This window comes from Sphaeramia orbicularis, chromosome 3, assembly GCF_902148855.1.
Source record: "Sphaeramia orbicularis chromosome 3, fSphaOr1.1, whole genome shotgun sequence".
Lineage (NCBI taxonomy): Eukaryota > Metazoa > Chordata > Actinopteri > Kurtiformes > Apogonidae > Sphaeramia > Sphaeramia orbicularis.
The window spans coordinates 14,194,804-14,264,803 of NC_043959.1; the positions used below are offsets into that span (position 1 = coordinate 14,194,804).

The 70,000-nt window shown below is 37.2% G+C and overlaps 3 protein-coding genes across 4 annotated transcripts in view; 1 reads left to right on the forward strand and 2 right to left on the reverse strand.

Moving 5' to 3' along the window:
- Positions 1 to 1,216: 1,216 nt before the first annotated feature.
- Positions 1,217 to 9,591, reverse strand: LOC115417142 (hyaluronan and proteoglycan link protein 3-like). The gene is made up of 5 exons (XM_030131150.1): positions 9,371 to 9,591; positions 6,057 to 6,273; positions 4,370 to 4,515; positions 2,878 to 3,180; positions 1,217 to 1,571 (listed from the first exon to the last, which is right to left on the reverse strand). Exons 1-5 carry the CDS (start codon positions 9,507 to 9,509, stop codon positions 1,282 to 1,284), a joined length of 1,095 nt encoding a protein of 364 aa, XP_029987010.1. The 5' UTR covers positions 9,510 to 9,591; the 3' UTR covers positions 1,217 to 1,281.
- A 9,332-nt stretch (positions 9,592 to 18,923) lies between these two features.
- Positions 18,924 to 48,745, reverse strand: LOC115417126 (lactadherin-like). The gene is made up of 10 exons (XM_030131122.1): positions 48,529 to 48,745; positions 39,150 to 39,275; positions 38,216 to 38,347; positions 31,136 to 31,249; positions 28,774 to 28,955; positions 27,435 to 27,590; positions 27,210 to 27,354; positions 25,172 to 25,374; positions 24,899 to 25,054; positions 18,924 to 20,061 (listed from the first exon to the last, which is right to left on the reverse strand). Exons 1-10 carry the CDS (start codon positions 48,605 to 48,607, stop codon positions 19,918 to 19,920), a joined length of 1,437 nt encoding a protein of 478 aa, XP_029986982.1. The 5' UTR covers positions 48,608 to 48,745; the 3' UTR covers positions 18,924 to 19,917.
- A 6,426-nt stretch (positions 48,746 to 55,171) lies between these two features.
- The window catches only part of LOC115417130 (monoacylglycerol lipase ABHD2), a 41,341-nt gene continuing 26,512 nt past the window's right edge, over positions 55,172 to 70,000 (forward strand). Inside the window, exons 1-4 of one of the 2 annotated variants that reach the window (XM_030131131.1) lie at positions 55,172 to 55,375; positions 59,774 to 59,845; positions 60,966 to 61,000; positions 64,028 to 64,243. In XM_030131131.1, the coding sequence (XP_029986991.1) occupies positions 64,035 to 64,243 (209 nt within the window). In that variant the 5' untranslated portion in view covers positions 55,172 to 55,375; positions 59,774 to 59,845; positions 60,966 to 61,000; positions 64,028 to 64,034. Of the gene's footprint in view, positions 55,376 to 55,505; positions 55,525 to 59,773; positions 59,846 to 60,965; positions 61,001 to 64,027; positions 64,244 to 70,000 lie in introns of those variants that run through there. The other variant, XM_030131132.1, reaches the window with a different exon arrangement.

Consider the following 70,000-nt stretch of genomic DNA (forward strand, 5'->3'; position numbering starts at 1 on the left):
TTACAACAAACAAAGCAACATCTGGATTGAACCGCACTGATCCCATAATAAAGACAAATCCCATTCATTGTCGCTGCAATATGTTTTTTAATATTAATAGTGATTTGAACTTGTGAAGGTTCCCCTCTTCCAGCAGCTTCTGCAGAGCTTGATGATAGGCTCATCATTTGAATCAGGTGTGTTGGAAGAGGGATATGTCTAAAACAGGGGTGTCCAGTCCTGGTCCTTGAGATCTACTATCCTGCATGTTTTAGATGTGTCCCTCTTCCGACACACACATTCAAATGATAAGTCTATCTTCAAGCTCTGCAGAAGCCTGATAATGACCATCAGGTGTGCTGGAAGAGGGAAACATCTAAAACATGCAGGATACCGGCCCTCAAGGACCAGGATTGGACACCCCTGATCTAAAACATGCAGGATTGTAGTTCTGCAGGACCAGGGTTGGTGACCCCTGGTTTAGACGGTGATGTAAGAGTGGAGCAGTTTTAAGATTTCCGCTCCGGAAGGTGGTTTCACTTTTTTGCATTTTCAACCCCCAAAAACGCTGTTGCTGTCTAAACTAAAGGCACATCTGATAAGATATTTATTTATTTATTTATTTTTAAAAATATTTTGTTGTTTTCACCTGAGAGCGTTGTCGCTTAAACTGGGCCTTATTCACAGAAAAGTAGATTCTTCTTTACATCTTTCATCTTAATATTTAATCTTTTGATTTGGACCAGGAGGAGAACCTGCTGAAAACTGAAGGATTTCATGACTTTGGCTCCAGTAGATGCAGTTTTCAATATCAAAAATGGTGAGGTAACAGTAAAGTAATGTTTCCCCCTTATACCTGGGAGAAACTCACAAAAATATACCGAAATGAAAACCAATGACATTTAGATACAGCTGTACAACTACAGTTTATGCAGCACATACTTTTTACTTTCTCCAAAGTATGAATTTTTCCGTGTATAAGGTCACAAATGGTTCAGTGGCATTTAGTGACATCTAGTGGTGAAGTTGCAGAACACCTCCCATCGAAAAAACATGAACAGTCCTTGTTAGAGTCAGTGTTTGTTTTGTCTGTTCTCAGCATTGTAGGTCAGGTCATATTAACTTTTATCTGCATTCAGATGTAGTAGGTGATGGTAAAACATCTTAATCCATCTTAAAACCTGATATACACTGGAAAGAGGACGAGTGTGTTTGATTTTCCAACAAACACAAACACACACTGAAGAAAATATAATAATGAAAATTCTATTGTGTTTCTGAATCAGATCCCCTGAGCAGCATTCACTGGTCCTCTGCCTTGTAGCAGTAGACTCCATGCTTGTGTTGGGGGGGTGGGAAGCCAAAGCTGCGGACCCCCGGCTCAGAGTCTCCGCAGTTTGTCCGTGGCCTGGTGATGGGGTAGCGGACGCTCCCGTCGGCCAGCCAGCCGGCGTCGCAGTGGTCCAGGCTGCGGAACTTCCAGGCGGCGTAGAGTTGACCCACTTTGGCGATGTGGGCTCCGTCCTCCTGACATGTCCGCCGAGCCTCCGTCAGGTTCATCTTCTGAGAAGGCTGGAGGAAGTAGACTGTGCCTTTAAACCAAACACATGTGGTATTTCTGTTACAGTGGTAATTAATGCACAAATGGGATGGAATCATAGTTAATGTTGGAAACTCCTCAACAAGGAAAATGTCTATTTTCTGTCTTTAGCTCCACCAGGAGGTATGGTGATCACTTTGCTTTGCTTTGTGTGTTTGTTTGTTTGTTTGTTTGTTAGCAACTTTACGAGAAAACTATCCCAACCATCTTTACCAAATTGTCCCCACAGATAGGCCTAGGCCCTGGGACCAACCCATTCAATTTTGGGCCAAGTAGGCCAAAGTTCAAGGTCAAAGCAAGGTCACAAAATCTACAATTTTCCTATCTGTCATCATTGAGCAATTTTCCAAAATTCATAAAAATTCAGAACGACTCCGATCAGCCTCCAATTTGATCCACCTGTAGCTTAGAACAATATCTTGTATCTGGCACAAAATTGTCCACATCCACTGTGGAATGTGGACTCTGTGGACATTTCCATTTAACATTGAAAATCCCATTTACCACACATTTTTCATTATAACTCAACAAATATTGATTGGAATTTAATATAATTTGACAGACACATGACTGGTACCAAGCTTCAACTTTTTCTGCTGTATGGAACAACCTGGAAACTGTTTAATTTAAAAAGAAATAGTCGATCCACACATGCACACCGTTCAGGGTGCTTGGCGGAGGTTTGCGTTCTCTGAACACTTGGGTTTTTTTTTGTTTTTTTACTTTAAATATCAATTTACAAACACTGTCAAACACTTAACATATAACACAATACACACAATACATGAGAATACAGATAGAAAAATAGAATACAATCACAGAATCAGTATATGTACAGAATACATTTTCAATAATTCTTATACAAAAAAAATTACAAAATTACAGTAGAAACTGTAGAATAACAGTAGCATACTGGCAACTCTAGCTCCCAGTATTTTACTGTTATTTAACGGTAAAATTTGTTACAGTGTATGAAAAAACTAAAATTAATACTAAAACTGAACTAAAACTAAGCATTTAGTAAAAAAAATTAAAACTAATAAAAACTAGCAAACCTGCTCTAAAAATGAATTAAAACTAACTGAATTAGAGGGGAAAAAAAGTCAAAACTAAATAAAACTAAACTATAATGAAAAATCTAAAACTATTAGAACCTTGGTTTTTACGGTCCATGTAGGAGACGACAAGTCACAGTAAAACTTGAACATTTACACCAGAACATGTGTCATTTTCAGTCTAACCAATCATGAGTTAATGATGTTCTCAAATGTCGGACACTTCCTTCGTACCAGACTAACCTCGGAGTGAGGATGAGAAGCAGAAGACATCGTAGCGGTGCATGTGCTGGTGTCGCCTGCCGTAGGTCCGGACCCCGGGGCCCAGGCCGTGTCCGCCGCAGGGCTCTCTGGGTCTGGTGATGGGGTACTGGACCGTCCCGTCGGCCAACCAGCCCGCATTGCACCAGTTCAGACCTTCCTTCCACGACTGAAAGAGCTGCGTGAAGGTGGCCAGCGTGGCGTCCTGCTCCTCACAGGCCTGCTGAGCTCCCACGAAGCTGAGGTGGTACCGACCCCGAGGATGCTGGTAGGGGAACACCACACCTGTGGAGGTTCAATCACAAGAACCACTGTCATGGAACCAGAGGAAATACACACACAAACTCTGTTTCTGCATTTGTTTAGAGTTGGAATTATTTCATTTCATTTCATTTAGTTGGATCTCCATTAGCTTTGGCTTAGGCCATCACCAAGGTTCTAATAGTTTTGGATTTTTCATTCTAGTTTAGTTTTATTTAGTTTTGACTTCTTTTTTCTCTAATTCAGTTAGTTTTAATTAGCTTTTAGAGCAGGTTTGCTAGTTTTTATTAGTTTTCATTTTTTACTAAATGCTTAGTTTTAGTTTAGTTTTAGTTTTTTTTTATATCTTTTCTCTTCTTCTCTGTCGTATTCAAATAAATCCCAGACAGGACTCTGCTGTTTTATCCCAACTTTAGTCTCCATGTTTTCAGGTAGAGTGGGGACCAGAAGACGACTGGAAACCACAAGTGACGGACCATCAAGTGTTGTATGGTGCCGCTAGCTAAAATTGCTAGAGTGAAATAAATCAATTTCGTATCAATCCGACATTGACAAAGATGAAAACGAAGGGAATTTTATCCATAATTTTTATCTGTTTTAGTTAGTTTTGTAAGCACATAATACAGTTTCAGTTATCAGTTTTTCTTTTAATTATAGTTTTGATTTATTTCAGTTAACGAAAATGTTTTTTCAATTCTAGTTTTCATCATTTCGTTAGTTTTCGTTAACGATAATAACCGTGGCCATCACTATTCTTCCTGGAGTCCACACCCATCATAATTGCTGCAATACACAAACCACCAAAAACACCCACACACAAAATCAAACAAAACAACACAAACAACAACCAAAAACATTCATCACAGTTACAAAACAAAAACAACATACATGTTCTACAGGACCTAGTTCAATTAACAGAACCTCTGAAGAAGTAGTTTTTATTGTACTTTGTAAATGGTCAGATATATTTCACAGTTATGTAATGGCCAATTAAAAACAAAACAATAAAAATGATGAAACCTCTTGTATTTATCAAGTGTTGTAGTAATTTTTCCCACCACTGTATGTGCAGAAGTTCACCAGATGGTTCCTGTTGAAGTGTCTTTAACTCTGAACACACATGTGAACCTCCCAGTGCATATTTGTAATGTTAAAGCTGTTCCATGAGTGTCTGAGGAACTGCAGTGTGTCCAGGCTGTGAGACGGCCGGTACCTCGGAGCTCCAGGTGGACTGCAGAGTTCCTGTCCTCTAACCCGTCCACTACTTCACAGCGATAACGTCCAGTGTCATTTAACTGAAGCTCAGTCATAATAAGAGCAGCGTCACCTGCAGAGTCCTGTCGAAGATGGACACGACCTCTGAGACACCGAGGAAACAGAAACCATCAGACCATCATTTAAAACCTCCTTCAAACAAGTGCAGCTCAGACCATGGACTTCAACTACAGCTTAGAGAAAAACAAAAAGAGAAAAACAAAAAACTAAGAGAAAAACAAAAAAAAAATGCAACTGAGAGAAAAAACAAAAAACTACAACTCAGAGAAAAAAAACAAAAAACTACAACTAAGACTACAACTAAGACAAAAACAAAAACAGAAAAACAAAAAACTGTCATACCTGCAGCCAGACGATAGTCTGGTTTTGTCTGTCTTTTATGTTTTGTGTGTCACTTCCTGTTTTATTTTGTTAAGTTTTCCCTCATGTGTCTTGTCTGTCGTCTTTACTTCCTGTTCCCCGTTCATCCTGACCTCTGTCCTGATTACCTGTCTCCGCCCTAATTTGCTCCACCTGTGTCTAGTTGTCTTCCCTCCCTTTTGTGTATTTAAACCCTGTCTTTTTCCCTTGTCAGTCGCCAGTTTGTAACTCCAGTAGTTCAGACCAGCGTTTTTGACCTCGTTTGCCTGCCTGTTTTTTGACCTGTTTTGGATTCCTCGGTTTCTCGTCTTCTGCCTGATCCCTGTCGGTTTTTGTCTGCCTCATCTGATCTGGTTTTGACCTTCTCGCCCTGACTACCGGTACGTGAGTTTGCCTTGTCCTTATGTCCTGTTGCTCGATTGTTAGCCTGCCTGTGTATGACCTGTTTCCGTCCCTGACCTCCCTTTGCTTTTCCCCAGTCGGGGAGAGTACTCCTAACACCGCTCGGGGAGACGGGCTGCTGCCCTCGACCCGGAGGACGAATCAGAGGAGGAAATCTCCAACCATTATCCTCAAGATTCTGTCACTCATAATATTTTTTCACCTGTGTGTGAATAATAAATCTTTTGGAACTAATTTTTGTTGTCTGAGTTCTGCATTTGGATTCTGTGGTTGTACTAACGTTATCACAAAAACTACAAGTAAGACAAAAAGAGAAACAAAAAACTACAACTAAGAGAAACAAAAAACTACAACTAAGAGAAACACAAAACTACAACTAAGAGAAACACAAAACTACAACTAAGAGAAACACAAAACTACAACTAAGAGAAACACAAAACTACAACTAAGAGAAACACAAAACTACAACTAAGAGAAACACAAAACTACAACTAAGAGAAACACAAAACTACAACTAAGAGAAACACAAAACTACAACTAAGAGAAACACAAAAACTACAACTAAGAGAAAAACTATAACAATTGTGAAAAAAATTTTATATATATAAATTTATTTTTTGACATGCCACTTTTTGTTCAAATGTAAATAAAAGCTGAGAAATAATTTTTTAGACACGTATGCTTTATCAAGTCAAAAAAAAAAAACTTACAAAGCGAAATTTGCCAGGAGTATGAATAATTTCAGGCTGTGTTTATTTGTTTTGTCATCTTTTCCTCTGACTATAGTGCATTTAATTATAATAATCTATATGATCTCTAAGACATTTACGTCATCACTACATTAAACCAATCCTTTAAATAACCTGAAGTTGCCAAAGCTTCGGCTCCTGTTTCCGATGGCCACCAACACGTCGTCCTCGGGTCCTCCTGCCGCAGACGTTCGGGACCATTTGATCCGGACTTCCCTGGCTAAACTCAGCTCAGGCTCAAACCAAAACCTGCAGGGGAGTGTAGCGTTCCCCCCACTGGAGGCAAAAACCATCGTCTGAGCAGAGTCCACATGGAGTTCCACACTAGGACCTGGAGAGAGGACACAGGACAAACTGGATCAGAGGCAGAGCTGAAAAGATTCATTAAAGATTCGACTCAAACCAATAAAAACATTATTCAGTACAGCAGGGGTGTCAAACTCATTGTCATTCAGGGGCCACATTAAGCCAAATTTGATCTGAAGTGGGCTGGACCAGTGAAATAATAACATAATACATAAATAATGTCAACTCCAAACTTTTTTCTATGTTTTAGAGCACAGGTGTCAAACATGCGGCCCAGGGGCCAAATCCGGCCCGCCAAAGGGTCCAGTCTGGCCCCTGGGATGAATTTGTGAAATGCAAAAATTACACTGAAGATATTAACAATCCTTTTAGTTCAGGTTCCACATTCAGACCAATTCAATCTCAAGTGGGTCAGACCAGTAAAATACGATCATAACATATAAATAACGACAACTCCAAATTTTTCTCTTTGTAAATGTAAATATTTTCATGTATTTACACTAAAACAAAGTATAATTTTGCAAAAAACGTGAATAACCTGAACTGTCTTAAGAGAGGAAAGTGTAATTTTAACAATATTCTGCCTGTTATTAAATGTTTTGTGTATTTGTAGATCCACTGTGATGTGTACGTTATAATGAACATGTGTAAATGATAAACTGAGGCAGAATATTGTTAAAATTACACCTATTGTTTCAGTTGGTTCATGTTATTCACACTGTTTGAAAGGATAGTTTATAGATGTAAACATGCTCATGATGTAAATGTACTTTTTTTGCTCTAAAACACAGAAAAAATTGGAGTTGACATTATTTAAAGGCAATAGCTCAGGGCAGCCAAGGAGCCTGGACCAGGTGGGAGCTTCTGTGCAGAGACGCATCAGCTGGGCAGACATCTGGAGGACTCCACAAGGCAGACTGACTTTCCTGATCAGAGCAGTGTACGACACCCTCCCATGCCCCCAGAACCTCACCCAGTGGTTCGGGAGTGAGGTAGGCCGTCCGCTGTGCAGTACCACCAGGTCAGCCTCCAGCACATTCTGTCAGGATGCAAGGTGGCATTGACCCAGGGACGCTTTAGATGGCACCATGACCAAGTGCTAGCCAAGTTGGCAGAGCTCCTGGAAGGATGCAGAGTGACAGCAAACCGCACCCAGGAAAGAACAAGACCTGCACAAGCTGCCTTCGTCAAGCCAGGTGAGATGTGCAAAGCACCCACGCAGGAACTCACCATCCTGAGACCAGGGAAGGAGTGGCAAATGTTGGCAGATCTAAGAAGACAGCAAGTGTTTCCAAGAGAGATCACATCAAATAGAGGGAATGCACATCCGTCACTTCCCCACTGGGCCACGCCCCTCTAAGTCAGACTGAGCGGCAAAAACAAACCGGCTCAACATGGCGGAGCATAGCAATAACTACAGCGAGACCGGGAAAAATGTGGAATATAACATGAAATTAAAGACAACTGGACTGGACATGGATCCATACAAGCTACCAAACAACAAGTGGTCTACGAACATTGATATGTGGACGGAAATCACGTATCCTGACATTTATATGAACCTGATTTCAACGCTGGGAAAATCCCCAATGCAAAGGCTGAAAGCATACAAAAGCCAAAGAGTTGTTGACATCCTCGTCATTGTTAATTAGAGGATTACAGCTGGTGAGTGCTTTAATTCAACATACTATTGTTTTGGAGGTTTTATGTCAGTGCAGACGTATTTTGTTGGCGGTGATTTCCAAGGTAAAGGCCCAGCAGTAGTGCTCACAGTTCACTACTGATTTACTGGAGTTGAACCCTTAGTATTGACCCAAGTGAGTGGATGATCTACTGGTACTGTGGAGATTTAAGTAGAGTTCACATCAAATACATGATCCAACACAGCTACAACAGCTTTGTGCCAGAGTACCCCCTTATTTGGAAAACTAGGTTAGCCTCAGTTTAAGCTAGTTTACAAATTATGTAGAGCACAAGGTTCAGAATCACACAACTGAAGACAAAAACGTTTCCGTTATGAAATATAGAACTAAATGACAGATGCTAACATTAAGAGCTTTACTAAGAAGTAACATTAGCCAAAACCATATGTAATTTAAGGTATGATTTTACGCAAGGATACAGCATAAATTAAAGTTACCTGACACAAATCCAGGTTTCGTTGCCTGGATTCCAGTTATTTCTACGAATTGCAGCGATCCATCTGCTTCTTCTGTCTTTGGCTTTAGGTCACCACTAAAACGATAGCTCCGAGTTCTTTTTAAACCTATTTGTGCGATCAGTGGCACAGCAGCTCTTCTCCATTTTTCAGATTGTTCTAAAGTTTTCACAGTATTCAAACCAAAGCTGCTACTCATTTCCCTCTTTCTACCACTCAGTGGACAGAACCGCGGTGACTTCCGCTAGTGGTGATGTCACATGCAGACCCTCCATACTGGGGTGTCAAACTCCGGTCCTCGACGGCCAGTATCCTGCATGTTTTAGATAATTCCTTCTTCCAGCACACCTGCTTCAGTTAATGTTCAGCTCATCATCCAGCTCTGCAGAAGCCTGATAATGATGGAATGGCTTCCAGGTGTGCTGGAAGAGGGAAACATCTAAAACATGCAGGATACCGGCCCTTGAGGACCGGAGTTTGACACCCCTGCTCTATACCCTGTGGAAGTGGGAAGCAGGGGTTTTGTTGGCCAGGCGGCAGTGCATCTACTCCGCAGAGCTGGGTTGACGGGGTCAAGCTTGCGGAAAGTGGTGAAAGAGTTGGGAGAAGAGGCCAAGAAGGCCAGCTACTGGCTGTGGCTTCGGAGGAAGGAGAATGGATGGGGACTAGCACCCCAGTACGGGCAGTCGCAGGGAGACGTCCCCTTACACCACTGCCTCCCCGCCGGGAGATGTACTGGTGTAGGGGGCGAAACGTCCGTGAACGGCAGCCTCCAGCTGATGACCCTGCGGCTGCCCACATCAGCACCAGAGGAGGTGCAACAGGCTGGAAGGCTGAAGTAGGGACCAACATCTGACCTGTGTGATGATCTGAATATATTATTATGTTCTTATTTTTTCTGGTTCGGCCCACCATGTTGTCAGACCATATGGACATATGCACAGATATGCTTGGACCTTCATACCTTTATTGTTTCCTGGTTCACTGAGGAAATCGTGGTAGAGGGAACGATTTGGGTTTTGAGCTGCAGCCCTGGTCCGGTTTGAAAGGACCAGCAGAACCCCCATCAACAGCAGAACCTGAGGGAAACCCACCATCATCATCTGATGGACGAACAGTCCTGATACTTTGGGTCTTCAAACCTGTTGAGAAACAGTCGATGACTTATAAAAGTCATTCTGGAGTAACAAACAACTGGACAAATGTGTCAGGATGACTTTTGCTGAATACTGTTGTATTTTTTTGCTTTAACCATAAAGACCTGAACAGCCACCGGCACCCAAAGGCATCTACTGATGTCAAATAACTTTTGTCATGTTTTGGTGCTACATAAACAAACTGTGATTTGATTTGGATTGGGTATGACGTTCAGAGGTTGCGTAGTGAAAGTGGAAACACTGTCATAACTTTTTTTTTTTTTTTTAATTTATTTTAGTGCCGTTTTTAATATTTTATCATAAATACGAGTTGTTTTTAGCTGGTGTTTTTAAAAAAAAATGTCTGTTTTATTTCGTGTTATGCATTTTGCAATTTCGTTCTGTAACAGCATCTGGGATGTTTTTATTGAATGACAATTAATAAATCTGAATCTGAAATCTGAATCATCTTCTACTACAGGGCTGTCAAACTCATTTTACTTCAGGAGTCACATTCTGCCCAATATAATCTGAAGTGAAGTGAAATAATAACAGTGAATAGAGTCAAATTATATATGAAATGTTTATATCTACAAAGTTTTCCTTAAGAGTCTGAATAACATGAACAACCTGAAAAGTCTTAAGAAAAATAAGTGCAATTTTAACAATATTCTGCCTCAACTTATCATTTCTACATGTGCATTATGGATCAGATCTACAAAGACACTAAACACTGAGGAACAGACAGAATATTGTTAAAATTGTGCTTAATTTTCTTTAGACATTTCAGGTTGTTCATATTTGTTCGGGTTATTCACATTTTATTGTTACAGGATAGTTTGTAAAAGTAAATGTTTTCATAATTTAATGTTATTTTTTGCATTAAAACAAAGACAAAAATTTGAAGTTGTCATTATTTATAGACATAATTACCTCCGCCAAGGAGGTTATGTTTTTGCCAGGGTTTGTTTGTTTGTTTGTCTGTCCGTTAGTGTGCAACATAACTCAAAAAGTTATGGACAGATTTTGATGAAATTTTCAGGGTTTGTTGGAAATGGGATAAGGAAGAAATGATTAAATTTTGGTGGTGATCGGGGGTGGGGGGGCCCACGGGGGGGCCCATTTCCAACAAACCCTGAAAATTTCATCAAAATCTGTCCATAACTTTTTGAGTTATGTTGCACACTAACGGACAGACAAACAAACAGACAGACAGACAAACAAACCCTGGCAAAAACATAACCTCCTTGGCGGAGGTAAATATGGAGTCATTATAGTCTGTAGGTTATTATGTTGTTATTTGACTGTAGATCATATTGGTCTTTATGTGGAACCTGAACTAAAATGAGTTCCACAATCTTATCTTATCTTATCTTATCTTATCTTATCTTATCTTATCTTATCTTACCTTATGTTATTTATATCTTCTCTTCTCCTCTTTTTTATATTTTATTACCTCCGCCAAGGAGGTTATGTTTTTGCCAGGGTTTGTTTGTTTGTCTGTTTGTCTGTCCGTTAGTGTGCAACATAACTCAAAAAGTTATGGACAGATTTTGATGAAATTTTCAGGGTTTGTTGGAAATGGGATAAGGAAGAAATGATTAAATTTTGGTGGTGATTGGGGGTGGGGGGGCCCACGGGGGGGGGGGGGGGGGGTGGGGGGGCGGCACTGATCAGCCTTGGCGGAGGTCTGCGCTCTCCGAGTGCTTCTAGTTCTGTATATATATTTACACTTCTCTTTTCTTCTTCTTTTAAACTGTTTTGCACTATGCACCACTAGAGAGTTATCTCTTTTACTTTCGTTGTACATATGTATAATTACAATAAAGGCATTCTATTCTATTCTATTCTATTCTATTCTATTCTATTCTATTCTATTCTATTCTATTCTATTTCTTCAGTTGTAGTAATAGAATATAACAGTAGAGGGCGGTATAACACAAGGACACGGAACGTCCTATTTTTTGACGTTTAATAGTAGAACTTATCTTTTTATTCCCACTGAAATGTTTAACTGTCAGTCTAACTTCACTGTAAGTAAAAGCATCGACTAAAAATGACGCTTTTTCGTCCTAAAGTAATCTAAGTAAACACCGTTGAATCTGTTTGTAATGTTTGCTTCAGTCTTCAGCCTTTACTCCATATGTTTTATATTTGATTACAGTGTCACAGGACCTATCATATATCTCAATAACTCAGTTTTAATGCTGGTTATACTGTAGGTTGAACCACAACCACCGGTGGAACAGCCCCATAACCACACCTGGACTCCACACTGTAAAAAAAAATCTGTAATTTAACAGAGTTTTCACTGTTTATTTTACAGATTTTTCCTGTATTTTTAAGATACATGAAAATATCAATGAAATGACAAAAATAGACTGTGATTTTACATGTCAAATGTAAAATAACATGAACAAACTGTAACTGTGAATAACGAAAAAAATCTAAATTTTTTAAAAGAAATACAGTTAAAATACATTTGCAAATTTATCGTAATTTCGCAAATATTTCTTTTCTATTTATGAGGTTAAACTGTTAATTTAAAGTTTAATACTGAAAAAAAAAAGATAAAATAAATAATAATAATAAAAAAACGAGATAAAATTACTGACAATTAACTGTAAAAGAAGTATTGGTTCTGTAAGTTTAACAAGATTTGTTTGTTAATTGACAAATATCTTGTGTAATTACGGGAGGTTTCACAACAAAAATGTTGAATAAATGTATTTTTGTGAATGTATAACATGTATAAGCACTGATAAACTGTCCAAATACAGTTTTATCAGTGGATTGTACAACTTAGTTTCATTGAAAATTATACCTATATATTTAAAAAGTAAAAAAAAAAAAGAAAGAAAGAAAGAAAGAAAAGAAAAATCTGTAAAGTTAGGGCAAAAAACCTGTATTTTAAATATGGAAAATTTCCGTACTTTTATGAGATGGTTATTTTCTGTTATTTTACAGTATTTTTTCTTCGCCCCTGCTGCCGGAATAATACTGTTTTTTTTTTTTGTTTTTTTTGTTTTTTTTTTTGTTTTTTTACAGTGCAGGTGAGATGCACTTTCACCAAATAAAACCTCAGTGGAATGTGTAAAAATATGTAAAAATGTGAAATGTGAGCTGTGGTGGGATTTTTCGGATGTTCTTCACTCACCAGACTTCCTGCTGCTCTTTTAAATCTCCTCCTTAAGTATTTGGCTCCTGAAGGTAAAGAGTTCTAAACAAACTGCGAAAATGGAAAAAAGACGCGCTGGATGAAGAAAAAACAAAACAAAAAAAAAGTCAAATGCACTGAGCGGATCTGTATTTTCACTAACACGGGTGCATGAATGAAGGGCAGATAAACGGACAGATTTGGAGCAGGTTTAGGCGCAGACGCGGAGCTGCGGCTGTTTGTGCGTCAGAATGAGCGCAGACTGAGTGGACTGTGTGCAGAAGGAGGACAGTCCAGCTGAAGTAGATCCACACAGGGACCTAAAGCTCAGCCCTGCTGTTTGAAAGCATGGACATATGTGCATGTTTCTGCAGCTGGAACTTCAGGTCAGGTCTGTGTTACTGCGCAGACTCAGACCTGGTTCATGTCTGCGCTTTATTTATTTTTAACCCATAAAGAGCCAGTACTACCTTTGTATCAGTTCCCAAATGAATTTTTTCTCTCTATTTAATCTTTCTTAAGTGATTTATCACCATTTATTATAATATAAAATAGAATAAGATAGGATAGAATCGTCCTAAGTGCCATAAAAAGGATAAATATTCTGTATAAAAGAGTATAAAAACTGAAATATAAAAGAAAAACCTTCCGTTTCAAGGGATAGTGCCAACTGCAAGAGCCAAGGGGGAGGGGCCAAGAGGTGAATTGGGATTGAGCCTTAAATTAGGGGGCGAGGCTTAATATCAAATACCACATTAGCCCTGATTTTCTGATGCAACAAGATGTTCTAAGCACTCCTGTGTAATTTTTTTGAAATTTTCATCCAAAACCCCCCTCCTACCCCAAAAATTACTTTTTTAACTCTGAAAATCGCAGCTTTCACAGTTTCTTCACTCTTTTGTCCAGTGTAGTGTATAAATATGTTCATGATGGGCCATTTAATGATCTTGTCAGTGCCATACTGTATCATGAGAGTACTTTGCACTGTGAGAAGTCTAATGTCAAGGTCATGTTGTAGGTTAAAGGTCACCAAAATGCCTTTTTTTTTTTTTTTTTTTCAAAAATTCGGACCATTCCAACATTTTGTCAAATATGTCCTCAGTTCTCTTCCCTCTTGTTTCCTGGTGGGATCCCCCAAGGCCTTTGGCCCTTTAAAGAAACATTACAGACTAAATACTACAACATGTACATTCCATCTGAATTTGCCACCATTAGTGTGGCAGGAAACACTAGCACACATTTTGGTGGGAATCACTAACACTTCATTCATTCATTCATTTTCTGAACCTGCTTTTTCCTCACTAGGGTCACAGGGGCGGAGCCTATCCCAGCTACTTACGGGGTTCACGGGGTTCACCCCGGACATGTGACCAGTTCATCGCAGGGCTGAACATATAGAGACAAACAATCACTCTCACACCTATGGGCGATTTAGATTAACCCATTAACCTATCAGTGCATGTCTTTGGATGGTGGGAGGAGCCAGAGTACTCAGAGAGAACCCACGCAGACACGGGGAGAACATGCAAACTCCACACAGAAAGGTCCCACCCCCATTGACTGGTGTTGGAATCGAACCCAGGACCTTCTTGCTGTGAGGCACCAGTGCTATCCACTGCACCACTGTGTCGCCCACAACAGGACATATTCATGTAAATGTCAAAGTCATGTTATTTTTGACATGTCTATATGGAGAATACATGGAGTGAATAGTTCTGTTTAATGTGTCTTACTGAATGGAAGTTGTTTGTGGTCAATAGATGTGTTATGAGGAGAGAACCTGAGCCCAACATTTGGAAGAACCCACATTAACAGCTTCATTCCATCAAATGTGCATTTTTGACCATTTGGGTGACCTTTGACCTATAATTTGACCTTGACACTACACTTTTTGTAGTGCAAAGCACTCCTAAAACATGACATGTCTCACAAACAAACATTTAAGGGCCCAGCATGAGCATATTGCTACATTGTACTTTATCAAAAGTGAAGAAGGTTTGAAAGTTGCCAAAAACCCCACGTTTTCAGGGCTGAAAAAGTAATTTTCGGGGTAGGGGGGGTGGTTTGGATGAAAATTACACAGGAGTGCTTAGAACATCTTGTTGCATCAGAAAATCAGGGCTAAAGTTGAATCTGAAAGTTTTCCTGAAATAAGCCCCCCCTACTTAAATACCACCTGTGTGTTTACTTTTGTTACTGCCTTCACACATGCCAAAAACAACACCAGTTATCCATACCCTTTAACAATTTGACACAATAAACATAAATCAAACAGGTAGTGAGTCATCCTCACACATTTGAAGGGTCTTTTACCAGATATTTGTCTCATTTGCACACAGGATGCAAGATGTTTACAAGATGTGTTTAAACATTAATAGCTACAGAGTAAAACTTTAACCCTTTCATGCATAAGTCTCTCCAGTGGACAGTTCTTCTCCAGCTGTTCTCTTGTATATTCATGGGTTTTGTTGTTTTAGTTTCATATCAGCCAACACAGTGGACACTTATGCACCATCCCATACACTGACATTCAGACCATTACTGTAACTGTGCTGTTCTTGATAAACCTGATCTGCAGTGACATGTTTTAGTGTAAATCAATTGTTATTTGTTAGACAAGAAGTTTTTTTTTTTGCATATTATCTCGATAAAGTGAGGAATTACTAGCATTAGAATATGTTAAAATGTGAGAAGACATCAGATTAGCAGCATTAAACATGTTTTTATTTCATCGTTTTCGTATCCCTCTCTGATATTGGATTTTAAACACGTTTCTTTACTTCAGAAATTAAATGCATGAATATTTTTGTAACTCCACAGAAAAAAAAACAAAACTTGATTGCATTGTTTTTTTCTTGCCTAAGGAGGAATAAAAACACTGAAGAAAAAAATCTTGACCAAGGTTCTCACAACTCATGCATGAAAGGGTTAAAAACAGAGAGCAACAGATTATTTGGATTACTCGAGACAGCAATAAGTTTCTCTATAAAGCTATCAAACATGCTTTTCATGTATATTTAAGAAATTATTTGTAAAAAAAACTATTTCATTTTCTTTCCTTTTTTTCCATTTTCATGCGTTTTAAGGTAAATACAGTTACTTGTGTCCAAACAACAGGCTGAAAGTCTGCTTTAACATGTAATGAGACTTTTATAACTTTTGTAGAGTGTCAGAACATTGTAAAACATGGTCAGTGGTTTAACCCTTTAACCCCTGACGTGTCTGTGGTGAGTGTTCTGAATGTAGGATTTATTTAAATATTCATAGAAATTCAACCATTTGCTCAATATAAAAATGTTCAAAATGCACCAACTTTGTACTTTCCATAGACATCTGAGCATGCTCAGTACACCCCCCCCCCCCCCCACACACACACACACACACCTGTGGAATGGGGGTTAAAACATAGAGCAGTGAGTGAGATTTCTAAATTTAACAGTGACAAACATGTGTGGAAAACTCTTCTAAAACAGATGTTTGTCAAATACAGTCCCCACATCTACGCTGTTATTTTTTTATGAAGATTCCACCGTGTTGTGGAAAACATGAAATGTGTGTTTTCATATGTTTGAAACACACAGGGCAGATGACAGATGAGTTGGAGGTCCTCCGTCTTCCTCCGCAGTCGTTTGTTGGAGATGAAAGCTGCTGCCAAAGGCCAAACATGTTGAGACCATGAGTGGAGCACACAGATGAAGGGCTCAGAGGGTGTAATTAGTGTCATAAACAGCAGGACAAAGGAGGAGGAGGAGGAGAATCACTCTGTTTCTGAGGTCGGACACTTTGGGTTTGTGCATCTGCGAGAAAATATTATAAGAATGCAAATAAATCTCTTTAAGAGAGGGTTTCATTTTCTAGAGTTTATAGTCTTACTAAAGCAGGGGTGTCAAACATGTGGCTCGTGGGCCAAAACCGGCCCACCAAAGGTTCTAATCCTTGGAACCGGGAGGATGAATTTATGAAGTGAAAGAATGACACTGAAGATATAAACAGACGAGGATGTTGAACTGGTTTTAGTTCAGGTTCCACATACAGACCAACATGAAGTAAAAACATAAACATACATAACATAAAGTAAAATCTATGTCATAATACTGGAAGTTCTCAGAGCATGTGTGTGTGTGTGTGTGTGTGTGTGTGTGTGTGTGTGTGTGTGTGTGTGTGTCTGCACGGTTCTACACTTTCCCACAATAAAGGAATAGTTCCATCTCCACATTTAATATCTCAGGAAGTTGATAGGACCAGTATTATTATTATTATTATTATTATTATTAATTTTTTTATTATTATTATTATTATTATTATTATTATTATTATTATACTAAGTCTCACCAATGGCTTTCTTGCTGCAACTGGACCCATCAAACCTGTAACTGTTCAGTCCTGTGTTCCCAGTGTAAACTCAGACTTACTTACTACGACCACTATCTTCCCTGTGCTTTCAGCTGTTGTCCTGTCAGTCTCCTCTCACTCCAGCTGTTGACTGTCATAAACTTGTCTTCTGATTCTGTTGTGGCTTTGGCTCTTCCAGACCTCCTCCTGTCAACATTTCCCAGTCCAGTTTCTGAGTGCCTTTGGATGGTGAAGGAAACTGGACTTCCTGACACCTGGACTTTCTTGGACATTTCTCTGTAGGACAGACCTACATTTTTCAGTGTTCCGATGGTCTGTCTGTCTTCTATCGTTAATTGCCTTTTCCTCTTTTCCATTTTTATAGTAACACACTACTTTCTGCAGTACAATACTGTTCAAATAATGCTCCCAACAGTATGGTACCAAAGTGTGTTCCAACACTACTTTTCTGCAGACACAGGGGGTTGGAAGGAATTCACAAACGCTGGGACACCTGTAGGAATTGGTAGCACCAACTCTGAAGGCTTGATCAACCTCCATTGCTGCAGAACTGCTTTAAGTTGTTAACCCATTTCTTGTTCACCTTTTTGTATAATTCTGAAATGTACATTATTTTTGTACTTTTTTTTTTTACCTCTGGTAGTTCACCGCTTACCTTTGTACCATTTCAAGTTGTACATTGGACTGAAACTGCTTGAATTTCAATACAAAACTGGAAAAATTGGGGTGTTCTAAAACTTTGGACCGGTAGTTTATATATATATATATATATATATATATATATATATATATATATATATATATATATATATATATATACATACAGGGTGGGGAAGCAAAATTTACAATATTTTTAAGCAGGGACTGAAAGACAGTGTATGACCAATTAGTTTATTGAAAGCCATGAGAATTTATTTGCCACAAGAAAATTTACATAATAGAAAATGTTTTTATTCTATGTGTCCTCCTTCTTTCTCAATAACTGCCTTCACACGCTTCCTGAAACTTGCGCAAGTGTTCCTCAGATATTCGGGTGACAACTTCTCCCATTCTTCTTTAATAGTATCTTCCAGACTTTCTCGTAATAGTTTTGCTCATAGTCATTCTCTTCTTTCCATTATAAACAGTCTTTATGGACACTCCAACCATTTTTGAAATCTCCTTTGGTGTGACGAGTGCATTCAGCAAATCACACACTCTTTGACGTTTGCTTTCCTGATTACTCATATGGGCAAAAGTTTCTGAAAAGGTATGGATAATAGTGTTAGGTATGATTATGACATCAGTATATGTTTGGTTTCAAAACAATTGACGTAGTGCCTGCTGAGAAAAAACTATTAAATGTTCATTGTAAATTTTGCTTCCCCACCCTGTATATATATATATTAAAAACATTCAGTAATATTTTATGCATTTTATTTTCTATTTGATTTAAAGCAGCAGAATTATATTACTCTTGTTTTTCTATTGTCTCCAAAAATTGGGGGAAAAATGTTCACAAATTCATAATAAATGCATTAAAGACGTTTTGAGGGGTTTTCTTTCTTCCCGTACTGAACTGAAAAAAACTGAACAGTGGCTTTCAAAACCGAAAACATACCAAACCGAAAATTTTGTGTACCGTCACAGGCCTACTGTTTAGTGACACTGAGCACAGAGGTACTCAAAATGTACAAAATTTAACTTTAAAGAAATAATCTGTGGATTTTATTTTCTAACCAAGCAAATTGTCTCAAATTAAAATCACATTATTGCCAACAATAATTAAATCTGACCTCTTGTCCATTGTGCAGCTTTAATAATCCTGCATGTTCAGTATTACATCTATTCTATGAGACCAAAGTCTGGACATTTAAAGAAACACACAAAGATTTCTTGTAAGTTTTAATAAATGATCTCAGTTCAAGACCAACAGTGAATAAAAAAAAGAATGTAAAACTACATTTATTTTCAACACATCTTTCTACATTATTCACATTTGCTGTAAACATGATTAAATTACAACAAAATTATATGTCAGACTGAAATGGGATTTTTTTTTCTAAACTATATAGAAAACAGATGTCACATGAAAACCAATACATCACAGAAAAAAAAAAAACACTTATTCATTTCATTGTTGACCCGTTATATCGGAAAAGTGAGCATTAAAATACCAGATATGTGGAAATAAAAATACCAAATACTTGATGTCTGATAACAAGGGCTGGGCAATAAAAACGATTACATGATAAAGATGTTTGTATCAGTCGATAATGATACTTATCAAAAATATATCAGGTCTTTATTCTTTTCCAGTTTAGAGGCAGATTTTTGGACCTGTTTGAAAGTTGAATAAAGTAGATGGTTTTAAATGATTAAGGATACACAGCTGATCTCCAAGGCAAATCAACACAATATAAAAATTAAAGTTTGATATGATGTAAAATTGAATCCTGACGATTACCATGATGGTTTTATCGTCCAGCCCACAGTAGTTTGAGACCGATCTGATGATTGTACAACATCTACTGATCCTTAAAAATATGTGAGATGAAAAAAGGCAGAACACAAACATGTTTAGTCTGTTTAGTTTGAAGACGGGAAGTAGCGACATTATCACCTTAAGAATTATACAGTCAAACTATACACACGTGTTAAAAGCATGGATATGTAATACTTTAAATGGATACGTCATGGAGTGCAGTGTAAATCAATAAAAAATCTCTACTGAGAAAGTGCTACAGGTGTTCCAGTCCCAAATATCAGCCCCATGTATACGTCATACCAAAGACAGGACTCTCCCAGGTACTTTTCCCGCTGTGGTCGGTGCAAACGCAGAGGCTGAAGGAGGACGGAGCCCACGCCCGGACGCCGACGGGGGTTCTAGTCGTCGCAGCCCAGCAGCTCCATGCGGAGGGTGATGCGCTCGTGCCACTCCAACGGGACCACTCGGACAAACTGAGCGTAAAACGGGGGCTCGAACAGATTCTTCTTGTGAGTGTTGTTGTCAGTGTTGCCTTGGAAAAGCTGCAAATAAAACATTTGAGAAATTAGTTGAAAAATTAAGTGTCAACCAGGGAAATAAACATACATGAAATAAGACGAGGCAGGTTTATTTATATGGCACATTTCATGTACAAGACAATTCAAAGTGCTTTACATAAAACATTAAAAGCATTACAGCAGGGAAGCAATGAAAAGTATAGGCATGAGAAAAAACAAACAAAAAAACCGATAAAAACTTTAAGCTTAAACGAAACATCTGAACTGATCAAGGTTCTAATAGTTTTGGATTTTTCATTCTAGTTTAGTTTTATTTAGTTTGGACTTTTTTTTTCTCTAATTCATTTAGTTTTAATTCGTTTTTAGAGCGGTTTTGCTAGTTTTTATTAGTTTTCATTTGTTTCTAAATGCTTAGTTTTAGTTTTTTTTAATATCTTTTCTCTTCTCCGTCGTATTCAAATAAATCCCAGACAGGACTCTGCTGCTTTCTCCCAACTTTAGTCTCCATGTTTCCAGGTAGAGTGGGGACCAGAAACGACTGGAAACCACAAGTGACGGACCGTACCGCTAGCTAAAATTGCTAGAGCGAAATAAATCACTTTCGTATCAATCAGACACTGACAAAGACGAAAACTAAGGGAATTTTATCCATAATTTTTATCCGTTTTAGTTAGTTTTGTAAGCACACAATTAGGGATGGGAATCGATAAGAATTAACGAATTAAGAATTGGCGATTCCGAATCCATTATCAATTTTGCTTATTCGATCTGATTCCTTATCGATTCTCATTGGGTGAGGGAATAAAAGGTAAAAGAGTACAAACAGGTGTGTTTGCATTAACTGTCTTTTATATTTCCATCTCTGCACAGAAAATAGAACATATACAGTATGAATGAATAATAATAACAGATGATGCTGGGTCTGAGTTGGGGGGGGGGGGTACGTGTGACGTCATCGCGCATGCGCAACGAAGGCGGAATCAATAAGCAGAATCGTTAAGCAGGCAGGCAAACGATTCCAAGGAATCGAGCTACTGGGATCTGGTTCTCAAAAAGAACTGGTTCTCGATTCCCATCCCTATACACAATACAGTTTCAGTTAGTCATCAGTTTTTTCTTTTAATTCTAGTTTTATTTATTTCCATTAACGAAAATGATTTTTCAGCTTTAGTTTTCGTCATTTCATTAGTTTTCGTTAATGATAATAACCTTGATGGATAGTATTACAAAAAGAATGCAGAGCAAAACAAAAACACACTATGACAGAATTATGAGACCCACAAACTAAATGATGTCAGGGATAATGTTATTATTGCAAAACTGTGACAGGATGGCACAGGAGTCAAAACAGGAGCAAACTAAAGGCTGTTTTGACCTTGTTTACACCTGTGATTGTCAAAATGGTATTTCAGACTGTCTCTACTCATTTTGTGGCACCATAGAAATGTCAAAACACAGCAATCAGTGTAATAATGGTTGACTTGGTTGACAAAGCGAGTAAGAGCAAGAATGCAAACCAGGTGGAAAAATGTGGAAATGCAACGGGTTTAAATGTAAAGGCGGTGAAGCTTTAATGTGTCCACAGAGGACATGTGGTGTTATTGGGAATTCTGTTCCTATTGTGTCAAAGCAGTAGTTACACATAGACTGGATATACGAGGGCTGTTCAATAAGTTCATGGCCTCACCCAGAAATACTGGTTGTTATAATACAGGATGTTACATTCTTTCGTGATGGGATAGTGATGCTTGAACATCGATGGACCAAGTGCATTGCTGTAAATGGAGATTATGTTGAAAAATAAAATATAAATTATCAGTCTGTGTTGTTCTGTTCTGGGTGAGGCCATGAACTTATTGAACGGCCCTCGTAAAGGAGGACACAGTAACAGCCTCTGAAGAAGACAGACGTCTCCATCTCCCCCTGGTGGCTGCATACGGTATAGCCCAGTGCTTCCAACCTTTTTTGGCTCGTGACTTGGGGTGTAAGAAAATATCAATTCTGCAATATATCGCGATATTTCATTTCACAATGCTGTATCGATATTAAAAAGTACTGTACCGATATTTTTAAGTATTTATTCGAATGCAGATATTGTTGAGGTTAATTTATGTTTTTTGTTTTTCTTTTTTGTTTGTATTTGATTTATTATTATTTAACACTATTTTATTAAATAATGGTTATTTGAAGCATCCTAAACGCACTTTTTACTGTCTGACAGAGGCAGATGTTAGTTCCTTTGTTGGGATTGAACTAAAATAATGTTCTGATGTTAGTTCTGAACTAATAGAATATGAACATTTGAACAGGATCTTAAACTGTAATGTCTGTAAAACAGAATTTCAGTTTGAACACAGGAACATTTTCTGATATAACATTAGATCCTGTTGTGATCAAATAAAAATGTGTTTAGTATTTGTGCAGATTTCAGGTGGAATTCAATTCTTCAAGGAAATAATCATTTTAAAAAAAAAGAAACAAAGGAAAAAATTGCCTTTTTAACAGTATCGTGATATATTGTGATATATCATATCGTCATCCTAGTATTGTGATTTGTATCATTTTGCCAGATTCTTGCCGATACACAGCCCTTCTCGTGACCCCATTTTAACATTACAAAATTCTGGCAACCCCAGACATTGAAATCAGAGACTTTTTCTTTTTGCTAAAATGAATTTGTTTTTGATCATATAATAGTTTGCTATACGATGTTGTAAATAAAGGTTAATTTTAGAGGACATTTAGTCAATATAATGTATATTATTCTGGACGGAGGCAGAAAAGCCAGGTGTAGATTACTGCACAAAGGGAGAATTGGATTTTCCTTGGTCAGGATATGTACAGTCAGTCCAGCTTGGATTTACAAGGCTGACAATTAATACTGAACAAACAAGAACTCAAACTATGAATTATGAAAGAGCTGCAGCATCTGAAACCGACCACAATGAACATTTGACAGATAAACAGAACCACAGTGCTGCAGTTTCACAACCACAGTTTGTCTGATATGGATTGGGATTGGCTCTGTCAACTCAACATATATTTTTTATCAGTATATATTTTTTTTATTTTCATCAATTACTAGAAATTTCAGGCGACCCCATTTAATTCCAGGAGACCACACATGGGGTCCCAACCCCAAGGTTGAAAAACACTGGTATAGCACTTCAGTCCATGTTGCCCAGTGGCACTTTGGTAAAACTTGAAACTCAAACTACACATCCAATTAAGTTTTGTCCAAAGATAATACTTGTTTATGTGGATTACAGGTAGATTTGTGTTGAATGATCTTCTTTCTGGTCAGTTTGATTTTAATATGCTATTGAATATTACCGTACTTTCCGGACAATGAGCCACTACTTTTTTCTCACGCTTTGAACATTGCAGCTTATACAACAATGCAGCTCAAGTATAGACTTTTACAGGCTAACGGCCTCCAGGGGGCGCTCTAGCAGGAAGCGCAAAAGTGAGAGACGGGTTGAAGGTGATGAAGAGGAGAAGTTTTAAGCTCAACTTAATCATTTTGCACAAACCCTCATCATGGAAAACACACGAAGAAATGCATATGATGCAGCTTTGAAGTTCAAACCAATCGATGTGTCTGTAAAGAAGGAAACAGAGCTGCTACACGGAAGTGACAACGGAAGAGAGACTGAGAAGGAGTGAGACAGAGTCTTTCTGAGGTGGTTCAACTCCGACACTGAAGAAGACGACTGCAGTGGTTTAATGAGCAGAAGGAAGATGAAGATAGAGATCAATGACTTTTCTGGGTTTTTGAACCAGCCTGTTCCTGCTGTTTTACTGCCGTGTTACAGCCACTATTTGGAAAAAAGCAATTAAGGTATGGAAATAAATATTTAAAAAATAATCTGTTTACCATCTGTCTGTGGAAATATCTCATGTTACAACGTGGACACCTGCGGCTTATAGTCAGGTGCAGCTTATAGCCCGGAAAGTACAGTATTAATGTGAGTGCTACACTGATACTGGTGATGACCAGTATCAGTCCAGTATCAGTCCAGTATCAGTCCAGTATCAGTCCAGTATCAGTCCAGTATCAGTCAAGGTTCTAATAGTTTTGGATTTTTCATTCTAGTTTAGTTTTATTTAGTTTTGACTTTTTTTCTCTAATTCAGTTCGTTTTAATTTGTTTTTAGAGCAGGTTTGCTAGTTTTTATTAGTTTTCATTTTTTTCTACATGCATAGTTTTAGTTTAGTTTTAGTATTAATTTTAGTTTAGTTTTAGTTTTGTCGTATCTTTTCTCTTCTTCTCCGTTGTATTCAAATAAATCCCAGACAGGACTCTGCTGCTTTCTCCCAACTTTAGTCTCCATGTTTTCAAGTAGAGTGGGGACCAGAAGACGACTGGAAACCACAAGTGACGGACCGTGAAGTTCCGTATGGTGCCGCTAGCTGAAATTGCTAGAGCGAAATAAATCGCTTTCATATCAATCCGACATTGACAAAGACGAAAACGAAGGGAATTTTATCCATAATTTTTTATACATTTTAGTTTGTTTTGTAAACACACAATGCAGTTTCAGTTAGTTATTGTTTTTTTCTTTTAACTATAGTTTTTATTTATTTCAGTTAACGAAAATGTCTTTTTCAATTCTAGTTTTCGTCATTTCGTTAGTTTTTGTTAACAATAATAACCTTGGTATCAGTCCAGTGTCAATCCAGTATCAACCAGTATCAGTGCAGTATCAGTCCAGTACCAGTCCAGTATCAGTCCAGTACCAGTCCAGTATCAGTCCAGTACCAGTCCAGTCTCAGTGAACATAAACCAGATGTCCCTCTTGACTCTCCATAGGCCGAACTGGTTGCAGTGCATTACAAACCTAACGGTCGTATGTCTGACCTTATCGTTGCCGGTGTTCCCGTCCTTCACTGTACTCCAAGACTCTCCGTTGTTACTGTACATGACTTTGAACACGGACACAAACTGGACCACACCGAAGTCCTTGGCCCCTTGAGTGATGATGCCTGTGAGGCGCTTGGTCTTCTCAAGATCAACCTTTAAAAAAAAAAAAAAAAAAAAAAAAAAAAAAAAGTGAAAATGTATTTTAAAATATCTGCACATCAGCACCATGAAGACGCCAAGCCGTCCATCTGTGATGGTGGATGGACTCACCTGGATCCACTCTGAGCGGTTGTTGTTGGCAGGAGACCAGGCGTTGGTCTTCCCCTGTTTATCCAGGCGGGCGAACTGAGGATGCCAGGTGAAAGTATCGATACCCCAGGTGCGGAACGTACTGGATGCTGACAGCTGTCCGTCCGAGATGAGGCGGGACTTCATTCCCAGCGGTTCTGAACAACCTGCCGTGTTTGAATAAACTGTGATTCCAGAGCAGACGGAAAGACGGAGGGAAGAAAAAGAAAGCAACAGAAAGAGAGAGAGACAGAGCAGATGGAGAGAAAGAAAAACCCAATGAGTAAAACCCCAAGCAAAGGAGGACAGCTGGGAACTTTAAGAAAGATTTGGACTGACTGAATATTTTAGTCACGAATGGCAGAGTGGAAGAATAGAACAGACAGACGAAACTGCAGCACGTTTAGCCACCTCCACCAGGAGGTATGGGCATCACTTTGCTTTGTGTGTTTGTTTGTGTGTTTGTTAGCAACTTTACAGGAAAACTATTCCAACCAGCTTTACCAAATTGTACCCACAGATAGGCCTAGGACCCGGGATTAACCCATTAAATTTTGGGCCAAGTAGGCCAAAGTCCAAGGTCACAGCAAGGTCACAAAATCTACAGTTTTACTATCTGTCATCATTGAGCAATTTTCACAAATTCATAAAAAATTCCAAACTCCTCCGATTAGCCTCCAATTGGATCCACCCATAGCTTATAACAATATCTTGTATCTGGCACAAAATTATCCACATCCACTGTGGAATGTGGACTCTGTGGACATTTCCATTTAACATTGAAAATCCCATTTACCACACATTTTTCATTGACATATGTTTCTATCTGGTTTACATATGTGTCTATGTGGCTTACTGCTGGTTGGCTGGTTTATATATGTTTCTATCTGGTTACGTCTGCCAAGGAGGTTATGTTTTTGCCAGGGTTTGTTTGTTTATTTGTTTGTTTGTTTAGTTAGCAAGATAACTCAAAAAGTTATGGATGGATTTTCAGAAAATTTTCAGGAAATGTTGATACTGGCATAAGAAAAAACTCCATTACATTCAAAGAAAACAGACCAAAGAATGGAAGTGGGTAAAGCTAAATGTGTGTTTGTGTCTGTCAGTTGCTGTTGTTGTTACTTGGACTTCCCCAGTGCCGTTCAGACGTGGTTAGACCACAGTGACATGTACAGTGTCAACAACATACATGTTACGCAACTGAAAAACAAACTCTTACTGTGATTATGTGTTAACCACAGCAAGAAGAAACTGACACTAAAACAAGAGACAAAGGGAAAAAACACAAGACTTAGTTTTCTTTTTTTTTTTTTTTTAACCTTTGCTTGCAGATCTTTTAACTTGTTTTGATTTAATATTGATAACTTTTCTATTTCTTCAAACCACATTTAGATTACATTACATTAGATAAAATTACATTACATTAGATTATATTAGATTACATTAGATTAGATTAGATTAGATTCAATAACATTATATCCGATAAAATTAGATTAGATTACATTAAATTAGATTAGATTAGATTCAATATTATTATATCCGATAAAATTAGATTAGATTACATTAAATTAGATTACATTAGATTCGATAACATTATATTAGATACAATTTAGATTAAATCAAATTAGATCAAATTAGATTAGATTCGATGACATTAGATTTGATCAAATTAGATCAAATTAGATCAAATTAGATCAGATTAGATTAGATTAGATTAGATAAAATAGAACTTTATTGGTCCTTTGGGTATACACACAAGAAAATAGCAAAACAATAACTATAAAAAATGGTAGTGAAAAATTACAATTGCACATTGGAAAGAAATAGTAGAAACAAGAAGCGAAGTAATAATAATAATAATAATAATAATAATAATAATAATAATAATAATAAGTATCTTATTATGTTATAATATTACAGTACATTTGTTTTCTTACCTATTGTTATGTATTGTGTGTTGTGTACATTTCGTACACTTGTTCCGTGCCTTAAAGCTACAGTGGTGACTTTGTGCGTTTACCGTTCAGTTCACAGCCGACCAGTTCCATGCGTAAGGTGCAGGCTCTGCGACATACCACGGGGATGATGCGGATAAACTGGGCCACAATGGGAGGATCAAACATGTTGGTCTTCGTGCTGTCATTATCTGTGTTGCCCACAAAAACCTGGAGTACAAAAGGAGAGTAAAGGAGTCAGTCTGAAGAACAAACATCCTGTGGAATGTCCTGTGTAAACCCACTCTAACCTTGTCCCTGCGTTGTCCGTCTGCTCTGTGCGTGGTATAAGTGACCCCGTCAAAGCTGCTCGCCACCTTAAAGGCCTTGATGTACTCGGAGGCGCCCATCCGACTCGCACCCTGAGTGATGATGCCCGTCAGCCTCATCTTCTTCTGCATATTTATCTGTGACGAGAACAGGAGATAGTCATCAACGGTCACAAGAACAGTCTATCTATCTATCTATCTATCTATCTATCTATCTATCTATCTATCTATCTATCTATCTATCTATCTATCTATCTATGTTCTTTTTTATTACTGTGTATTGTGTCTTATTGTTTTATGCATATTTATGGTATTTGACTAAACTGTTTCTATCATATAATTTAATCATGTTTTTAGATCAGGGCTCTCAAACATGTGTCCCGGGGGCCAAATGCGTCCCACCAAAGGTTCCAATCTGGCCCGTGGGATGAATTTGCGTAGAGCAAAAATTCCACAGTCAAGGCTGTGGAACTCATTTTAGTTCAGGTTCAATATGACCTCCAGTAAAAAAAATAATAACCAGCAAAAAACAGTGACTCCATATTTTCTTCTCGGTTTGATGTGAGAAAAATAATATTACATTATGCCTATAAATAATGCCAACTTCAAATTTTTGTCTTTGTTTTAGTGCAAAAAAATTACATTAAATTATGAAAATATTTACATTTACAAACTATCCTGTAACAATAAAATGTGAATAACCTGAACAAGTATGAACCTGAAATGTCTAAAGAAAATTCAGCTTGAACTATTTTCTTCCTGTTCCTCAGTGTTTAGTGTCTTTGTAGATCTGATCCATAATGCACATGGAGAAATGATAAGTTGAGGCAGGATATTGTTAAAATTGCACTGATTTTTCATAAGAAATTCCAGTTTTTTCAGGTTATTCACATCTTTTTTGTTTGCATAGTTTATAAAAGTAAGTATTTTCATTATTTAATGGGGATTTTTTGCACTAAAACACATAAAAATCTGGAGTTGTCATTGTTTATAGAATATTCTGTTATTATTTTCCTGGTCCGGCCACTGGAGATCAAATCGGACTGAATGTGGAACCTGAAAGAAAATGAGTTTGAGAGCCCTGTTTTAGATGTAAAGCACTTTGCTCTTCTTCATGTTGTTGTAAAGTGCTATGTAAATAAACTTTGACTGATTGACTGATGTTTTCTGGAAGCTTACTTAGGAAACTTAGGAAAAATTTGTATGAAAGACATGAAAACAAGAAAATTAAAAAAAAAACAAAACTATTATATGAACATGTGTATTGTGGTGCTTATGCAGAGCAGGTACATAATAAAACACTGAGTTTGGCTTCTCTCACCTCGATCCATGGGTTCCTGTCGTGGGACGCTGACGTCCAGGCGTTGACGATACCTTGGTTGTTAAGACGAGCTAACTCTGGGCCCCAGCGCTGAAGTCCCAGAATGCCATAGTGCACAGAGGACGCAGAAATCTGGGACTCAACGATGGCTCCTCCTTCCATCCCCAGCAGAGAAATGCATCCTAAAACACAGGCACTTTAATATCACCAAAGCTGGATGCAAGTAATTATATTCAAACTACCTCCAACTTATATGTATGTAAGTATGTACGCAAGTATGTATGGAAGTTATTCACACCTTTGGCGAAGTTTTAAAAAAAAAAAGAAAAAGTGCCTTGAGCTTAAAATGTTTCAGAAATATTGAATTGAGATGGTAGATATGTTTTCTGTTGTTGTTGATTTTTTGATTTGATTTTTTTGTCTTTTTTATTATTATGGTGTGAATGCTCGATGCTGTACACTGTAAAAAAATCCTGTTGTTTTTACGGAAAAAAACTGGCAGCTGTGGTTACCAGAACAATACTGTAAAAAACACATCCAACTGTAAACATATTCACAGAGTAACATGTAGATTTAACATTTTAAACATGCAGATTTAACTGGTAAATGGACTGTACTTATTTAGCGCATTTTCTACACTCTCATGGTGTCCAAAGCCACCAGGTCCAAGTGGGACCAATTTAGGGTTCAGTGTCTTCCATGGACACTTTGACATATGAACAGTCGGAGCCAGGATTCGAACCACCAACCCTTTGGTTATTGGATGAGCCGCTCTACCAACTCTACCAACCCCCATTCATTTACAAGTTTAAAATGTTAAATTGTTAAATGTTTCCTTTTTTATAACTTTTTTATTAAAAAAATTTTTTTAAAAATAGGCAAATAGGCCGTTATTTCAACATTACGATTTTGCAATTTAAACAGCATCATATTTTTTCCAATGTACAGTTTTATTTTCTAAAAACAATAGAAATACCTCATTTCTGCGTACAAATCTGGTTTTGTTCACATACTCCTCCTGTAAAAACTACAGCTGTATTTGATTTATTCACAAAAATCTCGACAAAATAATAAACACAAAAATCTTCTCGAATAAACAACTTTGCCTTGTATTGTCACTTACAGTTTTTTTATGTTGCAGTTTTACAACTTTTTGGTGTCAATTCTACAGTAATTTTTTACAGTGTATGCAGTGTATTAGATGAAAAGGATAGGCCAAAAAATAAGCTTTTGCTTCTAACCTATTCCTTTTTTGGTTTTTATGTTTATTACGATTAATGTATTAAGTACAATGATTGATGTAAAACCAAAAATAAATTAATTCATTCATTCATTCATTCATGTATTTGTATTTTCTCGTCCACATTTGGAGCCTGTCCTTCCAGGTCATCACCTGTTTTCAACTTTTGATCAGATAGAAATCAGTGTAAGTCCTTAAATGCTGGAAATTGACCAAACACAGAAGGTGATGTTGTTAATGAGGGAAAAATCATAAAAGAGGTGGTTGGGTTTGTTATGTGTTATAATGGTTCTGGTTTGTGTCCAGTTTCATGCTGTTTATTTTTGCATTTTTTTCCCCTTAACTCTTCCCACATAAACCTAACCACAGCACCTTTGCCAAGGTTTTAATAGTTTTGGATTTTTCATTATAGTTTAGTTTTTTTTAGTTTTGACTTTTTTCTCTAATTTAGTTAGTTTTAAATCATTTTTAGAGCAGGTTTGCTAGTTTTTATTAGTTTTCATTTTTTTCTAACATTTGTCATCTAACAATGATTTTTTTCTATCATTGTATTCAAATAAATCCCAGACAGGACTCTGCTGCTTTCTCCAAACTTTAGTTTCCATGTTTCCAGGTAGAGTGGGGACCAGAAGACGACTGAAAACAACAAGTAATGGACCGTGAAGTGCCGTATGGTGGCGCTAGCTAAAGTTGCTCGAGCAAAATAAATCGCTTTCATATCAATCCAACATTGACAAAGACGAAAACAAAGGGAATTTTATCCATAATTTTTATTCATACGTTTTAGTTTTGTAAATACACAATACAGTTTCAGTTAGTTATTGTTTTTTCTTTTAATTATAGTTTTTATTTATTTCAGTTAACGAAAAGGTTTTTTCAATTCTAGTTTTTGTCATTTTGTTAGTTTTCATTAACGATAATAACCTTGGTTGTAATTAAACTAATTCATTTTAATTGTGTCTAATGGGAAGGAGGAAGGAACATTTAAGTTTACACTTCAACTCCTTTTCAAACACAGGAAGTAAAGGAAATGTAAAAGTACTATGTATGTGCTGTAAAAGTTGAACATGTTTGAAATAAAAATAAAAAAATGAAGGATGTTAAAGAAGGAGTCGGACGTACGAAGCTGGCACTGCTTCCCCACGTACGGCGACGGGCACTGGCAGGTATAGTCTCCATCCAGGTCTCTGCACTTTCCTCCATTCGCACACGGCTCATTATCGCAGTCGTTGACATCTGAAAAAAGGAAAACAGCTCATCATTAAATTAAATAGTCTGTAATTAGTTGGGACCAAAGGGATGATGACAGCTCCAGATGTGGTGAACAGCTGCTGCAGGTGGTCACCAAAGCCTCAGTGGGTCTGACACATAAAAACTGATGACAAGGAGAAACAGCACAAGGAGCAACTCCTTCAGAGGGTCCGAAAATCAGGGCTGAACGCTCAGTCAGTTTACGTCATGGCTGAATAAGAACAGAAGCAACAAGTGTTCAGAGAATGCAAACCTCCCCCTAAGCACCCCGAACAGTGTGCATGTGTGGATCGACCATTTCTTTTTAAATTAAACAGTTTCCAGGTTGTTCCATACAGCAGAAAACTGCAGTAAAACATGGTAATAAATTTTATAGGTTTTAAATTTTTTATAGTTATAGTTTGATTGAATTAAAAGATTTGAACTATAGGTCTTCAGAACAGGGGGTCTGTAGTTTGAATTTATTTATTTATTTATTGAATTTTAATTTTAAGAGAAGATGAAAAATGTGTGGTAAATGGGATTTTCAATGTTAAATTGAAATGTCCACAGAGTCCACATTCCACAGTGGATGTGGACAGTTTTGTGCCAGATACAAGATATTGTTATAAGCTACGGGTGGATCAAATTGGAGGCTAATCGGAGTTGGTTTGAATTTTTGAATGAATTTTGGAAAATTGCTGAATGATGACAGATAGGAAAACTGTCGATTTTGTGACCTTGCTGTGACCTTGAACTTTGGCCTACTTGGCCCAAAATTTCATGGGTTGGTCCCAGGGCCTAGGCCTATCTGTGGGTACAATTTGGTAAAGATGGTTGGAATAGTTTCCCTGTAAAGTTGCTAACAAACAAACAAACAAACAAACAAACACACAAAGCAAAGTGATCACAATACCTCCAGGTGGAGGTAAAAAAAAAAAAAAGAAAGAAAAGGAAAGAAAACAGTAGATGAAAATTATAAGCTGTCCTAATTTAATATTTTTGCCTGATTGCTTAGTCCTAAATGACATCTGCCTTGTCAGTCAGTCACTAACTTAATTGTTTACTTGGTGAAGTATTTCAGATACAGGTACTGAGTGGAGTTGAACTGCTGCAGAAAACACCAGAACATATGGAGCCTGTTTTTGGATGTTTTAAACAGTGTTTCTCTCTGCTCACTGTCATTGAATCCAGAATATCATCACACACAAATGGAACATTTTCTAACCAGAAAAGCACTCGGAGAGTGCAGACCTCTGCCAAGACAGATCTGCCCCCCACCCCCATCACCACCAAAATTTAATCATTTCTTCCTTGTGCCAGTATCAGCATTTCCTGAAAATGTCATGAAAATCCATCCGTAACTTTTTGAGTTATCCTGCTAGCAAACACACATGTACACTCACAAGCAAACACACAAAGCAAAGGGATCACAACACCTCCAGGCGGAGGTAATGATTTCACTTCACATCCTCAGGTCTCTGCTCCCTCCTGCAGCCTCAGTCACTGCTCATGCAATCCTGTCGCATGTCCACATGGTGGCAGACTTACACTGTAAACCACGGAGGGGTCCTGTTTTTGTTCACTTTGTTTCTTTGTTAGTTTTTTGTTTGCTTGTTAAACCTTTAGCAGCTAAACTATTGGTTGAATTCATACCAAATTGAGTTAAACAGGAAAAATGTCAATACATTTTGGGAAAAGTAAGCCAAAGTTTAAATTGTTCTATGAATTTTTAAAATCATTTTTTTCTCCCATTTCCTTATAATGGGTGAAATTTCACATGTCTATAACAACATCAATTTTGTTTCAGTTTACTTTATCCTCCTCAGACCCAGCTATGGGTTTTCTGTCCACATTTGTGGACAAGAATTTCACAACTTTATACAAAAAAAACCAAACAAAAAAAAAACTGTCCACCACAAAAGACATTCCATAAAAATTTTACAAACTGCATCTGACAAAACTGTTGCATCATGATGTTTCTAATATTGGCACTTATTTAATAAAAAAACAAAAAAGCTTGTACTTTGCTGACATTTCCTGGGTCTCAGGAGGTTAAAGCTGGCACATATATAGAGGGAACTCATACGCTGACATCAGCACACACACAGACATGATGACATCAGCTGGATCGATGACAAAATATGACACAATATGACATAATATGTGCGAGGGGCAGGGCTTGTTGTGCCTGGCACTTGTTACTTTTAATATTCTTCTTAAAAGATTCAAAGAAACTCTGTGAATAGGTGGGAAATGGCATGAATGTTATGTAGCCGCAGTCACTGTGGCTGCGTGGGATTCAGTTTTTATAAACTAAAACCCATCACTCCACACACTGTTTTATCATTCTGGATAAATGGACCACTCTATTGTTTTTATTTGGTAGTGGTTTATTGTTTTTATTTATTTATTTGATTTATTTATTCATTTTGTTGTTTTTAAACTGTATGGCTTTTTAATCTATTCTTGTATTTTATTCTTTTATTTGGGTTTTATTTATTCTTCTGTACAGCACTTTGGTCCACTGCAGTTGTTTTAAAGTGCTTTACAAATAAAGTTGGATTGGATGAATAACAGTGAAAGTCCATCGCAGACTTCACTGTCCCAGCTCCACATGTGTCCCCAGTGGACCATGTGACTACAGGTAATGAGTGGATTGGGTAAAAGCTGCATCTCCAGAGTTCTAAAGCCCTGGTGATGATGGTATTTGTTCATTTACACATAATGATCTGAGGTTAAAATACAGTTTTTGAACAGAACTGGTGGTTTTGTACGTTTAAGGAGACTTTCATGACTGTGAACCAGACATTACATGGTCTAAGTTTAGTCCCACCCACTTAAATACAAGCCACCAATCAGAGTCACATGAGCCACAAACTGTTCCTTTATTGGCCGACTCCTCTGCCCCAGACACTTGGTGAAGTCATTCATACAGTTTTATTTCTGTTGGTCTACCACGTTTGTCTGGTGTTACACTGAGCTCTTTTGTAGTGTTTAAGACACAACAAAATATAAGAAATAGGACTTTTTTTGAGCAGTAATCATACTTTTACTGCAATATGTTCATTGCATACATGCATATTTGACATCATATACTTTGCTTTCAAAAGTTAACATTTGTTGCCTACGTTACATGTAAAGATTTTCTTGTGTGCAAATATGAGGCCCAAATCTTCTAATACACACATGAAATGTTTACTTTACAAATTTAATAAAGATATAAGCTCTCGCCTCAATAACAAGTAACATGTAAATGAACAAGTATTCAGAGAACGCAAACCTCCGCCAAGCACCCTGAACGCTGTGCATGTGTGGATCGACTATTTCTTTTTAAATTCAACAGTTTCCAGGTTGTTCCATACAGCAGAAAAAGTTGAAGCTTGGTACCAGCCATGTGTATGTCAAGTTATATTCAATTCCAATCAATATTTATTGAGTTATAATGAAAAATGTGTGGTAAATGGGATTTTCAATGTTAAATTGAAATGTCCACAGAGTCCACATTCCACAGTGGATGTGGACAATCCCCATTGGTTTATAAAAGGAAAAATTTCAGTGCTATAACTTCAAAACAGTTGCAGATATTGATATACTTACTATTGGCAATAGATAGGAAGTCCCATATGGGCTTTCATTTGGTGCCATGACCTTTGACCTTGAGTGACCTTGAAAGGTCAAACGAATGTCAATGAATGTCTTTAAATATGCTGTTGGACTACAGTAGCCTTGGTCCTGTTTTTTTAACTTCACTCTATTCTATGTCTGCTAGGAGGTATTATGATCACTTTGCTTTGTGTGTTTGTTTGTTTGTTTGTTTGTTTGTTTGTTAGCAACTTTACAGGAAAACTGTTCCAACCATCTTTACCAAATTGTCCCCACAAATAGACCTAGGCCCTGGGACCGACCCGTTAAATTTTGGGCCAAGTAGGCCAAAGTTCAAGGTCACAGCAAGGTCACAAATTCTCATATTTTCCTATCTCTCATCATTGAGCAATTTTCATAAATTCATAAAAAATTCAAAACGACTCTGATTAGCCTCCAATTTGATCCACCTGTAGCTTAGAACAATATCTTGTATCTGGCACAAAATTGTCCACATCCACAGTGGAATGTGGACTCTGTGGACATTTCAATTTAACATTGAAAATCCCATTTACCACACATTTTTCATTAGAACTCAACAAATATTGATTGGAATTGAATATAACTTGACATACACATGACTGGTACCAAGCTTCAACTTTTTCTGCTGTATGGAACAACCTGGAAACTGTTGAATTTAAAAAGAAATAGTCGATCCACACATGCACAGCGTTCAGGGTGCTTGGTGGAGGTTTGCGTTCTCTGAACACTTGTTTTTACTGGTCTCACTAACCTGAAGAAACCTTTTCAGGTCTGCAGCAGATGACAGGTTGACGTAATGCCACATGGGTCTGTTTAATTCTGGTTCCCGTTAACACTAAGAGGATTGGTCACATCTTAGAAACCACTGCCTGTGGGACAACCCTGGAACTGAACAGCTTAGAACGACTGAGAAAGACGGTGAGGCCGCTTTCACAAGTTCCTCTAGAAAACACTTCATTTTGTCTTTCGTGCCAATAAAAAAAAAAAAAAAAAACGGAAATAAAGCCAACAGAATTTGAAAAGCAGACTCCAAACTGCTGTCACTCTGCTAATTTCATCTTTTAACCTCAGAAAGCCTTTTTCACCTGTAATTTATGTGTGCATTTGGCATGTGGTTTTCAGGCCATGACATCGGAATGAGTCAAAATTAGAAATGTTTGGGAGTCAACTCTGCTGTGTAGGAACACTACAATTGGTGGTCAGGCTGTGGCTCTGGGAGGCTGAGCTGTTCATTCAGTAGTGACATGACGAACAGCAAAGGAAGGGTTTTATTTCTTTTTTTTTTTTTTTTTTTTTAAATCACTACCATTTTTATGTTGTGTTTCATTCTTCAAGTTAAAAACTGCCTCTTCGTATTCATCCCATTAATTGGACATAATGGACGTGATTACAATTGAATTCTTCAGCTCATTTATTTAAGCTTAAGTCTGTGAGAAACCCGAATAGCTGTGAGAGTGGGGTGGAAGGCTCCTGCATGCTAAGGAACTTGGAGTGGCCTTTTCCTAATTAGCCAAACAGAATGACCACAGAGGCCCCTGAATGAGGCCCATTCATGGAGCTGCCCAGCAGACACACAGCTCTGACCCGCTGATGCTACGACAGGCTGGAAAAGCCTCACACTGGAAGAGCGGGCAAGTTGAGCTTACTTCAAAAATCTGACGTAACCCGTTGCCTTAAAAAATGTAAGTAATGAGTGAGGATGTAACGATTACCCGTATACCAATAAACCGCGATAAAATTGCAAATGGTTAGTATTACCGTTTAAATTCTAATTATCATGATAACCGTGTTTGATTACCGCACTTTTAGGGGAAAAAACCCTATGTAAAGATCTGCTTTTATGTCAAATATTTGAGTATAGTTTTAATTTATTACAATTTTGATTTTCTATACCTAATTTTTGGGACCAATATTCACTTTTAAAGTCTCTGAAAAGGTTCGTTAAGCATCTTTGTGTAATTTATGCAATAAATTATATACATTTTTCAAATCGGATTTTATATATTTTTTGTGTTTTCTGGCCTTTTATGTTGATATAATAGGTTAAAGTGAAAAAATAATAGATAATATAGATGAAGTTGTGCTGAAATAAAAGATCCCAAACATGGGTATAGTAAACATTTGTTCATATAGTAGATAAAGGCAAAATCAAAAGTACTGAAAAATGGACAAAATAGGCTCAGACCACTAAGGGTTAATATTTGAATGTTTCTGCAACAGAAGGTACATTGTACCTATTATGTTATTTGTTTTTTTGTTTGTTTTTTTTCAAAATACAACTTGGTTAAATTATTTCATTGTGTGTATAAGTACTTTTTGAACATTTTGAGCACAATTTCAATAATACTGCAATAATAATGATAACCGTGATAATTTTGGTCACAATAACCATGATATGAAATTTTCATATCGTTACATCCCTAGTAATGAGTAATGAAAACTTGAGTGTATTAAACTTAAATGCTTGATTTGAATGGAATTGTTATTTTAAGTACAACACACTAAATGCCATGTTAATTTAACTTAATATTTGTTGCAATGTCAATTGCTTTGTACAATCATTAGACTTAATATCACCAGTTCATTGGACTCAATTCCAAGTTGATTTAAATTCAACTCTTTTGCAATATAAATTGTTTTGTATAATTATTCAACTTAACATATCGTAGCGTGGATGGAAGTTAGGCAGGAGGTTAGCTCAATGCAATTTGCCAGCACAGGAAGTGCTTGACTCGGCTCGGCTCTGGTACCAGGTCCTATTTCTGGAGACCGTTTCCATTACAGGATTCTACAGACTTTACAGTACTTGGTCGTCATAGCGATGCGGCGTGTTACTTCCGTGTCGTCTGCTCAGAGTTGCTGATAAACTCACTTGTTGCGTGTTGTCTCGTCAAGCTCATGCTGAATTTGTACATCTGAACCTCCTGGACCGACCATGGTGTAGTTTTGCGGGCTGTCATCATGTGGATTAACTTACTGCTACATTAACTGTAAACTTCCGCATCTGTTTTTTGTAAAACAGCGGGTCACAGAGACGACTCTGACCAATCAGTGGTCTGCAGTGTTTACACATCACCTTTTACTATCTGGTCCCCAGTCCTGGAACCTCAGCGGAGGTGACACCAAAAAACTAGTACCAGGTACCAGATTCCAGGCCCTTTTTCGGAATGGAAACGCAAAAAGGCCGAGTCGAGTCAAGTCGAGTCGAGTCGGTACCATGTAGTGGAAACACGGCATTTGACTCTATACTTGGAAAAGGCAGAACCAGGGGAGCGCTTCTAAACCTGTGCACTAAGTAAACTGGACTGGACAATGGACATTTCTTCACGAGCAGAAGTAACTTACTGATCTGACAGTGCACTCCCTCGAAGCCCGGCTGACACCTGCAGATGTACTCATTGAAAACATCTCCACGTCTCGTTGGAGTCAATAGTTCACAAGTTCCATCATTTTTACAGGGGTTAGGGCTGCAAGGTCCTACGAGAGAAAACACAGCAGAACACATGGATGAAACTGAAGTCTATGATTTGCCGTAGTTCAGTGGTTCCCAACCTTTTTTGTCTTGTGAACCCATTTTAACATCACAAATTTCTGGTGACCCCAGACATTCAAAACAGAGACTTTTTTTTGCTAAAATTAATGTTTTTGATCATCTAATAGTTTAGTTGCTATATTATATTTCAAATAAAAATTAATTTTAGATGACATTTAGGTTATATAACATACATTTTTATTAGTAAGCTTTAATTTTTAAATTTTTTTATGAATTACTAGAAATTTCAGGCAACTCCATTTGAATTCCAGGCGGCCCTACATGGGGTCCCGACCCCAAGGTTGAAAAACACTGCATTAACTGCTTCCAGTCCCCTTTTTCAGTTGTTTGGTACAGTCTGTTCTTTCTCAAACTGATAAAATCTTGTGCCACAAACATCTTAAACCAGCATACACATCTGAATGAAGGGGTTAAGCCCAACCCCATTTTAACATCACAAATTTCTGTCGACCCCAGACGTTCAAAACAGAGACATTTTTTTTGCTAAAATTAATGTTTTTGATCATGTAATAATTTGCTATAATATATTTCAAATAAATGTTAATTTTAGATGACATTTAGGCTATATAATGTATATTTTTATTAGTAAGCTTTAATTTTTTATCAGTCATTAGAAATTTCAGGTAACCCCATTTGAATTCCAGGCGACCCTACGGCGGTCCCGAACCCAAGGTTGAAAAACCCTGCCATAGTTCCTTTAAGAATGCTGCTGTTTTGTTGCTGTACCTGTGTCTGTCAGGTTGCAGGTGTCTCCGCCGAAGCCATCAGGACAGATACAGATGAAGGGTTCTTCTCCAACTCCTGTCACACATGTCGCACCGTTGTGGCACAAATTCACCTCACAGTAGTTACCTGAATAAATCAGATAAAAGAAATAAATCACATAGTCTCCGAACTACTGCCAGAACATGGCACCTTCAGAACCCATTGGTGTAAAATGACGATGTGTGTATGAGTACTATTAGCAACAATGAAATATTCAACTGTTTTGTTTGTTTGTTTGTTTGTTTGTTGTAGTTAATTTGATATCAAGTTCCACATTTATTAATTTATTTGAGGTTCATTTATTCAGATTTATTACCTCCACCAGGGGGTATTGTGATCACTTTGCTTTGTTTGTTTGTTTGTTAGCAAGATAACTCAAAAAGTTATGGACGGATTTTCATGAAATTTTCAGGAAATGTTGATACTGGCACAAGGAAGAAATGATTAAATTTTGGTGGTGATCGGGGGAGGGGGTGGGGTGGGGGGCAGATCTGTCTTGGCGGAGGTCTGCGCTCTACGAGTGCTTTTCTTGTTTGTTTGCGTGTTTGTTTGTTTGTTTGTTAGCAACTTTAGGGGAAAACTATTCCAACCATCTTTACCAAATTGTCCCAACAGATAGGCCTAGGCCCTGGGACCAACCCATTAAATTTTGGGCCAAGTAGGCCAAAGTTCAAGGTCACAGCAAGGTCACAAATTCTCATATTTTCCTATCTCTCATCATTAAGCAATTTTCGAAAATTCATAAAAAAAAATTCAAAATGACCCCGATTAGCCTCCAATTTGATCCACCTGTAGCTTAGAACAATATCTTGTATCTGACACAAAATTGTCCACATCCACTGTGGAATGTGGACTCTGTGGACATTTCAATTTAACATTGAAAATCCCATTTACCACACATTTTTCATTAGAACTCAACAAATATTGATTGGAATTTAATATAATTTGACATACACATGACTGGTACCAAGCTTCAACTTTTCCTGCTGTATGGAGCAACCTTGAAACTGTTTAATTTAAAAAGAAATAGTCGATCCACACATACACACCTGCTCGGGGTGCTTGGCAGAGGTTTGCGTTTTCTGAACACTTGTTAATCTATGTATTTATGACTTGGACTTTTCAGTTTTTAATAAAGGGTAGGATGGTTAATTTTCTCAGTAGTGACATATTTTGGAGGAAGGGTGGACATATCAATCAATTAATTGGTATAATTTGGTTGCAAAAATACAGTAATAAAATAGAACAGCCAAATTGCAAGTGACCTCCACTTTAGAAAATTAAAATATTAAACTGTCAAAAAGTTACAGAACTAACAATCTGATAAATAAATGTATTAGATGTTATAAATTTTCATGATTTAGCCTGAACTGGGTAAACCCATTATATCCCCGAAACTTGATTTTGATGTATCTTTCTTTTTTACCTACCAATGAAAACCTTAAACAATAGTGTACATGTGTTACCTCTTAGTACTGTTTAATTGGATTGTGCCACTAACCAGAGTTTGGGAATTATAATTGGAGCAAGGAGAGAAATGCAGGTCATTATTTTCTTTTCTCTTTGTCTGTCCTCAGCATTTTTAACAACAGGGCTTTTTGCTGCTGACTCATAGATCCCAGCTGGATCAGGAACATTTTGGCAAAGCCCTTTAATGGGAGTGTCAGAGCACAGATTTATGAGTCACTGTGGAGCTGTCAAAACGACTAAACCTGTAAGTCAGAATGTTTGTTATTAAGCGTATGTTACTCACTGGTTGCCACGTCAGACTCATTATTCAAGTCGAAGGTTGAACTTTTGGACCTATTCTGTTCGGTCTTTGTAATTCGAAAACCTGTAGATCGTGTTCGAAAAGCAAAAGTGATGCACTACAGTGAAGTGAAGGTTGTTTGTCTGCATTCTGTTCCATTCAGATCTGATGGGTGTCGTCAAAACTCTGAATGAGACAGACCGGCTTCACAATAAAAGGATATGAATTTTTCTTAATCAAATTTTCTGACAAGAGGGAAAGTGAACAGATGAACTGATTCATAAATGAAACGTCAACTGTGATAAAGTTTATTAATGTGAGCAGGAGTGGAGTTTGAAAAGTGCACATGGATGATACGAGGCAACACTGGGAATGGAAGAAGTAGGACTGGGTGAAGCATTATCACCATATTACAGTTTAAAGCACAGGTGTCAAACATGTGGCCCTGGGGCCAAATCTGGCCTGCCAAATGGTCCAGTCCGGTCCCTGGGATGAATTTATGAAATGCAAAAATTACACTTAAGATATTAACGATCAAAGATGTTAGAGTCATTTTAGGTCATTTCAGTCTAAAGTGGATCCGAACCAGTGAAATACCATCATAATAACCTATAAATAATGAAAACTGTAAATTTGTCTCTCTGTTTTAGTGTAAAAAAAGTAAAATTACTCAAAAATGTTTACATTTACAGACTAGCCTTTTGCAACAAATGTGAATATCTGAAATGTCTAAAGAAAAGTATGTGGAATTTTAATAATATTCTCCGTTATTAACTGTTTTGTGTATTTGTAGATCCACTGTGATCTCTAAGTTGTGATTCACATGTATAAATGACAAACTAAGTTGTAATGTTGTTAACGTTGCACTACTTTACTACAGAATTTTCAGCTTGTTCCTATTTGTTTATGTTATGTTCAAGTACAATTCGTAGATGTAAACATTTTCATTACAGAATTTACTTTTTTCACTCAAAAGTTCTTATCTCATTATTTATATTACTTTACTGTTCCGGCCCACTTTAGATCATATTAGGCTGAATGTGGAACTGAACTAACATGAGTTTGACAGCCCTGGTTTAAAGGATCAGTGGTTATGAGAGATTTAAAATCATTCATAAAAAAATGTAACAAAATGAAAATGATTTAACAGACAAGACAACATGTAAAAGATGCAACAGCATGAAAACAATGTAAGATGGATCAAGCCGGCAGCACAGTGGTACAGTGGTCAGTGTACTGTCCTGGGTGGGTTGGACCAGAGGCAATTTCTCACAGACTGCAATGGAAGCCCGGCTTCCCCTAAAATTACGAAAATTAAATGGTCAAATATGTACGGTTGTGTTGACATTTCATTGACTACAAATGTGTTAGAACACGTTCATCTCACAGACAACTTCATTCAGAATCAGCTGTATCACAAATCATCAGACTCGATGTTGTTCACTTCTCATCCATTCCCGTGTCTCTGTTTTCTCATACGATCTCTGCTTAGTGCATTTGTCCGTAGACGCTCAGCGTCCATGCACTTCAATGGGACTGAGTGGAACAGTTTTTTTCATTGCCTTAAAACTGGACGGTAATTGGATAAATGTCATGATGTTGTCCCGCCCCCGGACGCTCGGCGTCTCTGGGGGTGAATGGAGCTGTGGGCGGAGCTCGGCCGGGCTGGACAATGAGCTTCCACATGCTGATTGGAGGATCAGTCAAAAGGCTGAATCCTGTTTGATTGACAGCTGTTTTCAGACCTACTCCTTCACTGACACAGTTCAGTTTAACACCGTCGCGCATTCTGCTGTGAAAGAGAGAGAGAAACCACTACGAAATTACTTGTTCATTTCTTGCACTGTAAATAAAACACACTCATTGTCATTCCTTGTTTCAATTTCACATAATTTCATCGTTTTCTTATCTACTTGGTACGATAAGGTCACTGACCATTTTCTTAAAAAAGAACGGAGGGCCAAATTCATGTTTTAATAACCTGACCATTTTTTTTTTAATGTAAGCCGACAAGGAGCTTCCCCTGTCTGAAAGACGAGCAGCCGCCACTGGGTTGGTCCCGCTGTGGGCCTTTCTGTGTGGAGTTTGTATGTTCTCACTGTGTCTGTGTGAGTTCTCACCAGGTACCATGGCTTCCTCCAACCACCAGAAGACACGCCCCTGAGGAGTGGTTAAAGGTCAGCTTGCTTTTTTATCCCAATCGGGAAATTTATGCTGCGTTCCAGGCCGTTTTTTGAGCCCACGACTTCAAATCACGACTCACGACTTTGTAACATTCCAGGCAAGTCACGCCAAACTGCCTGAGCGGAAATAACTGTAGTAGCTACAACCGTCCGTTACGTTAATTTACAATCATTTCTATCGCCAAAGGTGTTTGTTCTTTGCTTATTTGAGGGAAACAGTGGAGTAAAAGTGATGCATAAGGCAAGAGAAGCTGCCCTACCTTTTATGTTATTTGTATATTTGGATTTGTATTTGGTATTAATTTATTCTTGCACTCCTTGGACTGAAAACTAGCTAACACTAGAGCAGCTGCTGATTATGCAGAACATTTGCAGATAAATAATGTCAGAGCAAATACCTTGTTTTAATGAACAATCTGTATAAACACCGCATCCATGGGGGGGCGCCATTGCTACGTGACGTCAGAACTCGGAACTGGGAGTACATCGATCTAGTGCGAGTTCTCGGGTGGGAAGTCACAGGTTTGACTGACATTCCAGTGCCTTTTCACTGGTAGAAGGCTGGAAAAATACCAGTTACGGTGGACTGGAACGCAGCATTAGTCTGTGCATTAGACCCACCCCAATACACACACAGTACCTAGCATTTGCATTAGCAATTATCACACATTAGCACAGTCCAGACCTCCGTTAACACCATGGTCAGGGGCACCGACAGGAGAATTAACCTAAATGTACCCATTTTTAACGGCGGGGGAAATCATAGCACCTGGAAGAACCCTGTGTGGCTACAATTGTCTGGAGGATTAAGTGGAAAATGAATAAAAGAATGATGCATCAAGATGAAAATGATGAAACAAGCCAAACACGATGTGCACAATGAAACAAGAAATGACGTAAAACATGTAACAAGACAAAAACCACAAAGCCACAAATATGTTGGTTTTCACTAGGGGTGTAAAAAAATATTGGTTCTGCAATATATCGCGATATTTCATTTCATAATACTGTATCAATATTATTTTCTTCTATTTCTGTTGGCTCAGTTAATATTTATGTACGTCACAGATTTGTTACTGCTTGTACTTATTTGATTTTCTACCGCTCAGAGACTGTTATAATGTTCTTATTCCTGCTGTTGCCCCACCCTCATTTAGTTTTTTATCAGCATATAATCACACAAAGATGAGAATAGTTTTTTAACCTTTAAAATGTGTTGTGTCTACAGAGGTGACTTTCGCTCATATTAATGAACCTTATCATGAGCTTGTTCAACTTCCTTCACGACAAAAATATATGTAGGACGAGGCAATAAAATGACAAGTTTGTATGTTTTTTTATATTACAGTGAATGTCATTAACATGACACATAGTTTTTAGATTTATTTAGTTTAAATCTTAAGGTTAACACTTACAAAGTGTTTATATTTTTTGTTGGTTTGGGCATGGGGGTAAAATTAATTAAAAGGCAGTGTATAATGAATGCAGTGTAATGCCGTTCCTTTGTATGTACTGTTACATTGCTCAAAAAAAGATGAATAAAATAAAATAAATTCCACTTCTGCTGTTAGACCCCCAGGAAAGCCCCCTAACCCTCACACCCTGGACATTTTTAATGATCGATACCGTGGCAGCAGTCAACCCTGACACCAGTCCAGGTCTGTGTGCAGGATTAAGAGCTTGCAGGATTAGTGGGGTTGAACAGAAGCCTGCGGCTCTTTCAGGAATGAGTCGTTACACAACATGACGCTGCAGCGGCTCATGAGTAGCTCAGGACACGCAGCGCACCTGACTAATAACAGGTAGACGTCCAATCAAGTGTCCTAAATGTACACAAACATCAACAGGCACCGACCACGCAAACAACCAGACACAACAGCTTAGCTCCCAACATTTCAATCCGTTTGTGCTGTGAGTTGGCAGCTCTGCTCCAGGTGAGAGGACAGCTGCTTTATACTGGTGGCAGACGAACACACATATGCCGGTATTTTCCACTCTGTCTGCACCATCTATTAGCAGGACTGGAAAAAGAGTCTGCCTGGACCAAAAGAATGCTAACCTGAATAGAATTTAACCTCCTCAGACCCAGGAAATGTCAGGAAAGTACTCATTTTTGGCCTTTTTTAAATTACCTCCACCAGGTGGTATTGTGATCACTTTGCTTTGTGTGTGTGTTAGTTTCTTCTTCTACTGAACTTAGATAGCGCATTTTCTACACCTTCATGGTGCCCAAAGTGCTTTACATGCAAGGCGCTGGCTGGCCCTACTGGGAGCAATTTAGGGTTCAGTGTCTTGCCCAAGGACACTTCGACACATGGACAGTCGTAACCAAGATTCGAACCGCCAACCCTTTGGTCATTGGATGACCCGCTCTACCAACTGAGCCGTAGCCGCCCCTGTTTGTTTGTTTGTTTGTTAGCAACTTTACGGGAAAACTATTCCAACCATCTTTACCAAATTGTCCCCACAAATAGGCCTAGGCCCTGGGACCAACCCATTAAATTTTGGGCCAAGTAGGCCAAAGTTCAAGGTCACAGCAAGGTCACAAAATCTACAATTTTCCTATCTGTCATCATCAAGCAATTTTCCAAAATTCATCAAAAATTCAGAACGACTCCGATGAGCCTCCAATTTGATCCACCCGTAGCTTAGAACAATATCTTGTATTTGGCACAAAATTGTCCACATCCACTGTGGAATGTGGACTCTGTGGACATTTCAATTTAACATTGAAAATCCCATTTACCACACATTTTCTTCTCTTAAAATTAAAATTCTATAAATAAATAAATAAAAACAAATGACAGATCCCATGTACTGAAGACCTATAGTTCAAATCTTTTAATTCAATCAAACTATAACTATAAAAATGTAAAACCTATAAAAAATTATTACCATGTTTGACTGCAATTTTTCTACTGTATGGAACAACCCTGAAACGGTTTAATTTAAAAAGAAACAGTCGATCCACACATGCACACCATTCAGGGTGCTTGGCGGAGGTTTGCGTTCTCTGAACACTTGTTAAATATTTGCCTACAATGGAAAAATCATGATGCAAATTTTTTTCAGATACTTTTCTTTTTTTTTAAAATGGAATGTCTTTTGCCGTCGACAGGTTATTTTTTTGGGGGGGTTTCAGATATTTTTATTTTGAAGCTTCATCATAGCACAGGTTTGAAATTTGAAATCACCTGACTGGCACACCATGCTTCATTTCTAATATCAACATAACACAACAAATGCACATTCAGAAAGAAACAGCATTGATAGTGTGAGAAAAGAGGAAAAAAGAAGAAGAAAAAAGAAAAGGACAAAAAAAAAAACAAAAAAAAACATACAATTTAACATATCATCCACCCCCCAACCCCGCTCCCCATCCCCAGAGCCATTAAGATAGTTTTTGTTGTTGTTGTCTTGTTTTTTTTAATAAAGCTGTGAAACTCTTGTCCACAAACATGAACTTTCTGTTGGATCTAAGGAGGTTAAATAAGTGTGATCTTTACAAAATTAACCTGTTTAAATCCACTAAACCTTAAATGAATCCAAACTCCGCATGGTGCATGGTGAATAAAATCTGCTGTAAACAACATTTCTGTATGGAAAGCTGCCTGTTGGCCGTAATAACACAGAGTCACATGTAACAGGAGTTTCTGTCAGGTTTAATTATTCCTCTCTGACAAAAGTACGCAGGTTGTGTATGACATGTTGTTCAAGAAATAAAAGTATCAATTAAAATGAAATCCAGATTGACCTCTATGGTGATTTTTCCGCCTGGTCCTGTTCTTTGTTTTTTCTATTTGGTCATGTACCTTGTGTAACATATAATGCATCAATATTCTAAATGTGAACCTTTCCAGACTTTTTTTGTTAGTTTAGTTTTTTGGTTTTTTTTTTTGCTTTTTTGTTTTTTTTTTAAATTTTGTTTTGGTTTTTGTTTTGTTAATGGAGAAGGTTGGTGTACTTGTTCTTCGGTTTGTTTGCATGTAAAAAAAAAAAAAAAGGAAATTGTGCAACAATTTATTTTCAATTTTTGTGTCACATATGATACAGCATTTGTATTGACCAATTTCTACAAAACTCCAAATAAACAAAGGCTGAAAAATAAATAAATAAATAAATCAGTTCACAGATGCATAGAGGTGATGGGAAATGTTACACAGTGTTTTTTCACATGTCCTTCATTTTTGTGCCACCTTATTCTATGTCTTATACAGAGTTTCCATCTTGTTGCATCAATTACAAATAACTTTAAACCACAGCCAGCCGTCTGGTTTGTTCAGCTTTCACTACGGACCAACAGGCAATTTTCAAATGTCATCTTGTGTCATTTACTTCACTTTTATCATTTGATGCTTTACTTCTGTGTTGTCCTTGTTATCATTCATATTGTTTTTTCTTGTAACAGTTTTGCATTATTTCATCATTTCCGTCACTTTAGGTCAGTGGTTTCCAACCTTTTTTGGCTTGTGACCCCATTTTAACATCACAAATTTCTGGTGACCCCAGACATTCAAAAACTGACTTTTTTTTTTTTTGCTAAAATTATTTTTTATTTTTGATCATGTAATAGTTTGCAAATAAATGTTGATTTCAGAGGACATTAGTCTAATGTATATTATTGTGGACAGAGGCAGTAAAGCCAGGTGTAGATTACTGCACAAAGGGAGAATTGGATTTTCCTTGGTCAGGATATGTACAGTCAGTCCAGCTGTGATTTACAAGGCTGACAATTAATACTGAACAAACAAGAACTCAAACTATGAATTATGAAAGAGCTGCAGCATCTGAAACTGACCACAATGAACATTTGACACATAAACAGAACCACAGTGCTGCACTTTCACAACCACAGTTTGTCTGTTATGATTGGGACTGGCTCTGTCAACTCAACATATATTGTTTATTAAGTAGGATTTTTTTTATCAATTACTAGAAATTTCAGGCGACCCGACGAGGGGTCCTGACCCCAAGGTGGACAGACAGTGGACAACAGACAGTGGACAACAACACAGACACTGGACAGACAGTGGACAGTAGACAGTGAACATCAGATAGACAGTGGACAGCAGACAGACAGACAGTGGACATCACCACAGACAGTGGACAGACAGTGGACAGCAGGCAGACAGTGGACAGCAGACAGACAGACAGACAGACAGACAGACAGTGGACAACAGACAGACAGACAGACAGACAGTGGACAACAGACAGACAGACAGACAGACAGACAGTGGACAGCAGACAGTGGACAGACTGGCCATCCCCACAGACAGTGGACAGACTGGACATCCCCACAGACAGTGGACAGACAGTGGACAGACAGTGGCCATCCCCACAGACAGGCTCCAGTTCCTTCTTTCCCACCAGTGGGATTATTCCCAGCTGGTTTCCACGCAGGACTTACCTGTGACTGAGGACAGGGACACCAGGACAGTCAGTGCTGTTAAAGTCGGTGCTATGAGTCCGTTTCCGTGTCGGTTCATGTTTGTTTATTGTTACTTCGCTCGGACAGACTCGGTGTACGTCCACGCCTCGCGCCGGTGCTGCCTTAAAGTGCTGTCGGAAATTTCGGAATTCCTGAAGTGCTCCACACGGAGGAGGGGACGGGTGGAGGACATGGACTTAACGACATGTGACGTACGCCTGAAGGGGCGGAGATATGAGGCAGAGCCCGCCCCCTGTTCAGTCCTTTTTAAAGACAAATGAAGCAGAGAGAGCAGTGCAGTGTGTGTGTGTGTGTGGGGGGGGGGGGGGGGGGGGGGGGTTTCAGATGTCAGTGTTTGTGTGCTTACACAGATTTGTGAAGGTGTTGTGTAAATGTGCACTGATATAGGTAGACTGTTCAGGAGTTTGAACATGTTTATTCAGGACAGAAGTCAGGGCTGTCTAATCCTGGTCCTGCAGAACTACTGTCCTGCATGTTTCAGATGGATCCCTCTTCTAACACACCTGATTCAAATGATAAGTCTATCAACAAGCTCTGCAGAAGCCTGATAATGACCTTTAGGTGTGCTGGAAGAGGGATACACTACCAGTCAAAAGTCTGGACTCACCTGGTTAGTCTTTATTTTCATGACTGTTTCCGTTGTAGATTCTCACTGAAGGCATCAAAACTATGAATGAACACATCTGGAATTATGTAGTTAAAAAAAAGTGTGACATAACTCAAAGCATGTTTTATATTTTAGATTCTTCAAAAATGGCTACATTTTGCTTTTATTACCACTCTGCATTCTTGGCTTTCTCTGGATGAGCTTCATGAGGTAGTCACCTGAAGTGTTTTCCAACTGTCTTGAAGGAGTTCCCAGTGATGCTGAGCACTTGTTGACCATCTGTGGTCCATCTCATGCCATTTAAATAAGAAGGTGAGTCCAAACTTTTGACTGGTAGTGTAAAACATGCAGGATGGTAGCTCTCCAGGACCAGGATTGGACACCCCTGATATAAGTGAAGTCTAGTCAGATTAATAAATAAATTAATAAAATGTAAATGGTATGGGGTTAGGTTGGTGTCAAAATATTCATGTGCATAAGATAGAAATGTGTGCATATTAGTCTGTAGTTGTGCAAAAAAAAAAAAAAATTTCGAATGAGTTCAGTCGTACATAAAATGTATTGTGTGTATTTTATCAGAATATGAATGACAAGAATTACAAACACAAAATGCAACTTTACACTTTCTCCATCACAAATACGAATTCACCAACGTGACTCTACTGTGGTAAATCTGTCCCCACTTCACAGACATTATTTCTGGAGCAGAGGATCCATGGATTCACAGACTGACCATTAGTGTTGTTTTTTTCAGCCCGTTTTAATTTTAGTTTTAGTCTTCGTTTTTGTGCCAAACTCTCTTTTCAGTCTTTATTAGTTTTAGTCACGTTCGTAGTTTTTTGTCTAGTCAAGTTTTAGTCGACTAAAACTCTGAGCATTTTAGTCATATTTTAGTCAGAATAATAATGACTATTTTCATCTAGTTTTAACTGATGAAAACTGATGACATTTTAGTCTTGTTTTAGTCAATGAAAATTGCATTTTAGTCTCTTTTTATTCATGCAGTTCTATTTAATCTGGTCAATACAATCTGGACCAAACCAACATTTTCTTTTAGTTAAACCCATTTTAGTTCTAACAAGGTTATCTTATCATTCTTATGGACTCAGAAATATATTACATGCTGTCAATTACCATATCTGTATGAATATTCATGAGGACAAGTCTAGTGAGTCTTTGGTCGGTTACTGTAAATAGCCTACGTCTTGAATTATAATGTCAAGTCATGTCATCTCATTAACGAAAATGAAGAGACATTTTATCACAATTTTTGTTTTGTAAACTATATTTAGTCTCGTTTTTATTAGTCAACAATATTGCATTGCACATTTAATTATAGTTATCGTCACATGACCACCATTTTTGTTACGTCTCGTCTCATTTTCATCACGCAATATATTTTGTCATAATTTTCATTGGCGAAAGCAACACTACTGACCATGAGTTCAGGTTCCTTCTCCGTGGTCACAACAACGGACCAATGGTTGGATTGGACCTGGTTTGGTTCTCTGACTTCGTCGTCCATCTTGGACAGTGATCCTGCCTGATCTGGACCTGATCTGGACCCTGAACTCATGGTCAGTCTGTGAATCCATGGATCCTCTGCTCCAGAAATAATGTCTGTGAAGTGGAGACGGATTTTGGACAGTAGAGTCACGTTGGTGAATTCGTATTCTTGATGGAGAAAGAACAATCATGCAGTTGCATTACAAATCTGGTGGTGTTTATGACCACAGACATCAGACTGAGGTGAGTTTATTGTCCAGTGTAATGGAATGTGTCAGGACAGACTTCCTGTATCTGTCCTCAGGTGTTCTGCTGTCTGTCCAGTGTGTGGTGGAGAGGGTGCTCATCAGTGTTCATGATGGAGATCAGTTTTTTCAGTGTCCTCCTCTCCACCACAGTCTCCATATAGTCCAGCCTCAGACCAATAACAGATCCAGCCTTCTTGATCATTCTATCGCTGGCTCTGATGCTGCTGCTCCAACAAACAGCAGCAAAAAAGATGGAACCCACCACAGCAGACTGGTAGAAGATCTACAACATCTGTCCACAACAGACCGGTAGAAGATCTACAACATCTGTCCACAACAGACCAGTAGACGATCTACAACATCTGTCCACAGCAGACGATCTACAACATCTGTCCACAACAGACCGGTAGATCCACAACATCTGTCCACAACAGACCGGTAGATCCACAACAGCTGTCCACAACAGACCGGTAGAAGATCTTCAACATCTGTCCACAGGAGACCGGTAGAAGATCTACAACATCTGTCCATAACAGACCGGTAGAAGATCTACAACATCTGTCCACAGCAGACTGGTAGAAGATCTACAGCATCTGTCCACAACAGACCGGTAGAAGATCTTCAACATCTGTCCACAGCAGACTGGTAGAAGATCTTCAACATCTGTCCACAGCAGACCAGTAGAAGATCTACAACATCTGTCCACAACAGACCGGTAGATCCACAACATCTGTCCACAGCAGACCGGTAGATCCACAACATCTGTCCACAGCAGACCGGTAGAAGATCTACAGCATCTGTCCACAACAGACCGGTAGAAGATCTACAACATCTGTCCACAGCAGACTGGTAGAAGATCTACAGCATCTGTCCACAACAGACCGGTAGAAGATCTACAACATCTGTCCACAGCAGACTGGTAGAAGATCTACAGCATCTGTCCACAACAGACCGGTAGAAGATCTACAACATCTGTCCACAGCAGACTGGTAGAAGATCTTCAACATCTGTCCACAGCAGACCAGTAGAAGATCTACAACATCTGTCCACAACAGACCGGTAGATCCACAACATCTGTCCACAGCAGACCGGTAGATCCACAACATCTGTCCACAGCAGACTGGTAGAAGATCTACAGCATCTGTCCACAACAGACCGGTAGAAGATCAACAACATCTGGTTGAATACATTGAATGATCTCATCTTCCTCAGACAGTAGAGTCTGCTCATCCCCTTCTTGTTGGATTTCCAGTCCAATCTCTTGTTGATCACCCCCAGGTATGTATAATCCTCCACAGCCTCCAGAAAAAAAAACGTCTTAACACTGAGAGTCACTGTGTTTGTACCTGCTACCTGGTCATATTACAATTTTTTTTATTTATTTATTTATTTTTTAAATATTTGACAGTTAAAAACATTCTTAGATGATGCAGTGACTCAAGAAGAGGTGAAAATTCAGGACAACAGAAGAATTTTGGCATCTTTCTATTTATCTCCAGCCACAAAATCTATAAGTTCCACTTTAATAAAATACTGTAAGAACCACTCATCAGATAACATGTTAACTTATTTCCTCCCCTTACATTAAAGTAGAGCACAGTAAAAATTGAGATTCCATAGTCTTGACAAATATTAGAAAAAAGTCATGAATTTAAAATTATCAAAAGTTTGGGAAAAGTCATGAAATGTAACTTTTGGGAAGGGAATTTTGACAGCTTTTGGTCAAATTATTTATGTTTTGGGATCAAAATGGGTTTCCTGAGATCACTGACATTTGATAAAAGTTTCTGAATAATAAATCTGTAGTCTACAGCGTAATCTGGTAACCAGGGTATAAGATACTTGGAACTATTGGTATCACCAAAATGAATAGTAAACATTGTAGAGGATTATTACATTTCATGTTGTCAAATTCTTGAAAAAAGCCTCACAGCTAACTGGTGGGTTTTACATTTGCCCCGCAGATTATTTTTTATTTCTAACATGGTCAGTGAAAAAAGGAAACCAGGCATGAGTTTCAACATCTCATGGCTTTGAGGTCAGTCATTTATGTGAGTTATAAATGTATCAGAGGAAAGAGAAAAGATTAAATGATGGCCTGAATAACTGATCTAATATTAGTTAATGTTTATTCTATTTTGTCATGACAGAAGGGCTATTTAACTGTTGGATGTGTTCAAATCTGTCACCACTCTTTGAATGTCCCTCCTACCTTCTTCTGGCAAAGTTAAACCCACTGGTCTCCCTCTCCTTGTTCATTTTATTGATTATTATGTTCATTCTCTGTTAATTATTGTTGAATTGTGTTGTTTCAGTTACTCATTTTTTGTCATTCTGATTATTATTTGGCTCATTTTAGGCTATTTTTGTTCAATTTATCAATTACTTTACTCATTCATTGCCATTCTGTTGTTTTTTTCCCCTAATTTTTGGTACATTTGTTGATTATTTTACTGATTTTTTATACATTATTGATAGTTTATCAATTATTTTCTCATTTTTTATGATTAGCTCGTTTGTTTATTTGTGTCATTTTATAGGTAATTTTTTTCAATTCGTCTTGATTCTTGTTTTTATTTGGTCACTAATTGTACTCATTTTCATATTGTTCATGGGGATATGTTAAACTCTGTCGCCACCTTGTGGACATTTTAACTACAACAGGACAAGTACAGTTCTTCATCTATAAGCTGATTTGGTCCATGCAACCTCATTGTGCGAAAAATTGTGAGTCAAAGTTCAACACACAAACATACAAGTACAAACAGGTTTACATCCACATGTACCACAAATGGTTCTTAGTACATTTCATGACGTTTTGACTCATTTTCTTACAAGTTTTTTTTTAAACTTGAAAAAAAGATGAAAAGTTCCAAGGGGGTGGGAGCTGATTTCAGAAAGCAAACACTCTTGCTGTAATGTAGAGTTGGGTCATTTTCTTGATTATTTCACTGGTTCTTTTTCCATTTTGCTGAGTTCAGAAACATCCCAACCTTCAAATTCAATTGTTTTAGTCCTTTTGTTTATTGTGGCAGGAGGAAAAACTGTCAAATTCTCTAAATTAAATATGAGGAGACTGTATACACACACACACACACACACACACACACAGACACAGACACAGAGCAATATTGAATATTTCTTGTTTTTATTTTGTTCCAAAGTGTATCCACTGAGAATTCTTTCTTTTATTAACACACAACCACAACTAAACCCTCAACACAACGTTGGTACAATCACCATAAACTAAAAACATCCTATTTTTGTGTATAATGAAAAATAAGAATAAACATCGGCTGTTTGCAGGAAAATAAAAACCCAAATAATAAACGGGTATTGAAATCACAGTGTTGACATTATACAAAGAGTAGAGCCCATTTTTAGTCACTGTGTTCTTTGCCTGACATTTGGTGGACACTATATCAAAATGTACTTATGATTTGATTGACATCATTAGAAACAAGACCTTTTTTTTTTTGTTTTTTTAATTGACAATATACAAATAAACAACTTGGCATCTGTATTAACAAACATACAAAGGCAAATGGGAGTACATATATAGACGTCAACAACCATGAAGACTGCAATTTTTGAAATGAATAAATAAATAAATAAATGTAATTAAATAAATAAATAAATAAATAAATGTAATTAAATAAAATGAGGTGGGGGGCTAGGGCTTGTTGTACAAATTATATTTTTCAGTAATTGATAGAAGCTTCAATGCAGGTTTACTCAGAAACAAAGACCTGAATTGGTCTTGAAAAATAGTCACGTCTTACAGAACGCAGCCCACGTGACTAATATGTAGAAGTGATCGAAACGTTATGTAACAGGTTCCAACTCATGTTACAATCCTGCCTCATTGAGGAAGAATATCTGTCATGGAATCTAGTAGACAATACTATTCTCTCCAGAAAAGAGTGATGTGAATGTATTATTATTATTATTGTAATTATTATTTTTATTATTATTCGTGTAAATTGGTATAAATTTAAGTGCGGCTTCAACACCTGCTTCAAATCTAACTACTGCAATATTATCTTAGGAACATTCGCGAAAGAGCTGTCCGGCTTAATAGAGTAAACAGGTGGTGAATGACCTAATATTACCAAATACTTACCGTTACAAAGAGGTTTAGATATCGGTGAAGGGGCGTGGCATAGAGACATAGGATGACGTAAGACACAACGATAGCCAATCACAACTCGTCTATGCAAATGACAGCCTCTGCCAGGAAGTGGATGCGGAGCTATGAGCTAATGTGGCTAACCCAACTAGAACCCAACCCTCAGGCTGTTAATTCAGAGGGCGTTTGGCACAGCAGGCACTCATGGTTTAGAAACGGTTAGAAACAAACATAATAAAACGAAATGCCGCAAACAGGAAGGATGTCCGGACGCCGTTAAGGAACAGGGACCTGGTTGATCTTTTCGTAACGGAGGTGGGTACCGTTAAGATGCTGCTTGTTGTATCTGTGCTCCTGTAATCATCTCCACCACAGTAGGTCGATAATACATGGAATAAAACAGCCGTATAAACTCCCCTACTCTGCAGGTTGTATTCTGGTTTAAAGTCAAGAAGAACACGGGTGTAACTAGGAAGTTTTCTGCTAATGTTTTATCTCAGTGGGAAGTTACTGCGGAAAAAAGAATATTCATGGTGGTTAGCGAACTCATCCAGAAGCGACAGGGTTTTTTTTTTTTTAATTATTTACACGACGAAGATGTGAAATGAACAGGTTCTATATGTGAGTACAGTTGGATTTAAATGAAGGCTGGGTTCATGTAACTGTTTGTAACGTGGGTGCAGGATGTGACCTTGTGCTTCAGCTTTGATAGGAGTCGTGACAAAGAGGAAAGCTAACATTAGCTGCTTTTTTTTTTTTTTTTGGTGCCAAATATTTTATTACTGACAACACTGTGGTTTATAATTAGGGATGTAACGATATGAAAATATCATATCACGGTAATTGTTACCAGAATTATCACGGTTGTCTACGGTGGCCCAGAGGTGCAACAGCCCAAAATATTATCCACTATAAGAAAAAAAGAACAGCCCAAAATATTATCCACTGTAAGAAAAAAAGAAAAACCCCCCAAAAATTATCCACTATAAGAAAAAAAAGAGAACAGCCCAAAATATTATCCACTGTAAGAAAAAAAGAAAACCCCCAAAATATTATCCACTGTAAGAAAAAAAGAAAACCCCCAAAAATTATCTACTGTAAGAAAAAAAAAAAGAGAACAGCCCCCAAAATTATCCACTATAAGAAAAAAAGACAACAGCCCAAGAAGTTATTTACTATAAGAAAAAAAGAGAACAGCCCAAAAAAAATTATCCACTACTTATTTTTTAAAATAACTTTATTTTTAGCGCACCAAACTCCACTTCTGGTGGGTGACTTTGTTAGCATTAACCACATTAGCTGAAAGCCTTAAAAATTTTCCTCTTATGCGTTTATTTCTTGTGGTGGCCTTAATTTTAAAGAAAGAGACCTTTCGGGTAAACAGCGCCCCCTTAATTGAAAAGGAGGATGATGGGTTTTTTTTTCTTACAGTGGATAATTTTTTGGGCTGTTCTCTTTTTTTTCTTATAGTGAATAATTTTTTGGGCTATTCTCTTTTTTGTTATAGTGGATAATTTTTTGGGCTGTTCTCTTTTTTTTCTTATAGTGGTTAAATTTTTATGCTGTTCTCTTTTTTTTCTTATAGTGGATAATTTTTTGGGCTGTTCTCTTTTTTTTTTTTTTTTCTTATAGTGGATATTTTTTTGGGCTGTTGCACCTCTGGGCCACCACAGTTATTATTATTGTGGTATTGTTGAAATTGTGCTCAAAATGTTCAAAAAGTACTTTATACACACACTGAAATAATTTAACCAAGTTGTATTTTGAAAAAAAAAACAACAACTAAATAAAATAATAGGCACAATGCACTTTCTGTTGGCAGAAACGTTCAAATATTAACCCTTAGTGGTCTGAGCCTATTTTGTCCGTTTTTCAGTACTTTTGATTTTGCCTTTATATACTATATAAACAAATGTTTACTGTGCCCATGTTTTGGATCTTTTTTTTTTTTCAGCACAACTTCATCTATCTCATCTGCCTATTATTTTTTTTCACTTTAACCTACTATATCAACACAAAAGGACAAAAAATATCCAAAAAATATAAAATCAGACTTGAAACATTTATATAATTTATTGCATAAATAACACAAAGATGCTTAACGAACCTTTTCAAAGACTTTAAAAGTGAATATTGGTTCCAAATATTAGGTATATAGCATCAAAATTGTAATAAGTTAAAACTATACTCAAATATTTGACATAAAAGCATAGCTTTACATAGGGCTTTTTCCCCTAAAAGTGTGGTTATCAAATACGGTTATCATGATAATTAGAATTTAAACGGTCTGCAATTTTACTGCAGTTTATCGTTATACCGGTAATTGTTACATCCCTATTTATAATAAGCACAATTTGTCTTGGCATGAGTCTCGTGTCAGATACACAGAGTGTGTCTGTCTGCAGTGAACAGGAAGTTATTCAGGGTTATTCAGTGAAGCAGACTTTATGCATAGGGGTGTAAGAAAATATCGGTTCTGCAATATATCGCAATATTTCATTTCACAACACTGTATATTAAAAAGTACTGTATTGATATTTTTTAGGTATTTTTTCAAATGGCAGGGGTTCATTTTTGTTTTTATTTTGTTCATTATTATTTAACACTGTTAAATAATAACAATAATGGTTATTTGAAGCATCCTAAAAGCACTTTTCACTGTCTGAGAGGCATATGTTAGTTCCTTTGGAAACTGAGAATTTGAAAAATTTTGTGATATAGCATCAGATCCTGTTCTGATCAAATAAAAATGTGTTTCGTATTTGTACATATTTCTGATGTAATTCAGTTCTTTTTTAAATAATTTAAAAAACAGAAACAAATTTAGAAATTGCCTTTTTAACAGTATCATGATATATCATGATGTATCATATTGTGATCATAGGATTGTGATTTGTATTATAGTACCAGATTCTTGCCAATACACAGCCCTATTTATGCAGCTGAGGAGCACTGTGGTACTGACTGAGGGTTCAGAAACCAGGTATTTAAGACTGCTGCTACTATAACTGTTTACATGGAACAGTGAATGTCTCATTAGCAGAGGAAAGGCTTGTAAAAAAAACAACAACCAAAAAACAATATTGTGACTTATTATTCAGACTGTAGACAATAGCTGAGCTACAGTCAGTGTGTTTGAATTCTAAGGCTGTAAATATTGACTCCAGTAGATTTACATTGATTCATTATTTGTTCTATGAAGTGTCAGAAATAGTTGTGTTTCCCAAAGACTAAGATGATGTCCTCAAATGTCTTGTGTTGTTCACAAGCATAATATGTTCAGTTCACTATCATGGAAGAGAAAAGGAACCAGATGTTGAACGTAGGGCTGTGTATCGGCAAGAATCTGGCAATATGATACAAATCACAATACTAGGATCACGATACGATATATCACGATATATCATGATACTGTTAAAAAGGCAATTTTTTGTTTGTTTCTTTTTTAAAATGATTATTTCCTTCAAGAATTGAATTACACCAGAAATCTGCACAAACACAAAACACATTTTTATCTAACCACAACAGGATCTAATGCTATATCACAAAATGTTCCTGTGTTCAAACTGAAATTTTGTTTTACAGACATTACAGTTTAGGATCCTGTTCAAATGTTCATATTCTATTAGTTCAGCACTAACATCACAACAGTATTTTTGTGCAATCCCAACAAAGGAACTAACATTATTTAATAAGAGTGTGAAATAAGAATAAATAAAATATAAACAAAAAACAAAAAAGAACCTCTGCAGTATCTGCATTTGAATAAATACCTAAAAATGTCATTACAGTACTTTTTAATACCGATACAGTATTGTGAAATGAAATATTGCAATAAATTGCAGAACTGATATTTTCTTACACCCCTACTTGTTAGCTGCTGATCTTGATCAAATTTCTTTAAATGTTTAATTGGTTTCACTGGTCTAAAAGTGAAATGGTGCCACAATTTAAAAAATAAAAAAATTGTGAAAGTTGGATTGGCATTAGCTTTATGTACATCCTCAAAACATGAGCAAACCAGCACTTTGGTCATTTGTTGTCCAATTCATCAAATTAAAGCATGTTAGATTTAGCGTATTTTATCTCTAAACCAGATGACTTACAAAAAACTGTTGACCATTATTGTAAAAATAGTTGTTGAACCCCCCCCCCAGCATTTTTCACCTTAAACCACATTAAAAGGTGTCACTAGTTGAGATAAAATGATTGATTTGACTGATTATTTGTCATGTTCCACAATCTATTAGTACTAGTGATTAGGAATGCTGATTGAATACCAGGACTGTCAACTGGAAATACTGGGTTATAGGGAAAATAGCAGCTCAAAAGATTCAAATTGCTTCTGAAGAATTAGTTTGATGTATCACAGTTATAGATAAATGATTTTGAATTTTAAGTTCACTGATTCAGATTTATTTATTTGGGTATTAATTACTTTAGGCCAGATGTTCAGTTCAAGACGTATAGTAAATGATATATAGTGAATGAAGTAGGTAATGTGGAAAAGTGTATTTTCAATAGCAGTTTTGGGGGGAGTGATATTAGTATAATTTTTTTAACATCTAACTATTGATATTTAATAATCCCCTGTCACTCAAACTCTAGTCACTGCGTAAGGAAGATATTTTAAAACCAAATAATATTACACAATTTCTGTGTTCAAGGAGTTAATATTTATGTGTGTGTGTGTGTTGTTTCCTGCTGTTTTAGGTTTGACCACATCACTGTGACTTCACTTTGTCAAGAACAAGTCCTCGTTAGAAACTGGCTTGAATATAAATTGTAAGTAAACAACTTCTGTTTTATTTGTTCGTAAAAGCATATATATATCTATTTTTTTTAATACAGTTGCCTTTTCTCTGCTCTTTACAGTTCCTTTTCTCTTTTCTTGTAACCTTGTAGCCCAGATATGAGCTTTTTTTTATGATTTAAAGCAGGGCTCTCAAACATGCGGCCTGGGGGCCACATGTTCCAAAGGTTCCAATGCGGTCCCTGGGATGAATTTACAAAGTGCAATAATTCAGTCAAGGCTGTGGAACTCATTTTAGTTCCGGTTCCACATACAGACCAATATGATCGACAGTAAAATAAAACCACAATATCCTACAAAAAATAATGATTCCATATTTTCTTCTCGGTTTGATGTGAAAACAATATTACATTATGCCTATAAATAATGACAACTTCACATTTTTTCTTTTAGTGCAAAAAATAACTTTAAATTATGAAAATATTTACATTTACACACTATCCTGTAACAATAAAATGTGAATAACCTGAACAAATATGAACAACATGAAATGTCAAAAGAAAATTAAGCACAATTTTAACAATTTTCTGCCTGTTCCTCAGTGTTTAGTGTCTTTGTAGATCTGATCCATAATGCACATGCAGAAATGATAAGTTGAGGCAGAATATCGTTAAAATTGCACTGATTTTTCTGAAGAAATTTTAGTTTTTTCAGGTTATTCATGTCTTTTTTGTCTGGATAGTTTATAAAAGTAAGTATTTTCATAATTTAATGGGTTTTTTTGCACTAAAACAAAGACAAAAATTTGGAGTTGTCATTATTTACCGGTTATTCTGTTATTATTTTACTGGTTTGGTCCACTGGAGATCAAATCAGGCTGAATGTGGAACCTGAAAGAAAATGAGTTTGAGAGCCCTGATTTAAAGTTTTCAGTGACTGGATGTAACGGCAGCTTTGTGTTCGAGGGGAGGGTATTAAGTGAAGAATCACAGGGCATCATCAGAAATTCATTGTTTATTTTAAGAAATGTCATCTGCTTTAATCTCCGTGTGGGATTATGATTACATAAAATTCAATCTAATTAAAGTGAGATTGTTAAATAACTGACTGGGTTTTTTCTGACTGAGTTCATTTCATTTGTTATTCCCACAGATCTGTTGCTACGGGGCATCAGGAGGAATAACCAGGTCAGTCCGACTCCATCAGCTCTTTCTTTTCTATTTCGATGCTTCATAATATTCAGACTAAACAATGCTGCTACATTTTTGTTGAATTTTGTAACTTATTGTTGGTGTGGGTAACACAGTCAAAAATATTCAGAAAAATGTTCATATTACCAGATATAGATACAAAATATTTGTAAAACGAGTCACATTCTGTGATTTGGTAATTAACTTTTTCCCCATTTGCATTTTTTTCCTTTTAAAAACCAACATATGCTTTTCTTCCCGACATTAAATTGAGGAAAATTAGTGTAAAATATTTTCTTGAGTTATCATTTCTTAACCTCCTGAGACCCAGGAAATGTCAGCAAAGTACCAGCTTTTTTTGTTTTTTATTAAATAAGTGCCTATATTGGAAACATCATGATTTAACAGTTTTTTCAGATGCAGCTTTTAAAATTTTTATGGAATGTTCTTTGTGGTGGATAGTTTTCTTTTTTTTGTGTAAAGTTGTGATACTCTTGTCCACAAATGTGGACAGAAAACCCATAGCTGGGTCTGAGGAGGTCAATGACATGAAGGCACTTATTGATGGTTTTAAACTATTCTTTATGGTCCAAACAGGAGACATACTTGCCAAACACTGAAACTTGACAAAATTACTTTTTAACATCAGAACATGCAAGAGTAAAATTAAATAAAACATTCAAACACTTTTTCTCATTATCATTATCTTTTTTTTTTTTTTAATTTTATTTTTATTGAAGCGTAAGAGACATAACATTTTACAGTCACATCAATCTGCCACATATTCCTCACAGTGTTCACATTCAAGAAGAACTTTCTCCATAAAAAAAAAAAAGGTTCAGTGAGGCAAATTACATTTCTGATTGTCTCTGTCTCATTGTCTTAGGGATTGGAAATTTTTTTTTTTTTTTTTTCCAAACATCCAGAGAGAGAACAGCATGGACGTATCTAGCTTTGTATAACATTCAGTAGAAAAGAAAGATTACGGACGATATTTATGCAGACTGAAAAAAAAATTAAAAAGTACATATTAAATCGAAACGAATAGTCTCCTTTTATATCACCATGGTAACATTTGGCTTGTATTGTTTCACATAATTTTCCCATTTTTCCCAATGTTTGACGAATATTTCTAATTTCAGATTAACGGTGAAGGTGATTTTTTTCCATTTTGTAAATGTCCCCTGTTATTTGAACCCATTGCTGAACAGTTGGCTCATCTTGTACCATTCAAACACTTTTTCATTTAATGATATAAAATTAAGGAAACCTTTAACACCCCCAAATTAATCTTTATATGTTATTTCTTGAAATTTTATGATCACGTTTATTGTGAAAATTATATTGCACTCACTGTCATCAATTTATCACACAGTCCTTGATGAAAGTAAAGTAATAAAGGCTGAACAAAGTAATAAAACTTCGACTTAGACAAACTTTATTGATCCACAAAGGAAATGACTTGGTCACAATAGCTCAGTTGCATATAAAAACACTCTTCAAAAAACACAAGCAAAAAAGCAAAGTGACATAAGTAAGTAACATAAATCGAATACACTATTAAAGCGGAACAAAACAAAAAAATACAAGATTTACATCTGTACAAATCTACAGGAAATGGAAGTAAATATATACCATATACGTACAGGTGTGAAAGTGACTAAGGTGTAGTAATGTGAATGTATGAATACATTAATATCATGCTTTTTACCGCTAACTCCAATTATTTATTTCATTTTTCTGATGTATTTTATACATGTTAATGTCAGAATGCTCAGAGGACGTGGAGCTTTTGTAAAAATGGGTCCAATATTTGAACGTGATCATAGATTACATTCACATCTCCTATTTCAGTCAAATGGAGATATCATGTCACACAGAAACAGGAAACAACTCTGAAGGGGACCATCCTGTTCTTAACTGTCTTTAACCTCCTAAGACCCAGGAAATGTCAGCAAAGTACAACCTTTGTTTGTTTTTTATTAAATAAGTGCATATATTGGAAACATCATACCGCATTTTTTCAGATGCAGTTCTTAAAATTTTTATGGAATGTCCTTTGTGGTGGACAGTTTTCTTTTTTTTGTATAAAGTTGTGAAACTCTTGTCCACAAATGTGGACAGAAAACCCATAGCTGGGTCTAGGGATGTAACGATTACCGGTGTAATGATAAACCGCGGTAAAATTCCCAACGGTTAGTATTACTATTTAAATTCTAATTATCATGATAACCGTGTTTGATTACCGCACTTTCAACCTAAACTTGATATGGAAAATGGTCAAACAATGGCCATAAGGTTCCATCTTTAATGCACATTTGTATGTTTGATGTTTATATGTTAATATAAGAGCTTTCTCCATCGCAGCGCCAACCCTCTGGAACTCCCTCCCACCTTCTACCTGACACTGCTCCGACTCCAAGACTTTTAAATCCCTAAACTCATTTTTTTCAGATTGCTTTTAATGTTTAATCTTAATGTTTAATGTTTAACTGTTTTATATTCGTATACCTGCCTTTTGCACCTGCTTTTAATCTGCTTTTAATATGTCTGTTTCTGTTTTTATCTGCTGCATGTAAAGTGTCTTTGAGTTATATGAAAAGCGCTATACAAATAAAATGTATTATTAATATTTGAATGTTTCTACCAACAGAAAGTACATTGTGCCTGTTATTTTATTTGTTTGTTTTTTTTTGTTTCTTTTTTTTTTTTTTTTTCAAAATACAACTTGGTTAAATTATTTCAGGTTGTGTATAAGACAAGAACTTTTTGAACATTTCAAGCACATTTCAACAATACCGTGATAATAATGATAACCGTGATAATTTTGGTCACAATAACGGTGACATGAAATTTTCACATCGTTACATCCCTAGCTGGGTCTTAGGAGGTTAATGATGTTTCCTTCTGTGTTTGGGTTGATGTACTCAACCTTCAGTTACACATGACATGACATTGTGTTAATGTGTGTTTTCTGAGCAGAAGCATGAATTGAAGTGTGAGCTCCTGTTTTTGTTTTTCCAGAATAATCATGAACACCCACGACTCAGACGTGCACACCATCTCCCCGGAGCTGCCGGCCATGTTTGATGGCATGAAGATGGCGGCGGTGGCCACGGTTCTCTACATCATCGTCCGCTGCCTGAACCTCAAAAGCCCCACTGCCTCCCCAGACCTCACCTTCCAGGACACGCCGCTCAACAGCTTCCTGCTCAAGTCCTGTCCTCAGCTGACCAAAGAGTGAGTGCCGCTCTCACCTCTGTGTTTGTCACACCGCACGTTAACGTGTTACCATGGTAACAACGCTGCTGTGTGGCCATCTGGGGCTTGGTTGAAGGTAGCAGTTTGGTTGGCAGTGGTCCTATTTATAAGCAGCATTCCAGACATCCATAGCAGAGATGTCAGCTCAGGCATTAATTAAACACACCAGGCTGGTTTTCCGAGGTTATTGTGAGTCACACTTGAATTTCAAATATAGAATGTTTCACCACGGGGCAAAAGCATTTGCATTTACCCACTGCTTATCTCGCTCACGGGGATACTCTGATGTCTGGTGTGATTTGAATCTTCTGTCAGGGTTCAGAACACAGGTGTCAAACATGCGGTCCGGGGGCCAAATCCGGCCCGCCAAAGGGTCCAATCTGGCCCGTAGGATGAATTTCTGAAATGCAAAAATCACACTGAAGGTATTAACAATCAGTAGTGTAAAAATGAGTTTATTTCAGGTTCCATACAGACACATATAAATCAGTTAGATCTCAGTTCCGTCAGACCAGAAAAACACAATCGTAATAACCTATAAATAATGACAACTGCAGATATTATGTTTTTTTTTAGTGTAAAAAAAAGTAAAATTACATGAAAATGTTTATATTAACAAACCATCCTTTTACAAAAAATATGAATAACCTGAACAAATATGAACAACATGAAATGTCTTGAGAAAAGTAAATGCCATTTTATCAATATTCTACCTGCTACTAAATGTTTTGTGTATTTGTAATTGTAATATAAGTTGTAATGCACATGTGTAAATGATAAACTGATAAACTGAGGCAGAATATTGTTAAAATTGCACTTGTTTTTCTTAAGACATTCAAGTTGTTCACATTATTCAGATTTTTAAGGAAATGTCATAGATGGAAACATTATCATAATGTAATTTTACTTTTTTTGCTGCTATTATTTTACTGGTCCAGCCCACTTGAGATCATATTGGGGTGAATGCGGAACTGAACTAAAATGAGTTTGACACCCCTGGTTTAGAACAACTGATGCAAACCAGTGGTTGTTGGAAGTGGGAGGCAGGTCACTTATATGTGGGATAAAGCAGGTTCGCAGTAGGTTCTGTCTGTAGCCCCCTCCCCTCTGTCCAAATGACAAGACAGTATAGTGGTTTTCAGAGGCTGAAGATGTTTTCTTATGTGGGAATGTTTGGGGGGTGGGCACCTGTTGCATCTCTCAACAAGAAAAGCACTCGGAGAGCCAAGACAGATATGTCCCCCCCAGGATCACCATCAAAATTTAATCATTTCTTCCTTGTGCCAGTATTAACATTCCCTGAAAATTTCATGAAAATCCGTCCATAACTTTTTGAGTTATCTCGCCAACAAACAAACAAACATGCACGCAAACATGCAAACACACAAAGCAAAGTGATCACAATACCTCCCGGCAGAGGTAATAAACAATATGTAATTAGTATAAATGAATAGCATACATTTGGAACGTTATGCATACAAAAGTGTGGAATAACTAGAGGTAGTGCATAAACTATATCCAAAAGCTCAAAACCAGCATCTGCTGAGGGGAACTGGAAACAACTACAACCTTTAGATCAGGGAGAAGTTACTTTTAATGGTCCTGTAAACACCACAGTAGATGGTACGAGGCTGATTCACGCCACAGAGTAGAACAGTAGAGTCACATCACTGTAAATGCACCAGAGTTAGAATAATGTCTATTTTTCATCTGCAGTCCCTGAACAGATGTTGAATTATGACCCTAAAAGGTAGAACATGGTTACAAACATACCATTTCTAAAACATAAATTTAAAATATCCAGACACAGACAAGTACGATACAAGTTTTGCAGTGCAAAATTTACAATTAATAACGCATCAGATGAAGTAAGTAAAAAATTATTCAAATACACTTGACACTTAGATAAAATACAACAGAGACAGGACTAAAACGTTTCTAATGTTGGCAGCTCCAGTTGTTAATGTACCAGTTTTTTAGATGCATTTTGAAGTCATTATAAGATGTCAGTTCTCTGATTGAACTGGAATAATCCAAAGAATGGTTCTGTAAAATCTGATCGTTTCAGTCTTATCTAACGCCCCCCCCCCCATGGTTGCTCCTCTGCAGTTTACCTGAGGTTATCAACATCCTGCTGCTTTGTGGTGGGGGTGTTGGTGTCGCCGTCATCTGTGTTGTGTTTCTGTGTTGTTGAGAACTTGAAGTCACATGTCCTAATGACACCCTGTGATGTTGTGTAACAGAGATCAATTACACAGCACGAAGCCTCGCAGCATTGTTGTGGGGGGGTGAACAGGGTCAACAGCCTCCTTGTTTTCCTGTGTTTGGGAACATTGACCCCGGGGTTCTGGCAAGACCACCATTCAGAACAAAGTGCATTCTGGAGTTTAGTTTTTAGGTTTTATTTGCTTGTTTTTTTTAAATCAGCCTTGTTTTCTTTTAAACTGAAGTCCATTAAACATGTATAGACTTTAGTTTTATGTGACAGGACAAGTTGTGTCAGCTGTTATAATATGGACAGCTGATTGTTGAGGATCGCACAATGAACTCTTCACTTTTTATATTTCAACAAGAATGAGGCAGTTATGCAATTCAAGGAAGCAGTAAATAAATGAATGTGTACCAAAGGCGAAGTGGCAAAAACACCTGATTTACAGCAGTAACAAGGGAGCAAAGTATAGAAGATAAGAGCAATAAAGATTAGTACATTTCATTTTCATGTCATACACAAATGATGACGACTGTATGATTCTCCTGAACACAGTGGAAGTCAGAGCAAAGGTCAAAGACCCCTTTCCTTTATATTAGGGGTGTAACAGTACAGAAACATTTTGGTTCAGTATATTTTCAATACAGTGAAGGAGCCCTGGGGGGGGGGGGGGGGGGGTGCGCTCCATAACTACCGAAAACCAAAAGTGAAACTTAACACGCTTCAAACATCCGGCTTCTGTGCCTTTGTTATACTCTCTGCTGTCATGTTTACCCTCCCCACCCCCATCAGCGCCCCAGCCTCAGAATAAAGTAGGGTTGTTTTTTTTTGCAGCGGTGCTGAGAATTCAGCAGCAGTGGAGCGCCTCTGCAGTGGGGATGTAATGATATGAAAATTTCACATCACGGTTATTGTGACCAAAATTATCATGGTTATCATTATTATCACGGTATTGTTGAAATGTGCTCAAAATGTTCAAAAAGTACTTATACACACACTGAAATAATGTTACCTAGTTATATTTTGAAAAAAAAAACCCCAAACAAACGAAACAACATGCACAATGTACTTTCTGTTGCAGAAACATTGAAATAATAACATGTCAGCATCAAACCTACAAATGTGCATTAAAGATGGAACCTTATGACCCTAAGAGATACCTGCACTAGGGGTGGGAGTTAATAGGATTTGATTAATATCAATGCCATTGTCGATTCTACTTTCCAATCCAATTCCTTATCAATTCTCCTATCGATTCCTGAGTGGTTTTTTGAGTAGGAAAAAAAGTAGTTGGAGAGGTCTGAGTGGAGTTTGTTTGACCATTTTCCAGATCAAATCATTCACAATCTCACACATATACACTATTGTACACACACAAACAGAAAGTGAAACACAATCATATTTTCCTGAACTGTTTAATGAACAAATGTAAATATGCTGAAAGAGTGAGACCCCTGGTTTAAGCACTTATACTTTTTTATGTTTTTAAGCCTTGTATACAAACAGGGAGACACGGGGGATTAGACAATGGGGGGGTAGTAGCACTAACTTCAACTGTACAGAACCTTACAGAGTCTGTCTGTGTGTGTGTGTGTGTGTGTGTGTGTGTGTGTGTGTGTGTGTGTGTGCGCGTGTGCGCCCACTGGGGTCTCTGCACCAGTCCATCTACCAGTCTTCTTCCACTCCATCCTTCCCTCACCTGTGAACAACCTCCCCCCCACACACACATACTTCACCCCATCCCCTCAGAGCCATAGCCCAGCTGTGAACCGTTCCTTCAGCTGTGGAGGTGTTCGACGTGGTCTGTTCAGGCTCAGGATGTGGTTGAAGCGTTGCCTTAGGTGTGGGCTGATGATTTTGTGAATGACTTTAATGAGTGTGTCCAGCATTAGATCCAACTCCCCTCCAGGTGGATGTCACTTCACTACTCTGCTCCTCTCTTCACCTGAGTGTCCACAACATATGGCTACAAGTCTGATGACACTAAAGTTTGACCCTTGACCTATGTAGTGGCGGATGGGTGATGTGCACCATTGTGTTCAAATATGGTGTTCATTATGGACAAACTCTGACTTGTACAAAAGGCCAATCACAGACGAAAACAAGTAACAAAGTAAAGAAGTCCAAAACAGTGCACTGTAAGCCCGGACTTTGTATTTACTAAAATGCTTTAATTACAATGTACTTAAATGATTTAAGTTTTATTCCATTACTATAAAATGTTAAGTATATTCTACTAATTTGTAGGGGTGTAAGAAAATATCATTTCTGCAATATATCGTGATATTTCATTTCACAATACTGTATCAATATTAAAAAGTACTGTATCGATATTTTTAGGTATTTATTCAAATGCAGATATTGTGGAGATTCATTTTTGTTTTTGTTTATATTTTATTTGTTATTATTTAACACTCTTTTATTAAATAATGTTAGTTCCTTTGTTGGGATTGAACTAAAATAATGTTCTGATGTTAGTTCTGAACTAATAGAATATGAACATTTGAACAGGATCTGAAACTGTAATGTCTGTAAAATAAAATAAAATTTTCACACAGGAACATTTTGTGATATAGCATTAGACCCTGTTGTGATCAACTAAAATGTGTTTAGTATTTGTGCAGATTTAAGTGTAATTCAATTCTTCAAGGAAATCATCACTGAAAAAAAAGAAACGAACAAAAATTGCCTTTTTAACAGTATCATGATATATCGTATCATGATCCTAGTATTGTGATTTGTATCATATCGCCAGATTCTTGCCAATACACAGCCCTACTAATTTGTAGACATAGTCGAAAATACAAAAACAGTTGAAGTTGAATGGATTTAAATCACTCAGTTTTAGTCATGACCACACCTTTTTATCTGTGCATTGCATTGTAGGTATTGGGCATGTTGTTGAAAGTGTGTTCTTTAACTGTGCAGGGGTTCAGCGGGGTTGTGGTGTTAGTGTTCATTTGGACTTAATGTGTGTATGTCAGTGTTTATTGGCCTTTTTGTGTTTGTTTTTGTATTTTTGTAGAGCTGCACCATGAGTCAGAGCCATAGGATGAACAATAGCTTTCCTGTTCATCTGGTATTGTTCTTGTTTAACCTCCTGAGACCCAGGAAATGTCAGCAAAGTACAAGTTTTTTTTGGTTTTTTTATTAAATAAGTGCCTATATTGGAAACATCATGATGCAACAGTTTTTTCAGATGCAGTTTTTAAAATATTTATGGAATGTCCTTTGCGGTGGACATTTTTCTTTTCTTTTTTTTTTTTTTTTGTGTAAAGTTGTGAAACTCTTGTCCACAAATGTGAACAGAAAACCCATAGCTGGGTCTTATGAGGTTAAAGAAAATCTATATGCCATGCCAAATTAAAAGCACTTCCTGTACTGGCAAATTATATTGTGCTAGCTTCCTGTCTAGCCTCCATCCACACTACAGTATATTAAGTTGAATAATTGGACAAAGCAGTTTATATTGCAAAAGATTTTAATTTAAATCAACTTGGAATTAAGTCTGATGAACTGATGATATT

Excerpts from the sequence above, each read along its gene's own strand:
- LOC115417142 (XM_030131150.1), bottom strand. The coding sequence starts at position 9,509 with ATGATGATGGTGGGTTTCCCTCAGGTTCTGCTGTTGATGGGGGTTCTG. Across the intron at positions 3,181-4,369 it reads AGTCCACCTGGAGCTCCGAG|GTGTGGTGTTCCCCTACCAG; the intron begins GTACCGGCCGTC and ends GAACCTCCACAG. Across the intron at positions 1,572-2,877 it reads CTTCTCATCCTCACTCCGAG|GCACAGTCTACTTCCTCCAG; the intron begins GTTAGTCTGGTA and ends TTTGGTTTAAAG.
- LOC115417126 (XM_030131122.1), bottom strand. The coding sequence starts at position 48,607 with ATGAACCGACACGGAAACGGACTCATAGCACCGACTTTAACAGCACTG. Across the intron at positions 25,375-27,209 it reads GGTCGGCTGTGAACTGAACG|TTTATTCAAACACGGCAGGT; the intron begins GTAAACGCACAA and ends CTGGAATCACAG. Across the intron at positions 20,062-24,898 it reads GGAACACCGGCAACGATAAG|CTTTTCCAAGGCAACACTGA; the intron begins GTCAGACATACG and ends TTTTATTTGCAG.